At 32.0% G+C, this 66,463-nt stretch overlaps 11 protein-coding genes and 1 pseudogene across 30 annotated transcripts in view; 8 read left to right on the forward strand and 4 right to left on the reverse strand.

Moving 5' to 3' along the window:
- Positions 1-5,484: 5,484 nt before the first annotated feature.
- LOC111289819 (uncharacterized) lies at positions 5,485-6,573 on the forward strand. Its single transcript, XM_022881156.2, has one exon. It carries the CDS (start codon positions 5,749-5,751, stop codon positions 6,382-6,384), a length of 636 nt encoding a protein of 211 aa, XP_022736891.2. The 5' UTR covers positions 5,485-5,748; the 3' UTR covers positions 6,385-6,573.
- A 1,246-nt stretch (positions 6,574-7,819) lies between these two features.
- On the forward strand, positions 7,820-10,358 carry LOC111289826 (11-beta-hydroxysteroid dehydrogenase A-like). The gene is made up of 6 exons (XM_022881170.2): positions 7,820-8,176; positions 8,277-8,469; positions 8,569-8,654; positions 9,294-9,425; positions 9,514-9,642; positions 9,815-10,358. The coding sequence occupies exons 1-6, from the start codon at positions 7,997-7,999 to the stop codon at positions 10,019-10,021; spliced, it is 927 nt and encodes a 308-aa protein (XP_022736905.2). The 5' UTR covers positions 7,820-7,996; the 3' UTR covers positions 10,022-10,358.
- A 443-nt stretch (positions 10,359-10,801) lies between these two features.
- On the forward strand, positions 10,802-12,508 carry LOC111275193 (11-beta-hydroxysteroid dehydrogenase-like 6; annotated as a pseudogene). Its single transcript, XR_016329397.1, has 6 exons — positions 10,802-11,199; positions 11,288-11,481; positions 11,589-11,673; positions 11,803-11,935; positions 12,007-12,160; positions 12,233-12,508. The product of XR_016329397.1 is annotated as an 11-beta-hydroxysteroid dehydrogenase-like 6 (transcript).
- Positions 12,103-17,608, reverse strand: RMI1 (recQ-mediated instability protein (DUF1767)). Its single transcript, XM_022874327.2, has 8 exons — positions 17,042-17,608; positions 16,689-16,859; positions 15,755-15,900; positions 15,145-15,281; positions 14,173-14,516; positions 13,830-13,940; positions 13,468-13,596; positions 12,103-13,244 (listed from the first exon to the last, which is right to left on the reverse strand). The coding sequence occupies exons 1-8, from the start codon at positions 17,531-17,533 to the stop codon at positions 13,074-13,076; spliced, it is 1,701 nt and encodes a 566-aa protein (XP_022730062.2). The 5' UTR covers positions 17,534-17,608; the 3' UTR covers positions 12,103-13,073.
- Positions 17,609-19,915: 2,307 nt separating this feature from the next.
- LOC111289833 (ACT domain-containing protein ACR6-like) lies at positions 19,916-23,186 on the forward strand. The gene is made up of 7 exons (XM_022881181.2): positions 19,916-20,955; positions 21,074-21,119; positions 21,254-21,378; positions 21,449-21,524; positions 21,612-22,211; positions 22,309-22,413; positions 22,495-23,186. The coding sequence occupies exons 1-7, from the start codon at positions 20,912-20,914 to the stop codon at positions 22,834-22,836; spliced, it is 1,338 nt and encodes a 445-aa protein (XP_022736916.2). The 5' UTR covers positions 19,916-20,911; the 3' UTR covers positions 22,837-23,186.
- A 247-nt stretch (positions 23,187-23,433) lies between these two features.
- Positions 23,434-24,223, reverse strand: LOC149514156 (NDR1/HIN1-like protein 13). The gene is made up of 4 exons (XM_089745773.1): positions 23,838-24,223; positions 23,728-23,734; positions 23,582-23,629; positions 23,434-23,490 (listed from the first exon to the last, which is right to left on the reverse strand). The coding sequence occupies exons 1-4, from the start codon at positions 24,221-24,223 to the stop codon at positions 23,434-23,436; spliced, it is 498 nt and encodes a 165-aa protein (XP_089601899.1).
- A 1,405-nt stretch (positions 24,224-25,628) lies between these two features.
- Positions 25,629-27,858, reverse strand: LOC111285091 (large ribosomal subunit protein eL8y-like). Of its 2 annotated transcripts, XM_022874336.2 has the most exons (7): positions 27,777-27,858; positions 27,235-27,282; positions 26,941-27,142; positions 26,483-26,652; positions 26,248-26,376; positions 26,071-26,163; positions 25,629-25,987 (listed from the first exon to the last, which is right to left on the reverse strand). In XM_022874336.2, the coding sequence occupies exons 1-7, from the start codon at positions 27,777-27,779 to the stop codon at positions 25,856-25,858; spliced, it is 777 nt and encodes a 258-aa protein (XP_022730071.1). In that variant the 5' UTR covers positions 27,780-27,858; the 3' UTR covers positions 25,629-25,855. The 2 variants fall into 2 exon arrangements, with proteins under 2 accessions (XP_022730071.1, XP_089602835.1); XM_089746709.1 differs by lacking the exon at positions 27,777-27,858 and having other exon boundaries at positions 27,235-27,288.
- A 1,157-nt stretch (positions 27,859-29,015) lies between these two features.
- LOC111285100 (DEK domain-containing chromatin associated protein) lies at positions 29,016-34,436 on the forward strand. Its single transcript, XM_022874348.2, has 11 exons — positions 29,016-29,564; positions 29,651-29,684; positions 30,567-30,646; positions 30,713-30,772; positions 30,963-31,076; positions 31,163-31,243; positions 31,344-31,415; positions 32,940-33,444; positions 33,637-33,734; positions 33,823-33,853; positions 33,938-34,436. Exons 1-11 carry the CDS (start codon positions 29,151-29,153, stop codon positions 34,105-34,107), a joined length of 1,659 nt encoding a protein of 552 aa, XP_022730083.2. The 5' UTR covers positions 29,016-29,150; the 3' UTR covers positions 34,108-34,436.
- An 814-nt stretch (positions 34,437-35,250) lies between these two features.
- LOC111275201 (uncharacterized) lies at positions 35,251-37,742 on the reverse strand. Of its 2 annotated transcripts, XM_089745846.1 has the most exons (2): positions 36,639-37,742; positions 35,251-35,976 (listed from the first exon to the last, which is right to left on the reverse strand). In XM_089745846.1, the coding sequence occupies exons 1-2, from the start codon at positions 37,178-37,180 to the stop codon at positions 35,967-35,969; spliced, it is 552 nt and encodes a 183-aa protein (XP_089601972.1). In that variant the 5' UTR covers positions 37,181-37,742; the 3' UTR covers positions 35,251-35,966. The 2 variants fall into 2 exon arrangements, with proteins under 2 accessions (XP_089601972.1, XP_022716120.2); XM_022860385.2 differs by lacking the exon at positions 35,251-35,976 and having other exon boundaries at positions 36,509-37,742.
- Positions 37,743-50,304: 12,562 nt separating this feature from the next.
- Positions 50,305-61,048, forward strand: LOC111285110 (protein MICRORCHIDIA 7-like). Of its 15 annotated transcripts, none has more exons than XM_089746712.1 (21): positions 50,305-51,095; positions 51,650-51,724; positions 51,851-51,885; positions 51,971-52,046; positions 52,464-52,556; positions 52,653-52,737; positions 53,760-53,835; positions 55,415-55,543; positions 55,912-56,010; positions 56,115-56,216; positions 56,934-57,095; positions 57,198-57,293; positions 57,834-57,885; positions 57,959-58,070; positions 58,201-58,274; positions 58,344-58,720; positions 59,288-59,382; positions 59,465-59,552; positions 59,812-59,934; positions 60,148-60,270; positions 60,543-61,048. In XM_089746712.1, the coding sequence occupies exons 1-20, from the start codon at positions 50,639-50,641 to the stop codon at positions 60,235-60,237; spliced, it is 2,496 nt and encodes an 831-aa protein (XP_089602838.1). In that variant the 5' UTR covers positions 50,305-50,638; the 3' UTR covers positions 60,238-60,270; positions 60,543-61,048. The 15 variants fall into 15 exon arrangements, 6 of the variants coding, with proteins under 6 accessions (XP_089602838.1, XP_022730104.2, XP_089602839.1 ...); XR_016329398.1 differs by having other exon boundaries at positions 50,332-51,095; positions 57,198-57,344; positions 60,107-60,270; XR_002689679.2 differs by having other exon boundaries at positions 50,332-51,095; positions 60,107-60,270.
- Positions 61,049-62,912: 1,864 nt separating this feature from the next.
- On the forward strand, positions 62,913-64,926 carry LOC111289841 (protein TAPETUM DETERMINANT 1-like). 2 transcript variants are annotated; one of them, XM_022881191.2, is made up of 3 exons: positions 62,913-63,179; positions 63,434-63,538; positions 64,089-64,926. In XM_022881191.2, the coding sequence occupies exons 1-3, from the start codon at positions 63,101-63,103 to the stop codon at positions 64,430-64,432; spliced, it is 528 nt and encodes a 175-aa protein (XP_022736926.1). In that variant the 5' UTR covers positions 62,913-63,100; the 3' UTR covers positions 64,433-64,926. The 2 variants fall into 2 exon arrangements, with proteins under 2 accessions (XP_022736926.1, XP_089602843.1); XM_089746717.1 differs by having other exon boundaries at positions 62,959-63,179; positions 64,095-64,565.
- Positions 64,927-66,275: 1,349 nt separating this feature from the next.
- LOC111285138 (glutamate-1-semialdehyde 2,1-aminomutase 2, chloroplastic-like) overlaps positions 66,276-66,463 on the forward strand; it is a 2,459-nt gene continuing 2,271 nt past the window's right edge. Inside the window, exon 1 of one of the 2 annotated variants that reach the window (XM_022874420.2) lies at positions 66,276-66,463. This exon is cut by the window's right edge and continues 125 nt beyond it. In XM_022874420.2, coding sequence (XP_022730155.2) covers positions 66,400-66,463 — 64 coding nt within the window. In that variant the 5' untranslated portion in view covers positions 66,276-66,399. The other variant, XM_022874409.2, reaches the window with a different exon arrangement.

The following is a 66,463-nucleotide window of genomic DNA, read 5'->3' on the forward strand; positions in this document are numbered from 1 at the left end:
TATTCAAATCTTATTTTAATATTCATTTATATTAGCTTAAATTTGTTTATATTCATTTAAGATTTACTTATTTAAATTTATTTAATTATGATTTATTTATTATTCATAAATATATTTATTTATATATATTCATAAATATATTTACTTAATATCTATGAATAAATTTATTTAACTTAACTAAATTAAATATGAACCGAAAATGAATCGAATATAAATATTTTATTATTTAAATAAACTAAACTTAAATAAATTAAATAATTTTTTTATCAAATATAAATTAAGTTTAAATGTTTTAAAAATAAATAAATAAATTATATATATACATTGGATGATTCATATTCGTTTACGACTCTATGCGACAGGAACTAAGATGTGAAGTTGTGGCCATCACGTAGTGACACTAATTGGTTCCTTATCTTGTCTACGCAGCCATCACGGAGCCAGTCTACGACTCCATATTATTTCCTAATTATTATAACATAATATGTATATATATATATATCAAGGGGAGTAAAGCAACATGGATTGCTGATGACTAAGAAGATAAGATCGTCCTGTTTGAATTCAAATTGGCAATGACTTTATGCTTCATTCTTTCAAATTATTATTAGGATATACTTTAAAAATTAATATTATAAATAATAAAATATATAATACAAATTTTTATAAGAAAATGTGAAGTTGTGTATATACATTATATTATATATATATATATATATAGCAGAAAAGCTGAACTTGTTCATGGAATCATGGCAGTAAAGCAAGATGGATTGCTGATGATTGAGAAGATGAGACCTTTCTGTTTGAATTCAAATTGCATAATGGGTAATGACTTTATGCTCATTCTTTCATATTATTATTAGGATACACTTTAAAAATTAATAAATTCATATAACAAATAATAAAATATATGATAAAAAATTTTTTTTTTTGCAAGAGGTAATTTAAGAAAAAAAAAAAAGAGATATAGATGTTGAAATTTGAATATTAAATTTATTAAATATTATTTTTATGAATGATTATATAAAATAAATTAATTGAGTTAAATTTTAAATTCATATTTGATAATACTTTTTTTTTTGTGAAGTTGAAAGTTTTAAACAATTTGATGATGGTCAAATAATTTGATTGTTTTCTTTGGCAAATGTGTAAAATTGAATACATATAATTGGGTTTTATTATCGTAGAATTAGAGAGAGAGAGAGAGAGAGAGAGAATGTTTTAAAAAAATTATATGATTTGTTGTTTTATGCGAAATGGCAAGTTTGAATTTTACATGAAACAAAAAGGTAAAAGATAAGAAAGAAGATAAAAAAAAACAACGATGGGTAGAAAGTGAAGAGTTAATAATATATGTTAAAATAATTTAATAATATTAAAATTAATTTTAAAATTAAAAATCTCAAATTCAAACCTTATTTATAGTTCAAAATAACAAAAAAAATTTATAACAATAACAATAAATTAAATAATTTATGTATATATAATGACAGTTGAATTATAAACTCAGCAATTTAATTTTTAATTTCTATGCAATATAATTTTTATTATTATTATTTTTTATATTAAAAAATTTATAATAAATAAATTATTCAATCTTCAAGTAAAAGTAAAATATACCATACACGATAATTTAAGATAAATAATTACAAATCGTATATTCAAAATGATCTTAATAAACGATCATCGATAAAATTCAATTTTAACATTTTTTTATTAAAAAAGATGAATTTTAAATAATTAAACCAATCTTGATCATTATAATTTTTGTTCACTTTAATGTAGTAGTTGAAAAGTTAACATCACACATATATTTTTGTCTTAGCCTTCTCTTTGGTGAAATGAGTTGGGTTTCCTTCTGTTTTTGTTTTTAAACTGAAATTGGAAAAGCATTGGATTGATGAGGTGATTCAAATTGAAAACCTAGTATGTTTCTTAACTTCATTTGTCTTCTAGCCTGCTATAAATGCCCTCCACGATGTGGGATCTATGGGACAAGTGTCATACACAAGAAGTCGAGAATGAGAGGTGAAACTATTTCTTAAGTAGGTGGGGTTTGGTAATTTAGACTAGTAATTCTCAATCATTTAGGGTCACATGTCTTCTCAAAGTATGATTGATTGAAGATTTAATTATTGGATTATAATCTTACTGTTGTTGTTTCACCATTGGTTTCTTTGTTCTGAGCTTTCGATACTTCCATTGTTCACAAATTGACGTGACATTCTGTGGTAAAAAATCCTCTTGATTTTCTTTTTTATGGGTTAAGCGGTAAAAAATTCTTAAACTTCATCTAGATCAAAGATTTGTAGTGTTTTTTTTTTTAACCACAATGATGATCTTAACGGTAAAAGTGAAAAAAAAAATCGCTTGAAATTATAGCTTTTAGTTAGATTTGGATTGATTTTTTTAAATTTGATTCAAAATAAATTTAAAAATTAAATGTATATATTAAATTTAAATTAAAAAATAAAAAACTGAAAAATATCAAATCTAATTAAAAAATATATTTTTATTAATTTTTATGTAATTGTTAAATTTTTATATCAAAATCTATCTAAATATATTAAAATTTTATATTAAGATAATATAAAAAATTAAAATTTAAAAATAAATATATAAATCAAATCAAATCATATAAAATAATTATTTAAATTCAAATCAAATTTTAAAAATTTATATTATTATATATTATCTAAAAAATTAAATTAAATTCAATTCAATTTAACTCTTATCACCTCGAATACATTAGTTTGATAGTTGGAGTTAGAGTTGTCCTATGTCTTCAGGCCCATATTTTATGCATATTGGACAAATGAATCTCATGATGAAATGGCCTAACTCTACCTAAAGATAAAAAAATGGTGTAGACAAGTTTGGGTCCGGGATTTTGGTCCATATCCAATCCTGGCCTAATGGGCCTGTGTTTTCTGGTATATGCTAAATTTTATCCAAGATGTTTGTTTCTATTTATTAAATATTGCAGTTTTATTGTAATTATTCAACAAAATTTTAGTGCAAATGAGAGATTCAAGGCTCCATTTTGAGAGTTAATCATATCTATGTCCACCCCCTAATCCTCTTGACATGGATACTTATATCCAATCTAATTTTAATAGATAATCAATTTGAATTTCAAAATTTTCTTTTAAAATCGTCATCTTTAAAGATTGAATTGATGATAATAAATAATAATCCAAAATTGATTTTAATCATATATGCAAATATTCTTTGGTTGGATGAATTTCCTAATGAGTTCATCATCTTCAATTCATAATTTGAGCTACTTATAGTTGTTAGATTATTGTGATTTTCCCTTTTGTTTTCAGTTAAAAGTAAAAATGTCTTGCATCAGAACAAGTTTTCTAAATCTGGTTAAAACAAGAACTTCGAGAACTAGCTTGCAGCCAGAGAGAATCAACATAAACAAATGAACAGGAAAGCTGGCCTTAATTAAGTTGCACTTATAAATATGCTATGCCCTGTCAGAAGATTAAGTTGAAGATCTGCATATGATAAGGCATTTTACCGAAACCCACGTGTGCTAAAAGGCGCACCACTGCTGCTTTCATATGCCAAAAACGTGAGCTAGGTTGGCATCTCCAGCTTTTAAATCAACAACAATGGCTTTCAGCCTGTGAATTCCCCCATTTCCATCATATAGAAGAACCTTTAGTCTATCTCTTTAATTTATAAATGCTTGTACTTTAATTGTACGTACATACTCGTACACACATACATTCTTGCAACTCTAGCATACATGCACCTATCCATTTCCTTGAAAAGAAGTGTTTTAATATCTTCAAAAGCCAAGACTCGAGCCGGTTGGTTCCTATATAAATCCTTCAATATTCAACAGATCTGAAATTCAAAAAATGCCGGTTGATTCATATATAAAGCACTCCTAAACTTTCAGAAAAATTAATGTATAGGTGGTCTTTGTTTAATTTTAAATGCTAGCCAGACTTTGTCAGTAGTTCCTTTTACCTCATTACCATGAAGATTCATTTATTCCCCACGCTACTAGAAATCTTGGTTTGCTTTATTATTGTATTATATTTTATTAAACATAAAAGCCTCTTTCATACTTCAATGCACCTCGTTCCAACCTGTTTATAAAGAATTAAGAGAAATCTCTATTGAACAATGAGTCATGTGTCCCAGCCATATTGAAGCAAAAGAAATTGTGGTGCCAAGGAAACCATGTAGATCATGAGTTCATTATAGATAAATCCCATACTTGTTTCTAACCAAAATTATGACTTGATCTCATATGCAAGAAATTGAATATCATCCACTCATGGGATTCTTTATCTTTCTCTTTGTAGCCCTGTACTTACCAGATTTGAGATATCTGAATCCTTCACCAGAAGGAAACAGAAATCTTTTTGTTGGTGTCGAGTTCTAACCTCAAAGGCAAAGTCCTGAAATCACATGAGAGAGAGGGAGCGATTAAAGATAAAGGTAGAGAGTGTTCTCTGTTTGTATTCCTACTTAAATCAAATATTGATATAAAACAAGTCGGAAGGAGAGAAAAAGTAAGAATGTAAGAGTCGAATGGAATGAAGGATAGTACCCCTAACACTTTTCTTTAACAAAAGCATATAATATATATGCCAATCTTTTCAGTCTTATGACTAACAATGGCATCTTTGACAAATGGTCTTGAAAGCTGAAGAAGAATTGCTCGAATTTTTGAGCAGGCCAACATCAATAATGCTTGGTTAGCCTGTTAAAATTGACCCTGAAGTTAACTGATCCCCTACATAAATCTAGCAAGCCTTGCCACTTTGTCCGGCATATTTCCTGGTGAATTCATCATCTTCAGCTCCTGTTTTGACCAGAAGTATAACGTTTCTCAAAGTTTAAAGAATCAATTAAAGTGGCATTGAAAAGAAAATGTGGAAATCAGCAATAAATAGTAATCTGAGACTTGTTATCAGCAAATTAAGCTCCAGTATTTCACTGTGAGGCGTTCGTTATCTCATTTTTCAGATTCAGCTAATCCAGAATAGCAGAGCAAGAATTCAGTCATCCTATGTCAGATTTGCAAGCCATTTCTCTTCTTTTATTGAATACCCAAGCATGTCTCTGCCCTTTGTCTTTTATCATGCATTCATGCCCCCATTTCCCATGTCCTACACTAGCTTCCTTTTACAGTTCTAGTGGACAACGTGTCTTCTACTAACAGAATCATGGCAGGAAAAGCTAAAGATCTTAACAAAACCCCACTTTCCTTCTAGTCCGCCTGCCAGAAAAAGAAAAAAAAGCATTAATGTTTAAATATGAAATAAGAAACTATGGCAAATGTGCCTTTTAATCGTATGCTGGAGAGTGATGCATGGTAAAATAATTTAAGTGAATGGCAGGTGAAACTTGGTAGATTCAAAATCATCAATTGGTAGGGGAAAAGTGGAGCTACCCTAGCAAATAAAGTAGCCAATAAACCTTCACATCCCCATGGCTTTTCAAAAAGTAATCTTCCCATAACAAAAAAAGAAAAAGAAAGCAACATGTGGAGGAAAAAACTTTCCGAAATTTACCTCCTTTTCCCCAACAATATAAACCAGTGAGTGTAATGCTTTAGGGTCAGTCAGATGGAAATAAACCACATCACATGTTCTTTTCAATTTCCTCTGAACTCTTTCCCAATTTCTCCTGGTTAAGTCTCTAACCAGATGATGGAGTGAGCTCTTTTATAGAAATACTACCCTCAACTCCCATTAACCCCTCTTGTACAAATAGAAAATGGATCCTATCGTGATGCAAAAGTTTCAAGCCATCAAGAAAGTCAAGAAGTCTAAGAAGCAGCAGCTTCTGGACAAATTTTTTCTCTATACATTCATAGCATTTACTTGTAGCATGTTCTGTTCCAGCCCTTTTTGGCTTCCCTACTTGTTTTCCTCAATGAAGGGTTTTCTCTTCATCTCTCTCCCAAAAATGGGTTCTATCTCACACTGCCCCAAACTGTTGTTCCTTGTAGGCAACCTAATTATTGCTGTTCTCATTGGAGAATCCAAGTATTTTGCTTCAGGCCCTTCTCTTTCCGGGGATGCATACTATGATGAGTTCGTTGATCGAAGTAAATGCCCTCGAAATTCTTCTACCCTGGAAGTGAAAAAAGAGAAGAAAATGAAACCTTGCCTGGTATCAGTAACAGGAAGACTAGTTGAGGAAACTAGACAAGTAACGAAGCAAAAAAATGATTCAGTGGGAGAACATGAGCTTATTTTGCCTACTAAGGAATTGAAGAAAAGGGCTGATGATTTCATTGCAAGGGTCAACAGGCAAAGGAGGATCGAAGCTGAATTACTTCTTGAAGGCAATTATGCAAATAATTATATGGGGTTACAGGCCAAGGTCTCCACGCCAGGAAGGACATAGCAAGAAGATCTTGAACCTCTCTGAAGCAAAGACAGATTAAAATTAGCAATCCAAACCTGGTCCTGTTAAATCGATCACTGTAGTTGAATGTTTGAAAACTTTATCCATGTATGCCAGATTTACATTTTAGATTGAGATGATCAATAAACTTATCCCGAAAAGGATAAACCATTTTTAGTGGTTGGTTGATCAGTTTCTTGCAATATTATATATCACAGATCTTTCAGATTTTGAATTCTGAATAATTTTATTTGGGTCTTGCAATTAGGATCAGTTGATAAGATTGAATAACAAGAATGTATCCTAATATATCGTGTGGGAAATCACAACCAAAACCCAGATAGAGTCCATTTTCTGGCAAACTTGAACAGTCCCCATGGTAGCTAAATGTTGTATTCCAACATCTTCAAAATTAAGACAAGGCTTTATTCCAAGTCCTCTCAATATGAAATGTCTCGATTATACATCGATAATGTTAATAAAGAGTGAGATTTATTAGGATAAAAATACTTAAAATTTTTATTATAATTGTTGAGTTCATGGACTTACCAAAGTAATTAGGTAGCCACCAAGAGAAGAGAAAAGCCAGCCTTTGCATTAGGTTAGGCTGCTCTCGCCATTACTTTAGGTTGCGGCAGTCACCACAGAAGCTAACGGCGCCAGCTCCCACTTGCATGGCGGTCCATGCCTAAACCACTAAGTCAATTAAATATCTAATTATCTAAAGGTAGAGTAAAAAAAGATAAGTAGGGTGCTCGTTCCATTTGTTCGATTAATTTTGAATCGAATTATATTATTTTATTTTTGTTAATTAAATTAAATTATTTAATTTTTAAAATTAAATGATCAAAATTAATTTGATCAGTTTAGTTATTTTCTTGGTTAATTAAATAATAGAATATATTAAATTATATTATATTTTAAATTCTTAATTTTTTATACTTAAAATAAATTAAATAAAATCATTTAATAAAAATATTCAAATATCAAAATATTATACTAAAAACTTTAATAACTTGAAATAAAATAAGTAATTTTATATATTTTTAGTTTTATATATAAGTTTTATTATATTTAGGTTAAAATTTCGATTGATTTGATTTTCAATTAAATTAATTGAAAATAAAAATTTTTTTAAAATTATTTTTAATAATCAATCGAAATTAATTTAATAACCATTTGATTAATCGAATTAAATCAATTTAATCGATTAATTCGATTAAAACTAAATTTTCAACACTCCTAAATGTAAGTCACTCAATCTCTCACATTATAACAAGAGGTGTTGAATTCCACAAAAATCATGAATTCCGCATTGATGCTAACAAAAATCAACTGTACGTAAAATTCGAACCTCAAAACAAATAAATTAACGTATCAAGCAAACTTTTGTTAATCACTTCATTTATTTCACAAATATTAATAACATCTACAGGCGGCGGCAGTCCCTATTAGAAAGGCTGGATCGGTTGGCAATTAATTAGTTGTTCTAATTCTAACCTCCGCCCTCACTAAACAATCCATATATTATGTATTCTTCCGTTTTCATTTGGGCACAGATCGAGGAGATAACTTGTGTTTCTCTACTGTTCTTGAACTGGTCGTCAACGCTATGGAAATCAACAAATTGTTGAACATTGTCTTTCCCCCTCTAATAGTAATTGCCCTCGTTTTCATCTTTCCACCTTTTCTTGTTTTCAGGCTTCTTTGTTCCATTCAAAGGTTTGTGTTCAAAGAAAACGTGGCTGGTAAAGTGGTACTCATCACAGGAGCATCTTCAGGCATTGGTCAGGTTTCGTATCCTGAAGGCTACCAGCTTCTCCACTCGATTTCATGGATTAACGTATGTCTATGGAGTTGCATGTTATTATCTTGTTTCACGATTTTTGCAGCATCTTGCTTATGAGTATGCTAAAAGGGGAGCTCGTTTAGCCCTCGTAGCCAGAAGAACAGATCATCTTCAAAAAGTAGCTGATGAAGCTCGACAGTTAGGGTCTCCTGGTGTAATTGTGATCACTGCAGATGTATCCAAGATTGAGGATTGTAAGCGATTTGTTGACAAGACAGTGAACCACTTCGGGCAGTGTAAGCCGCATCTCTCTTTAGTTCTATGCTCATATGGGTGTTTTTTATGGATATTAGACCTGACTTTATTAACTGATTTGTTCTATATATATCCCACAGTGGACCATCTGGTGAACAATGCTGGGGTTGCTCATGGGCAACAGTTTAAAGAAATGAGCAATATAGCTGATTTTGTCCCTGTCATGGTATCCCCGTATGATTTGCTTATATTTCTTTCTATGTTTTAAACGTAGACATCATTTTAGCTTTGAATCCTTTAATCACATATATTTGTGCCGAGTTTCAAGCTATGGGTAAAACTCTAAAGTCACGAGTGAAAGAAAAAGAAAGGTAAGGAGTATTCTCTACGTTGTGCTCCGATACTCAAAAGTCGGCTATCGGAGGTTAGAAGGAGAATAAAATAAAGAAAGTAAAAGAAAGCAAGATGATTAAATAATAGCTAGATGATCTAGGTGAGAAGTCTGTAAGGTAAATTGGTGACGTAACCGAGTTGATGTAACACTGAAAATAATAAGCTAACCTATTAGGTCAAATTGATTCAAAAGTAAAAGATATCTCTAGCTGTTTATTGACAATAACCATTTTACTTTTTGGGCCCAAAAATACCCCTAACAACATCAATATATTAAATGAATAAAATCCATCAATATGATGAGACTCGAGCCATTTTTAGATTATCCACTGTGTTTTCACCTAGCTAATTGTTTAAATGATCATTATGATTAATGTCAACTGGCAAATTTAATACATCCCCAGCTGGCCACAATGGACCAGTTTGAATGTAGGCCAACATCATTCCAGTTAAAATTTTGTTTCTTTTGCAGGACATAAATTTCTGGGGTTCAGTGTATGGTACTCATTTTGCAGTTCCACACCTAAGAAAAAGCAGAGGGAAGATTGTTGTGATGTCTTCAGCTGCTGGATGGCTCTACCCACCAAAAGCTACCGTCTACAGCGTAAAGAAATTCCTTCTGTACATGTTGAATCTGGTTCCCATTTCTTATTAGCTAACTGATCACTTCTTAAAAATTGCAATGGCTTCAGGCAAGCAAGGCAGCTCAAATAGGTTTATATGAGTCATTGAGAGTTGAATTGGGTCCAGAAATTGGAATAACCATTGTTACTCCTGGGTATGTTGACTCAGAAATGACCCAAGGCGTTCATTCAGCAAGGGTAAGGCCTGAAGGAAGTAATTTGAGAATCTGATACATATGATTAACCTCCTATACTCCCATATACAATTACATACGTATATTTTATGATTTGTCAGTTATGTTAAAGTGTGTAAATGATCCAATGCTGAGCTAGCATCTTTCTCATTCCTTTGAATTTGATTGCATATCAGGCTAAACTCCAGTTCCTGAAAAATGAGCCGACGGATGTCTGTGCCAAGGCAATTGTTGAAAGCACTTGCCGTGGAGATATGTACCTGACAGAGCCATTCTGGGTGAGGCCATTGTTTCTGCTAAAGGTACTTTATCCTGAGCTGTGGGACTGGACTTTCTACTGGCTCATCGTCCATGGACGAACGACTTTGGATAAAAAATTATAGCCTGAGTAGCCTAAATTGGGAAGAAAAACCCTGTTTCAGCTGTCTGCCTTCGGATAAAAGAGTCGGTCCTCTACCAAACAGGCTCTTAGGAATCATGCAGGTGGAGCTTTTCCTCCAGATAGATAAGGGATTACTTTTGTTGTAGTGTAAAACCAGCAATTAGTTTGGTTTATCAGTTTAGTATCTGTATTCAATAAACAAATTATCTCGGGCTTTATGGAAACTAATGCATATATACATGCAAGGCTTTGGGTTACATGTAGCTACCTATATTACAGGAATCCAGGGGAATAAGAAGAGTTGAAACTTTCTTTTTCGGGAAAGATAACTGGGTTTTTTTTTTTCCCAAAAAAAACCTCTTTATTTTTGAGCCTCTTTGTAGAAAATAAGATGGTGGATTGACGGCCTACCTACACTCCTTTCATTCTAAAGGATTAAAGTTTAACTGTTAGGAATATGCTCAATTCCTTTCAAAAGTTGAGTTCTAAAGCAAATTGAGTGAACGAGCAATAAATTTACATGTGGGCTGATCAAGGTCGACTTATGTTTGGATCAGATGGCATGAGATTTTTATTAGCGCTCAAAGATTGTGGGTTTGAACGAGTTCATGTTCCTAATGTTCTCTTCAAATAAATATAAAAGGTAGGAGGATTAGATGTAAATTAAATTAAAAAGAAAAAAAGAAAAAGAAAGATATGCCTTGAAAACATGGTATAAAGGAAGCAGATATCAGTTGGAATTATATAACAATCCTTTCAGTTCAATCTCACTAAAGCCGGGGGCAGAATAAATAAAAGAGACACTATCCGACAGAGAAGAGCTCTTGGCCAACAAGAAAACACGAAACAAATACGTGTTGAATTCCCCACATGCAACACTGTCACGTTGCAAACAGCCAGAGCCTTCAAAGCGATGAAAATTTATAGTTCCACCCTCTTTGATCACAAGCTCTAGTGTCTATGTTTAATACCTTCTCAATAATATTCCATAGAAGCTATGGATTTGATCGATAAGTTGATGAATGTTATCATTGCTACTATATCCATTAGTGCATTCTTCTTCTTCCTTCATCATTATCGTTTTGTCAAGTCCCTCATCTCCACAGCAAGAAACGTGTTCATGGAAAATGTCGCAGGAAAAGTGATACTCATCACTGGAGCATCCTCCGGCATTGGCGAGGTTTGGTTTGAACCAACCCTTGCTATATGACTTCTCTATAACGTACTACAACTTCTTTTTTAATGTTTCTGATTTTGTGGTTTTGATACATCTCGCATACGAGTATGCTAGGAGAGGAGCTCGTTTGGCCCTTTTTGTCACGAGAGAACGGCGTCTAGAAGCAGTAGCTGCCATTTGTGAGATCATTGGCTCCCCTGAAGCTGTTTACATCCTTGCAGATGTGTCCAAGATTGAAGACTGTAAGCGGTTTGTTGATGCCACTGTAAACCACTTCGGTCATTGTAAGCACAGAACAAGAAGATTTTGACTTTTTTTGTCCTTTTTCCAGGGAATAATCTTTGAAAATAGTGATTTTTAATCATCCTGGGGTCATTTTTCATGCTACCAGTGGATCATTTGGTCACTAATGCTGGGGTTGCTGCGGTTTGCTTGTTTGAAGATTATGATGATATCACTAAAGCTTCACCAGCTATGGTAATCAAGCATAACATTCTTTTACCGGGATTGGCCTGAAATTCTCTCCCTTTCAGATGAATTAACACCTCAATGAGTACAATTCAATGAATCCTGGGTTCACGAATTTCCTTGCTGCAATTTTCATGGGACATAAACTTCTGGGGTTCGGTATACAGCACCTATTTTGCACAGCAACACCTGAAGAAGAGAAAAGGGAAGATTATAGTAATAGCATCATGCGCCGGATGGTTATTTGCACCAAGAATGAGCTTCTATAATGTAAGAAATCTCATCGGAATCTTATTTACATATTAAATTTTGAGCTATTCTAATTCACAATTGGCCTAAAGGCAAGCAAAGCAGCACTCGTTAGCTTTTATGAGAGAATGAGGATTGAATTTAGGATTCAAATCGGAATTACAATTGTGACTCCGAGTTTGATCGAGACACAGAAAATTCCTATCCAAGGAAGGCAAATTGGAAGTAGATCGAGAAATGAGAGACGTAAGCATTCTCTTAAATGCGACAATCCAGGTTTTCCTGAATCCTGATCACTTGCTAAGTAATTGCTTCCAGGTTCAAGTCAGTGTGATGCCATTAGAGTCGGTAGAAAAGTGTGCCAAGGCAATAGTTGACAGCGCCAGCCGTGGGGAGAAATACTAGACGGTGCCATCTTGGGCCAAGGCGACTATCCTCTGGGAGGTGTTTTGCCCTGAGATAATAGATTGGTGGAACCGCTTACCGTTAACGTCCAGACCTGGATCTTCCCACGCGACTGCACTTAGCAAGAAGATATCCGATTTGGCAAGAGTGAAGAAGTTTTTTTCTCTGGATGGGAGCCTGGTGTCCTAAGCCTTGGAAATACATGGGTTGCAGCAGAAAGTAATGAAGTTAGATGCTTATAAAACAGGGCAAAGCTTAGACTCCAGAGTGGAAATTCCTTTGTATGTTTGGAAACATGTATTTACATTTATAGGAGTACAATGGGGTTTTATTAAAAATCTAACAAATTAATGAAGTTAATTGTAATCATTAAAGTTGTTTTCGTAAGTTCTGCTAGACAATTTATACATTTCAACTCCAAATCCCTCTTTTCCAATTCAATTTTAAAATGCAACCTTGATATCTTCGATGCTCTGTCTCTTCATTGGTCTTCTAACACTTTGCAATCCGGATTTTCTCACCAGTTTCTTAGCAAAATCTCTCCTTCAGTCCTTCGGTTTTGGAAAGAATTCAAAGAAAATCCTGGAAGCACCATGAATGCTTGATTTCCAGATTGGACTGTAATGTGTAAGCAAAGTAATCATGATCTGCAATTGGGATCATGCAATCCAATTTGAAAACCACAGGGCATGTAGCAAATTTTTCTAACACGGGTTCCAACATCTAGCAGACATGGTCCTAATATGCAAGCCAATCAAGGGGATATGTCTATGGGATCCAATGGCAGGTACTCTGGAGTTTGAGAAGAAGCAGAAGGCTTCAATCTTCTAAGAAGCAACCGTGCATCAGATGCAGGGCAGCCCTGAGTCATCTCCACGGCAATTGGAAGAGAAGATGTTTTGTTAAACTCTACAAGCACCATTCCCTGCACAAGACATTTGTGCACATCATGAAGTACCCAACAAATAAACCCACCATAAAGTTACTAATACTTCTCAACGTTTAAGACCATTTCAGCATTTACAGGGAGTCATGCCTCCTAACAATGACTACATCTTGACATCTATTTTTTTTTTTTTTTGGGTCAATTCATGAAAGATGAGAGTAAACTCATAGTTGATTAGTAGTTGGAGTTTGACCTGTTTTACCTCAAAATGTGCTAAAAATGACTGGAACTGTCTCATAGTCTCCTTCATACCACTAACTATTTGTTTGTCTGAAGAAGAAAGAGCAGCAGTCACCTCTTGCGGTGAATGACCTATTCCTTTTTGCACAACCTGGAATTCAGAAATACTAACAGATTAAGTTATCAAATTCAAAGCTCCTACAAGCTCATAGGGGTTGTTGGTAAAAGGCCATAAACCCTAAGAGTGAATGATTTTAAAAAAAGAAAAAAAAAGAGAAAAAAAATTAAGGACTAATGCAAATTAGCAAGCCATTGGGCCCCCGGAGAATGTATCTCCAACTTGCTTTGCAAAACCCATCTTGCGAAGCTTTAGCATGAATTTACATTGTGATCAATGAGGATCTCAGAAATGAGGCTGCCATCATCAACATAACACTGTAGCTCATAAGTTGTCCTTTGCTTATACTGGAATCCCTTTACACCAGTCAAGAAGCACTGCAAAAAAATTTTGATAAAATTAAGATATATATAAGATAACACAGAAAAATACTTCAAAAAATATTAGATAGTAGGAATTGTTATCTCTTGTTAACTCAGTGTTGGTGAAACCGACCAAACATTATGATGGAAGGCATTCTCAGCTAATCCTGTCTTATCCATTTTAGAAAAGCTAAAAAGTTAGTCACCAAAGATTAAAACAATATAAGAAAGAGAGAACTATGGATACCTTAATTTTTCCCTGTACATATGTAGCTTTATCTTTAATAGCAACCCACTTGGCTGACAAACTAGCTAAGTAGGTAAAGGGGACTTCTCGGTGTCCGGACAGTATAAGAGGATGTTCAACAGCATCAACCATATGGATTTGCTCAACATCTGGGGCACTATTGGAGTTTGAGTTTGACACAGAATTTTCCCTGCTAATGGGAACACTATCAATATGCATCCTCTCAACATCCAAAGCAACATCGGATGATGAATCAGGCATGGGATTCACCCCACCCATATGAACAGTAGGATCCTCTAGAGTTCTTTGAGTAGTAACAGTGCTAGATGAAACCAAAGTAGCACCTACAGTGCATGAATATAGGAAAAAGAAGTGTCATATGATCAATCTAATATGCTCTCAAATTCGCTAACTAATCTTTATACAAATTCAAATGCTATCAAGATTTGGTTATACTAATTCATCAAGATTCGGTTATACTAATTCATTAAGTGTAGCATATAATTTTAGACAAATGATGCAACAATATAGGCAAAAAGATTAAGGTCCATCAACTAAAAGTAGTTAGGACAAATACAAGCAGAAGAATTCTCTCATTTTATGAACAATGAATGTCAATATCAAGTTCTTAAACTCAAGTGAACCACTAAAGGATGGTCTTCAGAGTTCATATATTTAACCTGCCTGCCATTGTCAAAGAAATGGCAGAAAGAAAGAAGTGTGGAGGAAATTAAGAGGGAAAGATTCTCTTTTATCCCACTAATTTCCACCTCATTTTCTGTTCTAGAGGACTTCCCAAGATTACTATGCTTAAAAGAGGTATTAATCACTATTTCCCTTCAAAACTACAGTTATAACAAACATATACAGAAGCCATTTTTATTCTATTAGTATATTTATTTGTATTATTTTCTCTTTGGAAAGTCAAACTCCTTGCAATTGATTTAAAAAACAAACAAATAACTAATCAACCTCTTTCATCTGCCTGAAAGGGAGCTGCATTTTGTGATGTCAAACTGTTAGTGGGCTCAACAGCATTAACACCGTTCCGTGGCCATGCAGCAAGAGTTGCTCTACTTGCTAAAGGAGGAACCACTCCCGTCTTTGTTCTGCATAAGATGGATAGAAAAGGTGATTCATAACAATTAAAGATTAACGATTCAAATAACTTCTTGGGGATCATAAACTGATTGATAAGCAGTAAGACCATTTCCAAGTTTCAAAAGAGTTTCAGAGCAATTACACTCCGGTTTCATTCAATTTGTTTATCCATGCAAACATTGTGAAATAATGCAAGCATCACCAATAGTATGGTCAGTAATTATCTTCCCAGCATTTATCCATTTTAGGAAGTTGCAACTAAGGCATTCTGAATTAGAGAGTCAAAGCTCCTAATTGTAAACCCTTTAAGGGCAATGTCTTTTTGATTTTGGCTGTTACAACATGACAAACTAAAGCAAAACTACAATAATGGAGTAAAGTATGTGGCAATTTGCAGGGCAGGGGGGGGGGGGAGGGAGGATAACATTTGGTACTGCATGTGAAAAGCAATGATAGATACATTCTTGAAATTCAATGATACCTTTTACCCCTAGGTGGCTTGTTTACTTCATTAACAAGACGCTGTCGTGCTGCTTCTAAGTCCTCAACCACTCCCCCTAGAACTTCTAAACCTTCAGGGACCAGCATAAGAAGCCCACGTCGTATGTGTATATTACAGATGGCAACCTACAGAATGAGAGATAGCCTTTCAACATCAAAGCTTTAGAGACTAATAGGTTTATAGGTTTTTTTTTTTTTTTTGGTTGACATGAATAAACTTTCAAGTGGTAAACCTAGCAAAAATATGGGCTAATATAGGTGTTTTACCAAAACCAAAAGGATAAAGTGACCTTGCCCAACAAAATCAGCAATTCTGACAGCAACTCATTGCTAGAAATGGTAATGAATCATTTGACTGGTCAACTAATTGAAAGGGAAAAAAATAATAGACCACAACAAACATATCAAGATAATATATTGGCAAACAGTGTAAAAGAAACTCTTTCTCAGGAATAGAGATTCTGATGAACCATTTGCATTTTATGAAGTACAGGTATTCCTTTCTTGACATGAATTGATGAGACAGCATAGCTTGTCTTCAAGTAGTCATACAAACAACTTAAAGCCCACTTCACATATCATCACCCTGTGTATAGATATGAAGAGATATTAAAAAGATCCAAACATGACCACAAAAATCATCTTATTGTTCTGTCATAAATACAGATACCAAAAGGCCAAAGCCATCAAGAATCAAGATGCCATTGAGTTCAATTTCAGGCGTTGGATTTCAAGGAAGAACATGCTACTATTGGTGACCCTTATCAAATGCACTCTCTATAAAAATGGTATAAACAGGAACTATACAGCCCGTAGATTTATCTCAAACATAGTAAAATCATCAATAATAAAACTAGCATTCCCTATTAGTAATACCATTACAAAAAAAGACACTGATAGCACTAGAGAAGAACCTTTAGTCCAGCAGGAGCCAAAACTTGGAGATCTTTAATAGGCCTGTATTCCATTCCAAATACGCGTTGAACACCATCTGTCATGGATAATTTAAGGCACCTCTTGATCCCAGAAGGCGCATCCTGATACCTTCCCTTTAGTGGACAACTGATATTTACTATCTCATCAACCTAGAAACACAATAATTCAACATGAGCAAACATTTGCAACATCAAAACACCCATTTCTCAAATAATAAATTAGAGCTCTATAACGGTATAACCACCAATATTCATATCCAAAATTGAGACAAAGAAAAAAATTAGTCAAAATAAACAGAAAATGGATAAATAAATAAATAAAAGGAGCAAACCTGCAAGACGAAGGGTCCTTTGAGATCAACAAGATGCATGGAATCGACATTCTCGGGAAGAACACCGCCGCCAGAATAATTCATATCAGAAATCAAGAACTGTTGAAAGCAAAGCTTCGCTTTTTCAGAAACATCGAGAGTCGAAAACCTAGGGACCGAGCTCTCCAGCCCTTGAACGCAAGAATCCAGCCACTCTCTCCTCAATTTGAGACCTATTCTTAAAAGAAAGTCTCCAATCGGAGAGCCAGAGCTCTCCACTGATGTAACCGGAACCGCTGTTTCCTCCGCCATAGGAGGAGAGGGAGGAGTGAAGCTTTCAGAGACATCGACGAAATCGTCGTCGGAGATTAGGAGTGGTTCGGCGGGGCTAAGGTTAGGAGGAGATAGAGTTACGGGTTGGTGAGTGACAGCTGAGTTTTCCTGTCTAGGTTCGTTTTCGAGTTCTTCTTCTTCATCGGAGGAACAGGTTAGTCTTAGGCATCCTCTTGCCATTGATGTTTAGGGTTCTAGGGTTTTTGGATTTTCCCTCCACCCAAAAAACAGTGCTTTTTGAAAGGTTTTTTTTTTCTTTTTTGGGGGAGTGGCGGGAAAATGGCTTCAATGGGGACCCACCGAACTTTTCTGCCCTTGTTAGAATGGGCCTGCCCAATTTATTTGTTTAGGCCCATATAGAAGTGGTTGAATGGAATCCAATTAATTGTATTTGGGCCTATTAAAAAGCTTAAAATTTTTTAATTTAAATTTTATTTTTTAAATTTTTATATAATTTTTTATTATTCTAAAATTATCAAATCTAGTTGAGTTCAAGGTTTTTCAAGTATATTTTTCAAATGGAGTTTGATTTTTTTTTCTTTTAGGCCAAGCAAACCAAGTTTGATGACTTTAATTAGAGATAACAAATCAAATCACAAATTTTATTCATATCAAAATCCATATCATTTTTTATTTTGTATTTAGGTGATTCAAATTTGAAATTAAAATAGCTAATAATCTAATACTAATTAAATGTGTTACTTAAACACATTACGTACATATTTCTTTTTAAAAATGGTTGAATCTTGAATTTTGAATTTAATTTAATTTAATTAATTTATATAATATATTTAAAATATGATATTTAATAAATTTAGAATTCAAATCAAATGTATCCAATATTGAAGTCCTTGTCTCCAAGCCTTTAGCTTAGGGGCTAAAGATATTAGAGGGGACATTAAAAGTCTGATTTCAAGTTAGTTCTCCCTCATTTTTTTTACTTGTACTAAGGTTTTGTCCTCATAATGTAACCAAAAAAATATATTGAAGTCTTCGTAATATAAATGCAACTTAGAAGTGGGGTATTGGTGGGTTAGACTAAATGAAATACCATGAGGACAAATTTTACATGAAATTTTTTTGGTAAAAATTATAAAATTTTTAAAAATAATTTAATAAAAACTTTAATAAAAAATTCAGATTGATAGATTGATAGAATTTAATGTAAAAATCAATAATATGTAAAAAATCATTAAAAATATTATTTATAATTGAAATTTGATCGATATTTATTCAATGATAAAAATTTTATCAATATTTTTACTAAAAATATCTATCTAAAAACTATATCAAAATTTATTTAAATTTTTAAAATTTTGTACACTTGATTTATGTAACAAAACTTTTTAATCTATTATTTTTTATTTTTTATTTTAAATTTTATTTTATTATTTCTGATAAAAAATTTTAAGAACTTTACTTAAAAAGACTTTATCTAAGTTTTAAGCATAATTGCAAAAAGTGGCAGGCGGCCTGGCCTTTGTGCTCGTTCCAGATTGGCAGATGGATCTGAAAATCGAACACCTACACATGGAGATAACAATAACATTGCACCTGGTTCAAACCAAGTCTTGAGCTTTGATTGGTTGAGCCTTCACTAATCCTGGAGAAAAGTGGCCGATACCCCATTTTTGGTGGATTATTCAGAAGTAATCACAGAATACTATAATAGTTTTCATCTCCACTCTTGTTGTCTCCCTGTAATTTTATAGGTTTATAATGTGACCCCCTCTGGAACTGTATTCTGCCTTTAAATATGTAAGATATGCTGTTTCTGTTGCAAGCAGCCAAAATTTAGTAGCTTCAAGAAATAGAAAAGAGAGAGAAAAATTTTTGTGGGGGGAGCAAAGGCTTTAAGTTTCCAATGGAGGCTAAAGGAGTAAAATTCGGGCTAATGTTGGTGGTAGCAACGATGCTGGTGTTCTTGGTTTTGGGTCGAAATCTTGTGGAAGCTGCATTTGGGATCTATGCACACTCCCTCAGTGCATTGCTGAATGCAAAAAAGCACTGCAGGAGAAATTCCTCGGTCGTGAAACCGGTGCTTCAGGGTCTCAAGGGAAATTCTGCATCGGCTTAGGCTGGTTGACAATTTAATGTTAGACGGGAAATATTAATTCCCTCTGTGTTTGCTTAATGGTTCAAGCATAAGAAAGAAAAATTATATGCAGTAAATAAGGAGAGAACCCGAGATTTAGTCCGCTGGTTAATGTAGTCGTCTTTTAAGAGCTAGCATGAAGCAAGTTTGAAATTTAAATTTCATCACTTATGATCTCTTCCTTTATTACCAAGTTACTATCTCTCTTGTAAAAAAAATATACAATAAAGGAGAGAAATTTGAAATGTGAAGTTCATGCACCTGCACTTCTTTGTGCATACCGATTATTTACAAATAGTTAAATTTTAAAAATGGAAATGACTTTATAAGATATGTGGATTGAGTGCATGGATACATTCAACTTTTTTCCTGCTTGCCACTACATGCATGATACACACAAAATACATCCAATCTTTGGAGAATTGTGCCAGAGGCAAGCCACCTTTTCTCGTTCCATTTTTGCTTGCAAAAAAGAAACACCAATGTACGCTTAAAAACCCCATTCCTCTCAACGTTGTCTTGGAAAAATATGACAATGGGATAATAATCAACGCAACAGATTTCAATTTAAAGCAGCCTGTCACGATGCACATTAATGCTGCAGCCAAAAACCAAGCAAACACCAAGAGGGCCATGTTTCAACGCAACAAATAATAATGGTGTCCAGATTTTCAGCACTCAAGTCAGCGACTCAGCGGTGCAGCATTAAGATTAGCCACAAAGGGTCCTCCTTTATTCTCAAGGGCGATCAAGTACATCTACTGGGTGCCGTCCAAAATGGCCATTCTGAAGTCTTGTATGAGTTGAATCTGTTATTGTCTTCTCCTACAGGGTCCAGACCAGTCTAGCTAGCGACTCTTTTGTCTTCGATGAGCAATTTTGTACGGTTCCCATCACTGATAGACAACGGGGACGATGGATTCATGATTCTGGATCAGCTGTGATGATTTACTGTCGGAAAGATGCTTGGTATATATGTTTAGCTTGTAGTTATGGTGTGAATCAACAAAGAGAAAAAGCAGAACTCGCTATCCAATACTAAGCTCCAACTATGTACAAGTTTATATATTCATACTCTCCGTTAAGTAGTTGCTGCCGTGAATAATGTCCAGCGACGACAGCACATGACACTGTGACATTTCGATGAATGACACAATCCACACAATGTCATGTGGGCTGATCCTTCCCTTGCACTGTACGGACTCTAATTCGAAGGGCAACTTTTCTATTTTCCCAAGTAACGTCTTTAACTGTTACCTTAACCAATCACGAGCTGACACGCTGACACACCATGCCCTTTGTATGTCAGCTTCTTGGCAAATTACCGCCTCCCTTGTTTCGGTTTATAGACTCCTGGAAAGTGGAAACTTCACTCTGTTTGTTCTCACACACTCTCTCTTTCTTCACTTTTTACTCTTCGTTTTGGAGTTGTTGGAGACTTTGAGAACACAAAGAGAAAATGGATGATCAATTTTGCAAAGTTTATTAGAAGAATCAACCCTCCAAGGTATTTTTTGAGATGTGGTGTTTCATAGGAAAGGCTTTTGTTCCATACCTGTGTCAGTTTTTATCCTCTTTTTTTTTTTCACCTGTCATCAGCTAATTGCCAAGTTTCATTTTTGCAGAGTTGTTGTTGACAATGATGCCTATGAGCATGCTACCTTCATACAGGTATCACCTTTTGTCATTTTCCAGTTACCATATGCAGTTTCTAAGAAACTAGGCCTGAAAACAGATTTAGTTCTGCATGGAACCCTATAGTACCTGAAAATTTTCCATAACTGGGTGTTTGGTGCTATTTTTAGGTTGATAGTGTCAATGGGCATGGGCATGGTATTCTCCTTGAAGTTGTCCGGGTTCTTTCAGACCTGAACCTCGTTGTAACCAAAGGATATATCTCATTTGATGCAGGATGGTTTACGGATGCTATGTTTTAAAAAATTTTATCAAAATTTTTTTTGGGGGGGTTCTATTGAATGTGCTAATTATATCAAACTTAGTTTTTTCAGTGTTCTATTGACAAATAATCAAGGCAACAAAATTATAGATGAACAGACCCTCAGTTATATACAGGAGGTATGGGATTACAGAAGTTATGATCCTGCTTATAGTTTTCTGACAAGTTATGGTCATTTCATAACTTTTGTTTGTTAAATTCTGCAGACTCTTGAAAATAAAGTATACTTGTTAAATTCAAGGAGGAGTTCTGTTAGTGTAAGTCCTTCTAAAGAGCATACCTCAATAGAACTAACTGGCAATGACAGGTCAGGGCTTCTGTCGGAGGTATCTGCAGTCCTAGCGGACCTAGGGTGCAATGTGATGAATGCTGAGATTTGGACACATAATGCCATAGCTGCAGCCGTTATCCAGGTGACAGACCAGTCAACAGGACATGCAATTGAAGAACCGAAAAGACTTTCAATGATCAAGGAACTACTACTCTTCAATGTCATGAAAGGCAACAGTGATTTTAGGATACCTAGAATGTCTATTTCCTCTTCTGGTGTAACACATAGAGGGAGAAGATTGCACCAGATGCTTTTTGCTGATAGGGATTTTGAGAGGCCTAAGAATGTGGAATTAATTAAAAGTGCAAAACCCCATGTAACTGTTCTCGATTGCAGTGACAAAGATTATACAGTTGTGACTATAAGGTCTCTGGATCAACCAAAGCTATTGTTCGACACTATTTGCAGTCTAACAGACATGGAATATGTGGTTTTTCATGGAATAGTCATCACAGGGAGAATGGAAGCTTATCAGGTTTGAAAGCACAATAAACAACTCAAAAGTTATCATGAAAATCTGAAGTGGGTTTATATGATCTCAAAAAACTGATAGAGCAAAACACATTTTGCAGGAACACTACATCAGGCATGTTGACGGAGTCCCTATAAGCTCAGAAGCTGAGCAACAACGAGTTGCAGTGTGTCTTGAAGCAGCCATTGAGAGGCGAGCCTCAGAGGTTTTCTTTTTTTCCCCTTTAAACTACCATTTTTGTTTCCTTTTTCCCCTCCACTTTCATTGAACAAATGCTTTATTACAGGGCCTGGAATTGGCACTTCGCACAGATGATCGGTTCGGACTCCTGTCAGATATTACAAGGATATTTCGTGAAAACGGTTTGTGCATCAGAAGGGCTGAAATATCCACCAAGGGTGGGAAAGCGAGAGACACATTCTTTGTCACGGATGTCTCAGGTAAGCCAGTTGATCCCAAAACTGTGGATTTGATCCAGCATCAGATAGGACAAGCCAATCTTCATGTAAAATGGAATTCCTTCGTATCTCCGAAACTTCCCAAGATGACAACAAGAAGTTTCCTTTTTGGGAACTTCTTTAGAGGACGAAGTTTCCTAAACTTCAAACTCAACAAATCTTGCTCATAATCTCTGTTCCCTATTAGTTTTTGGAAGGGAGCAGCGGAGTGTTTCCTTGAGAAAATACACCGAAGAAGGCACCTCAGAACAGTTAAAAAGAAGGAAAAAGGCAGCTGGCTACTATCCTATTTTGGTATGTAAATTGTACATAATTAATATGATAGAATACTTTGCTTGTAAGGCTTAGATTCGGTTCCTACTACCAACGATCCTCTCGATGAACGATCTGTAAATCTAATGTAAATCTTCATTAAGAGTGATGAAATGAGATAATCATCCCTCACCTAAACTGTTATTGATCAAACTAAAGTTACAAACTTTCCAATTAACAATAATTAAGGGAAGAAAAGTAAATTGCATTGATATCAAAAGCAGGTTTTAAAAACAATAATCATAAACATCTATTGGAAACCCTAAAATTTGATATTAATGGCTTCTGTTCTGCTTCTTTACATTAATCTAAAACTCAAACTTACGTTGCGAGTTTGTGATTGTGCAGAACTATGCTCTCGCAATTTAGACATACCAGCATTAAATGTCCTTTGTAAGATATAAATCCGCTCTACTAGGATGCACTTTGAGTTCCTCAATTCCAGCATATTCCTTCTACATTAGGAGCTCATCATCTTCACAATGCTTGATTTTAGAATGCAATTTCTTTAACTGTATTCAAGAAAAGTTCAAACACTTCTTAAGAATGGTTGAATGAACTAAATTAAGTTCCAGATTCAATTAAATAATAATTCTAATTAACCACTAAAATACCAAATAAACCAATATAGTAATTAACTTCCAACACTACCTACAGCAGTTTTGTATCAAAAAATTTTCCAACATTGCTTATTGCCCCCTCTCCACAAAACTGATCAGCAACTCAACTAGTTTCTAATAGTAGCAAACCAGAATCCTGCAGTAGAATCACAGCAGCTGAAAATTAGTTTGGGAGTACAAGTCATCAAGTTATCCAAGATTATCTCGCAAGAGACCTTTAGCAAAGCTCTTGGCCTGACAGAACCCATCTTAAACGTGACCATGCCATCATATTCAAAGTCAGTGACACCCTTTTATTTCTAGAATCATTTTTCAGTTTCTGGTTTACATCATCTGGTAAAATCACCCCAAGACCAGTCAAGGGAGACTGTACCAGCATCTTGTCCTTGGGTGGTTGAAAGAAAGGTGGAATCCCATCACTGCACAAGCGAATGCCAGAATAACAAGCGACAATGGAGTTATCATATTGATAGAAGACACCAATATGCCTGGAGGGATTGTTCACCTTCAAAGTGATATTAAATAAGGATGAGAACCTTGTAAGGGAATTGTAAAAGATAGCGTAGTGAAAAGTAACTTGCTCAACAGAGAAGGTAGGAGAACGTGGTCCAAAAACATAGAACATAATGATAGGGATACCAACAATGGTGAGAATGAAGAAAACAACAATGGCAACAATCAAACAAGTTTGGGTTTTGTCATGGGAAGAAGTGGTGCTGATGGTATTGGTTGTAGTGTTATTAGTATTTGGAAATGTCGACTTCTCCGCTCTCGCAGCAGTGAATTTCGAAACATGGGTGGAGGAGTAAGTGGCCGGTCCTGGTAGTGGAAGCTTGGAGAACAGGGAGGCACATTGAAAGCAAACCTCAGGGTTCTGTCATGTCGAAGAAGTCGACCAGGGCCTGCTAGGTTCTTGTCAGGAGAAGGGTAGCCACGGTTTGTGTTCTCATTTGGAGATGCCATGGCCATGCCTAATGGAAGTGAAAACAAAAGATTGATTGAAGAAATTTAGTGGAGGGTTGCTGTTTACATAGAGCAATCGGTGTCTTTTTGGCATGATTTGGGAGACTATTCAATATGACATTTGATGCTTGAAGATTTCAGTGACCATGGTTGACGGAAGTAAATGAGAAGACAGAGAAAAATCAGAAACAGCCTCGTGGAAAAAAGATTAAATGTAAGTTCTTTCCATTATTTCTTCCTTGTCACCATTTAATTGGAGATTATTTCATCCAAAAAAAAAAACAATACGTGAAAAATTACGGACCCAAAACTGAAGATCTAAAAAGGAATAACATCGGTGAATCCCTACGATTTGCCTGGTATTATTCAGTGAGAACAATTGTCAATCAAAATGACATTCAATCTGCCTGTTTATTTTGTTGTACATATAGACAAAATGTGATGGAAGCAAAAGATTTTTCGTTATTGGACAAAAATTATAGACCGAAAAGATGTATGAAGCTTTAAATTGTTTGGAAAAACTGGTTTTCTTAGTTAAGGATGGAAAAGTTAGATTCGGTATATATCAAATATAAAATATATTTTTATTTATCAAATTCACATATATATATTTATCAAATTCATATACCATATTATTTTGATTGTCTACATCATATTTGAAATTATCTTACGTAAGAGGCATGCCCCATGAGCCACATCCAACTTTTTTGGGTGCTCATGCTTGCAAACGAGAAAGTTCAATATAAAATCTTTTATCGTAGTCTTACTCCACAAATAAGAGAGGTGAGCAGCATATATGAACAAACGATGCATTGACTACCCAGGGAAGAACAACTCAATCTGAATCTCACAGCTTATTTGGTGTTTACAGGCCTTAGACAGCAAAAATATAGATTATTAATACCAAACAAGAAAATATTTTGCTAAGAGTCCAATAAGGAGCTAGAGGATTCAGTCATAAAACACATCTTCCAATGATAGGCGCACATAAAACAAAATTAATGTCCATAAGAGAATAATAACTAAAATGAACAAATTATTATCCAGGCAATCACACGACGTATGTAATGTAAATGATAATAAAATAAACCTCATAATTGATAATCCATTAGAGACACAAAACTTCACCACAAGCAGCAGCTACTAGGTATTTTCAAAGTTCAACTATAAAAGAAAAGAGTAACACGAGTTGAAAGTTGACTGCAGCTGATTTCACAGGAACACTTAATCAAACAAGAAAATAAAACAAAAAACCCACAACTATAGGTGCCTCTGGGAGGAAACAATGGTATTCCTAAGTCATCCTCTGTGCAGCTTCCTTTGCAAGAAGCTTCTCCTTTGCCTTGGTTCTGGCCTGTGACTTGGAGCCCATGATACCACCTCCCCACTTCTTCCTGTACTCATCATACTTGTCATTGAAGTTCGCCTGTGACATAAGTTAAAAGTTAATCATATGATATTCAACTTGAACAGAAATTAATTAGAAAATATTGCAGGGTGTAATCTTACCTTGATGGCCTCGAGGATTTTGCTGAACTCCAACTTATCCTCGTTCTTAACTGTGGTCAAGCACAAGACAGCAGCAGTTTTCTTGTGGACGATCTGCAGTGGTATAAACACAAATAAGTAACCTACTTGCTTAACTGTATAATTGCAGAAAAGCAGACAAATCCAAGAGACAACTACCGATCCCAAACGTGATTTCCCCTTGACAATGCAGTAAGGCACCTCCATCTTTCTGCATAAAGCAGGAAGCCACACTACCAACTCTATGGGATCCACATCATGAGCGATAACAACCAATTGTGCCTTGTTCTGCCAAACATAGTAAAAAAAATTATTATTTTTTAAGCACTTTGCAATAAACAGAATGCATACCACACCAGCTAAACAGCTGAATATGAAGAAACTAGAAGGCAACCTGCTCAATAAGGTAGGTAACATGGTTAAGACCATATTTCACAACAATTGGTTTCTTTGACTCAGTAGCTTTTCCTTCAGCCTCGGCCTGCGCCTTTTTCAGGAGACGTTCCTTCTTAGCTGCCCTGTCCTCTGGCCTGTACTTGAGAAGTAACTTGAAGAGACTTGTTGCTACAATAGGACATTAAATAACCATGTTGTAATCATACTTCATTTAAAAAAAATTCAATTCCCAAGTCGTACTACAAACACCTATGACAAGTCAATGATTAACAAGAACAAATGGAAAAAGGGAGCTCCGATAGAATCATTCTCTCTCCCAAAAAAATGTTTAACCTAAAAAAACTAAAACTAATCAAAGGATAGAGAAAATAACTATGGAGAAATCCATAATTCACTCAAACTAAAATTTGTGAATGTAATATACAAAAAGAAACAAGTGAAGATTTTATAGCATACCAAGATTCTTATCAAGAGTCTTGGTAAATTGGTTCAATGCTGGTGGGACCTTCAACCTCTGCTTAAGGATTCTCTTTTTCCTTTGAATGCGAACAACCTTAGGCCACTTCACAAAACGATGCAGATCCTTCTTTGGAGGTAGAGCCCCTCCAATACCAAACTGTCTTGGACGCTTCTCAAACAATGGATTAACAACCTTCTCCTAATACCCAAAATGAAAAGATTGAACAAATAGTGAGACCAAAATAAAGTTATTTGAGGGGTTCATGTGATTGAGAAAGTAATGAAAATTACTTGTTTCTTCTTGGCTGGCACAGCTACCTTTCCACCTCTCTTTGGGGCCTGCATTTAACAACAAATTAAATAAAAACACATTGATGAACCCGTTTAAACAAGTACATCAATTCATAACTACGTTCAAACCATTAAACTTATATCACCAGAGCCACTCACAAATCCTTTTGTCACTTTTCAATAATTCATATGAACCAGGACAATTTCCTCCAAAGGTCCTATAGTCCCAAAGCTTCTTCAATATTATTGACCAAGACAAACCATAGTTCCTTTAGCTAAACTTAGACTTATGTTAATCTTCCAACATAATCACTGTTCACTACATTATAACAATAGTTGCCATAGAGTTCATGTCTGATAAATGATCATCTTTCCTAGAAATTAACAAATATCAACCAAACCAAGCATTCCAAATTCCATACAGTATTTAATCTAAACGTTCGGTGAACTGAATCTAAAGCAAAAACAAAAAGAAAATGAAAGAGCTAACGCTATACACCAAAAGAGAAGAAGAATAACTGAAATGGGATTCTGGGATTTACCATTTTTTGCACCCTCGTAAAGCTTTTCCCAAGCTTTTTGTGGTTAAATGAAAACGGCTGGGGAAAACCCTACAAAGAAAACGAAGAAGCAGAATCGATACAATTAGAGTTTATAAAGAACAAGACCCAGGATTGGGCCAGTGGTCAAAGGTTATGGGTTTGTCGGACCTTTCGACATGTCGCAAATATAAATGGGTTCTGAGACATGAAAGCCGGTGGGCCCGACCCAATAGTTTCTCAATGCATTAGTGATTTGCCCTCTTATAATTTGGTGGGTCAAACTCAATGTGAATTGGAAAGGGTTGGACTAGAAAAAAAAATTATTTATTCATTCAAGTCATTTCCGGAATTTGCAGTCCATTCCCAACCAAGCTTCAGAAACCTGACCCAACTTGCAGTCAAATTTAAAGCTTTTCCTTTTACCCGCTGTAAAAACTGTTTTTACCGCTATACAAATATCTTTAAGGGAATAATTGTAGAGGGGAGAAAAAAATTTTCAAAAAGTCATTCGAAATTGTAGTATTGATTTGATTTAAATTTAATTTAATTATTTAATTTGAATCAAATTTATTAAATCTATATATATATTAAGTTTTGGTGAATTTTATATTGAAATATGAAAAATAAAAAAAATTAAATTAAATTATATATTTTTATTAATTTTTTTAATATATTTTAATTTTTTTATAAAATAAAAATAATTATTTTATAAATAAATATATTTACATATTTTAAAATTTTTATTAAAATAATATATAAAAATAAAAAAAAATTTTAATTTAAAAATTAATGAATCGAATTAAATTGAGCAAATTTGATTTTACTCAAATAAATTTTAAAAAAATCAATTGAGATTCAAATAAAATTTTAAAAATTTATAATATTATAAATTATTTAAAAAAATCAAATTAATTCAATCTGATTTAAATAATTATCACTCATAAATAATCAAAATGATTGGAATGAATTTTGTTATATTTTTTTCTTATGTTTGTTAAATTAAAATTTATTAAATATTATTTATAATTATTTAATAAATAAATAAATATGTTATTTGTTTAAAAATATTTATTAAATATCAACGAATTTTATTAGATATATTATAATTTATTCATTTAATTATTAAATTGGTTGCCCGCTCGTTCCTACTTTCTTCACATCTCCCTCGCGCCCGATCGAAAATTTTTATCTCAAATTTGCCCCTTCCCTAATTTCCCCGAATCCAAACCAAAAAAAGTCGAAACACTGAAGACTTGTTTTTCATTTCACTGGACCAGTGACCAGAGCAGAGCAACTTTCACTCTTGATCTTTATTAGGGTTTCTTTCAATTTTAGGGGATAAACAAGATTTTTGCTGTTTGATTGGTGTTTTTCATGGCGGCGGAAACCCTAGACGAGAAAAAGCCGGACGAGGAGGAGGACGCTGCTCCTGTTAACGCTAAAGAGGAGGAAAATAAGGAGGTTTCCGAGAAAGAAGTTGCTCGAGAAAGTGAGGAAAAGAAGGAAGTTGAAGAGAAAGAGCAAGAGGAAGGAGAGAAAGCTGAGGAGACTAAGGAGGAGGAAGAGAACGAAGAGGAAGGGGCCGAAAAGGCCAAAGGTATTAGTCGAAAGCGAAGCTCCAGGAAAGGGCCAACTGAGTCCAAGACACCGAGTCGAGATTCGGCTGAGAAGAAGGAGCCTGTGACGCCGAGTAGTGACAGGCCTACAAGGGAAAGGAGAGTCGTCGAAAGGTACTCGATTACTTCCGTTGTCAGGTCTTCCTCTGCCAAACCTTTATCAATTGAAAAGGTACTGTTTTGATTCAGAATTTGATTACTGTTTTCTCCATTCTTCTTTCTTTTCTTGTGAATTTTTTGGGTTTGCCTTTCTTTAAGGGTCGCGGCACACAGCTTAAAGATATTCCAAATGGTATGTGCATTTTCTCTTTCTTTAATGTTTTTATTAAGGTACTACTATATGTTTCTTTGAATTTCATGGGATTTGATGGTGCTTCTATTCTTTAATTCTGGGTAACTGTAATGTGATATAGTCAAGCTGATGAATTTTGGTGCAACTTGGGACTGTTAAATTTAGTACTTCTTAACACTATCTGGGGCGCGTACGTATTGTTGAATGCAATAAACTATCTGAGACTCTGTTATTAGTTATACATTGGATTCACATTTGAGCAAGCTCAAAAATCATTCTCTATAAAGCCTGTCGATGAAGATGTGAGTAATAGCATTCAAACCAGTATTAAAACTGAGGTTACACTGTTTCTATGTGCACTTTGGCCATTTTTTTCCTCCTTAAGCATGAATAAGTATTATAAAAAGTGGTTGAAATGAAGGGCTCCTTAGGTTAAACTATAAGAAGTTTGAAATTTTGTAAAATAGGCCTGGATGTGAAACCTTTTGAACCGCTATGATAGCTTATTCAATACTTGCTGATAATATTTGCTATTATTTTCTCCTCTTGCTTTCTATGTTCTTGTTTTCTGGGTATCAGGAGTTCGTGCCAATAGTTTCATTATGGATTGCTTTGCTTAGTAGGAGCTTTTTGTGCTTGAATTGCTTGTGAAGTTACTAGATGTTATGGTAGTATTTGACCACTATCAATATTTAGTCCTTACCGCTTTGCCTCTTGCAGTTTTCATCTAATATTTGACTCTCAAGATTGTCTTGAATGACAGAAAGATTCTAATCCTGTTGTTGTGATGACATTTTTGAAATAACCTTGTTTTTGTTTATTCAGCTTTATTGTTCCACAGAGTCTAGCCTATTTTTTCTCTGATATTGCAAACTGTTTCAGTGGCTTTCAAGTTGTCTAAGAGAAAACCTGATGACAACCTGCTGATGCTTCATATGATACTCTTTGGAAAGAAGGCAAAGGTAATCAAGTTGTCTTTTTGTTCCATGATGGTTTTTTTGTACTAATTGTATTTTTTACTTTTACAGCCTCACAGTTTGAAGAGAAACATCGGCCGATTTTCAGGCTATGTTTGGGTTGAGAATGAGGTATTTACCCTGACCTTATGAATGTTGGTTTTATTCATTTTTTTTTCCTGTTGTCTACCTGCATGGTTCGTGTTTTGCATGTAGTAACATTAGGTTTAATCTGAGGGTACATTGCATATGCTTGACTTTGTGTATAAGCTGTTATTCATTAAGTGAAACCTTCTTAATGCCCTTTTTTTAATCTTTTCAGCTGGAAAGACAAAAGGCAAAAGTAAAGGAAAAAATTGACAAATGTGTTAAAGAGAAATTGGTTGACTTCTGTGATTTGCTGAATATTCCAATAACAAGGGCCACTGTTAGAAAGGTCAGTAAGAAATATATAAAGTGTACCATTGTTTATGTTGTAATTTTTCTTGCTTATTTGGGAATAACTCTTTTCTCTTTTTTCAGGAGGAAGTCTCTGCCAAATTGTTGGAATTTCTGGAATCCCCCCATGCTACAACTGATATTCTACTTGCTGACAAGGAACAGGTGCAATGTTATTTCATAGTCTTTTGCATGTTGTGGAGTATTTGGCATGATTAACTGTCAGTTTGTAACTGAATGAGATTATTTATTCATCTTGTTTCAGAAGGGTAAAAAGCGTAAAGCTACACCAAGCAAAAACATTGGCTCTGGGGAAGCATCAGATACATCAGCCAAGGTTTGTATTGTTTGGTCGTGTTCCATTTTGATCTCTTTTTGTTGTAACTTTATACATCTATGATCGTGGACTAGTGCTTGTCTCTGCATGTATTGATGTTTTGTATTTTTAAATTTATTGATCCCATCATATCTTTGTTTAAATGTTTCTTTCATTGTGCATCAGTTTTACCCCCTCTTCGGTGCCGAGTTTAAATTCTTATGATAAGTGTGATGTGGTTAATTTTTGGTGTTCGTTAACCGTGAGAACAAATTATTTATGCTTGGGTGCTAAAGTTCTGTTCTTATTTATAAGGTTCTTTATAGAATATGCTGGTCTAATGTGATATCATCAAACTGATCATTTGTTAATGCTATCATTAAAGTTAATAAGGTTCTTTAGAATTGTCAATTTGTCAATATTTTGTGAGGGTCATTAATTAATTTTGGCTGATCAAAGTTGGCGCTCTGAAGACTTGAACTTGCATCCCTATTTAATCTAGTTTACCATTTCCCTACTTAGTGGCTGCTATGCATGTATTGTTTCTATTTTTTAAAATTTCGTCGTTTTGTATTGTTAATACAGTAGTGAATCTAGTGATGCTTGTTGCATATACATGTACACTTATTGTTTTTTGTCCAGTCATGGAGAATTTTTTTTTTCTGTAATTTGTTCATGAAGTTTGTCAACTTGTTTGTGAGGTTCTGTGCCCATTCCATATTGGTCCTTCCAAACTCCTTTTTATTCAGTTTAGAAATATTTTTGGTGGTTTATTTGCAAGTTTAAGTATTTTTTCCCTTGAATATTTGTTGATTCAGTATAAAGTATGTTTCACTGGGTGATTCATGAATTATCTTAAATGGATTGTAGTTCCTATTTGTTTATTGGGGTAACCTGCAAGCATTAACTGCGGTTTTTAATTGTTAGTTTCCCTGCATCTTTTTTGTTTCCTGAATTAGCATTATTCTGTGTTCATTATCGTCTTTCCCATGGTTCATTGTGAGAATTTCACTTTGATATGAATTAGAGTCATTTTGCACTTGAGAATGAGTGTTGGCGCTTGTAAGTGTCATACACAAGCTTGCTCAGTTTTTTCTTTTGTTTGGAGGGTGAAGACATCATACCTATGTGGTTATGTCCATAGATGTTGAAAATGTGTCTAACATGGGTACTTTAGGAAAACTGATCATCACAGAAATTTTTTTCCAGTATCCAAAGTTCCCAACCATTATTTTTATTTTAGGTAGTTTTAATAAATTCTTAATTTGGTAGATTTTGACCTCCTTTGTTTCTTTTTTGGAGAAACCAAAATTTATACATGTTTTTTATTGAGTGTAGCTTGGATTGCAGTTTCACATATTTTCTGTCTAAAATCTCAAATAAGGATGTGCTAAGAAATCTAGTTGGCAATTGCTGCTTGAGAATGATAACTTTTCTGTCATGTGTATCTGTTTGCTTGTCTCTGTCCTATTTTTAACCTTTACAGTATTTTTGGTGGCTGAGAGTGCTTGATGCTTGTTATTTTCTTTCCAATTTGCTATAAAGAAGCGACAAAGAACACCCCAAGGTGGGGAAAAGCATAAGCATTCATCCAAAGCTGCGGAAGAAGGTGAAGATGATGATAAAGTTGAATCCCCTGTTACAAAAGATGATTCTCATGAAGATGATGCTGACACTTCACCAAAAAAGGAGAGTGATGATGAAGAGACTAAATCAGAGGAAGAAGATGAACCCAAGCAGTCAAGCAAAAGAAGTACTCCAAAAAAGATTACAACAGAGAGTCTGGAGTCAAAAAGCAAGGATAAGTCTACGTCTGGGAAGAAGCTTACCCCTGCAAAATCTAGCAGAAAATCTTCAGGATCAACTTCAAAACAAGATGCTAGTGATATTGATGGGATTTCTGTCTCTAAATCGAAGGGTTCTGCATCAAAAAAGCGGAAGACTGGAAAGGAAAGCTCAAAGGATGGCAGTTTTTCTGCCAAAGATAAGGTTGCAGGCAAGAAGCAACAAACAAACAAGTCGCCAGCAAAGGTTTCTGCCAAAACTCAAGGTAGATTTCTCTAGCTATACCATTGAAATGTTGTGCATGTTTACTCTAGCTTGTGTTCACAAGGTTTTACTAAATTTGGATGTGTTTATGTGTGATATTATAAAAATGGAAACTTCTGGGCTAGGGGTATTTAAGTGGTGTTGTATTTATTGATTTTTTTATTCTAATCCCTTTGAGTTTATGCCGTGACAGGTAAAGGCAAAAGTGGCAAGAAGCCTAAAGGAGAGCCTAGCAGGGAAGAGATTCATGATGTAGTGGTAGATATTCTAAAAGAAGTGGACTTCAACACCGTAAGTAGTATCTTTATCTGTGTTTTGGTGATGGAAGTGATTAAAATCAAGATTGTTGTGCTATAATTTTCTTCTGTTTGTGATGCAGGCTACATTATCTGATATTCTTCGGCAACTGGGTATGTTTACCTTGAGCCTTAAAGTATTTAAGTTACAATGTTGATGTTGAGACTTGACTAATTGTAAGATTTGGATCATCTCAGGCACGCACTTTGATCTGGATTTGATGCACAGAAAAGCTGAGGTGAAGGATATTATTACAGATGTGATAAACAACATGTCTGACGAGGATGAGGAAGGAGAGGAAAGTCAGGAGAATACTGATACAGGCGGTGGTGCTGATAAAGATGGGGATGAGGATGATGATGCTTAGTTCACTTGAGAAATTATGACCATATAAAACATGTGAGACATGTGCAGTCATCGGTAATTTATCTCCCTCCTAGGATTCCATTTTCAATTATCGTACAATTATAAATTAGAGTAGTCATTTTAGATGTTCAATAGCTGGGATTGTACCATATGAGTAGTATCTTATTATTGGTCTGGCCTCAATCTACATTCTTTTAGGTTTTTTTTTTTTTTTTTACTGGGTTTCTCTCCCATTTTAGTAATGTCCTTTTGTCTTTTTCATTGAAATTGTTCAACTTGTATTTAACATTTTAGTTATACTTGACCAGTGAATGCTTTTCTTGTAGTAAATGTGGTGAACGAGTCAAATTTGTTTTAATCAAAGTACCAACCCGGTGGTAGCATAAGCAATTCCAAGAACATCTAAGCGTTGATGCTTCATTTTTGAGGCTTTATGTCAGCAGTATTAAATTCAAGAACAAAAATAACCCCCGATCTGCTAGTTTCCGAGTTCTGAGTCATATAATTTGTTTATGTGTTTGTGGCATAATTGTTAGTCAAATGGGCGTCTATATTGCTTGTATCAGCCATGTACTCCTTATAAAAAGTAAGCGAATAAGAAAGCTATTCATTAAAAACGAAATTATGGCCGTTTCCAAACATCCAACTGTTTGAACAATTCTTCAACCCTTCCCTCTCGTCAGTCCATTACTTTTGAAAGAAGAAAAAAGAAACCCCAAAAAGTTGTCGCTCTCTCCTCTCTTGTTTCACATTATGGACGCTTGTTATAAGATTGCTGAAACTTGTTTAAATGGGGTTTTCAACTAATCAAGAAATAGCTTAATTTTTACACATTGGTATAAATAAAATTATATTTTACGGAATGAAAAACACAATTGGAGGTTGAAAGTTAACGTAATTATCACTCACAAGTGATAGATCTATATATTAAGCATTACATTATAGATTTTAAAATTTAAATATCATATTAATATTTGATTATAATTTATGAGTTATTCATAATATTAATCCAAATTTGATTAATTTAATGAAAAATAAAGGCTCAAGAACCATCACACTCACATGGCGATAGTAATCAGTTTTTTTTTTTTTTATTTCATCAAATTTAATGAAAAATAAAAGATCAAGAACTTAATTGATGCTAATAAAAGAGTAGGGCAAGATGGCATATTTTACATAATTCGAAGATTAATTTTATCATTATGCCATATATCAAAAGCTGAATCCCTGTGTGTAATTCATGCCAAAGTATTTTGAAATAGGTGAAGCGTACATATCTATATTAAGTACTTGGAAATATGCTGAATTCATGAATAATTATCCTGTTCGTGGAGTAAATTTTTTCTTGATCACGCTCTGGTCGTGAGCTAAAATCCTGAAGGGTTTTCAGGTTTCCATTACTCAATTTGAGAAAATTTCACGAAGAACTTCTCTAATGCAAAATTTAATGAGATTAAAAACCACTTAATAATGAATACTTCCAAGCTCTAACCCCAGCAGATATTGAAGTGGAAATTACAAGCGACAAGGACAAAAGTTCTGATTTCTGAAGCAATCTAATTAAGCTGGTGGATAATGGGCTCACCCGTAGACAGCTGACCACACAGACAGAATTGCGCCATCTTCTCCTTAAATGGTTGAAACCGGGGTGGATTTCTCTCATGTCAGAATGACAAGAGGTGTTATCTAGAAGCGTAAAGCCCAAGCTCTGCCTTTGGCAAGGTACGTCAAAGAGACAACCATGAAAAATTAAAAACAAAGGATCTCTCCCAACTTTCCAGTCCTTTCTGTTTTGCCCATTAATTCTTTGTATTCACAACGTAATTTATATATTCCTCCCAAAGTTCTAAAAATCTGTCTCTAATGACATCTGCACAAAAACAAATCCTAGTAAGGAATGCTTATCATGCCATGCATGGAACCTAATCAGCTAAGGTTCCTTCCGTTTGATTTTATTTTCTTTTATTTTCCTTGTTCTTGCATTGATATTTTTTCGAACAGGAAATTGCTTTGATTTTCTTTTAAAACCACAATAACATCTGTCAAATGTTACTTGTTTTCTACTACTTGATTTATCTTATTTCCCCCTTGATATTTTACTATCCTTTGCCTATAATGCAATCAGGAATTAAAACATATTAAAGCTATATAAACAATCTAAACTTAACTCAGTTAATTCATGTAATTAATTTTTTTATATAAAAAACATATTTAAAATTTAAATATCAGCAAGTGAAATGCATTTTGCTATTTCTAGATCAAACAAAACAAATTACTATATATAAATAAAGCTTCTAAAAAGGAAAGCTTCTAAATAAATTATTATATTTATGTTCATCTTCATCTTCCCACGCAAACTTTATGTAGGTTTGAAGTATAAGCCGTTTACTATATGCATTAAATTATGAAAACAATACATAACTTGCAATTACATTGATGTATGAACATGATCTTCTCAAATTCAATCCTACTTTTTGAACAAAAAAATTGAGAAATTTTGTAAAAAAGAAAAAAAAAGGTTAAACTTAATACCTATTCAATTTAAACATTCGCGATGGAGTGAGGAGTTTATAGGATCCATAGCCCTTATTGATACTAGAACTGATCTGGCGATGAGAAGGGCTGCAAAGGATTAATGGACTGTAGGCAAAGCTGCAAACAGGAGTGCTTATCTCTTCACCACTGTCCATCTCTGCCAAAACTTTGTAGAACAAATCAACATCGCAAGGAAGTAGAAGGGGACCTTCACTGCTGTACCCATATTCGAGTTCAGCATCTTCTAGCAGCATCTTAAACAATGGATGGTTGGCGAACTTGGTCTTGATCACGAATCTTTGTCTTTGGGGTCCAACATAGACAGAAAAGCATCCTTGTGGAGCAACCTGATCACACTTCTTTTTCCCTTTATCTTCTTCCAGGGAAGATGATTTTGGTGAGCAGTGCCATGACTTGCTCTTTTTCAATGCTTCACAAGAAGTTCCTGATGGTTTCTTGCCCCAAGGTCGAAGCGACCACCATCTTTCCCAGGCCCTGACAAGCCCGTTTTTCTTCCTTTTCAACTCTACAACATCCATTTACAATAGGAACGTACCTGTATTGATCACCGATTGAACCTGAAACAAATTAAGTCTTGATTCTCCCTAGATAAAACCTTCCAGCTGCTAGCAGCTCAAGAATCAAAATAAAGCAAAGAAAAAGAGAAGAAGGAAAGAGCATAGAAGAAGACAGCACGAGATATGCTTCAAGGAAGGAGTTTTATTTAGTGGATAATCATCACAAAGTTATAGCCTTGGAGAGCCAGTTCTGTTATATAGCCCCAAACCCCATATACAGACTACTCCTGCAAATAATATTTGCACTTGTCAACGCACAAACGCTGCTAGATTTTTGGAATATCATTTGTTTAAAACAAGGTGAATATGAATGACAAGAGAGGCCACTTTTATATATCTTCAACGCCCCTACCTCATACTGGACAAACAAGACAACAAAAACAAATTAATTCAAGCGTTAACTGAAACATATGATAAACAAATAATCAAACAACTAATGAAATTTTTAAAAAAATAAGGAAAGGTTTGTGTTGGGAACTTTGTCTAGGGAAAGACAAAACTGAAACCTGTTGAGAGATTGGCCCTTTTGTTGGTATTAGGGATATATTGTGTTGTCATTAAGCACACGGAGAGAGGACATTGGAGGTAGGTTATCATTTTACCTTTTCCAATTTTTTTCCCTCCTTTTTCCTCCGTTGACTGTTCGGAAAGAGACTGAAAGAATGTAATAAGTATGTAACAGTAAAATTAGATCAGACAAATTTAAACACGATACGATAAAAAAAATTCAAAAGCAATACAATTTAAATTTTTAATAAAAATTATATTTAATTTGAAAAAAAATAAAAAATGCATGTTTTTCATATCTGGCTTGTCTATACAAATTTAATAAAATAATTTTTATATTATATATATCTTTAATACGTTTTATCAGGCTTATCTAATAATGCAGGGCAAAGGTTAATTGTTAGGATAATGACATCTTAGGCTTGTAAAGACTAATTCTACATCATCTTAAACCAGGTACCAATTGATATGTACTGTTGTACATTTGAGACCAAAAGGCAAAGACAAAAAAAATATTGGATACATATGATTTTTCACCCAATTATGATGTTGTCCTTCAGATGTGGATTGTTGTGATCTAACTTTCTGGTTTCATGCATGGGGCTTTTAATCAGATTCTTTCTGTTAAATCTTTTTGACAAAGTCTGGTTAACATTATTATTTACTACTGGCCTCCTCCGGATAGCTCTTTGAAAATGGTGTCATTGTCATCTGAATTAAAAGTAAAATTTGCATCAACGATTTGACTGAAACTTATCCGTATTTCAATTTCTTGGAACCAGCTCTTCAAATATATCCAAAAACCATGGATGCGAAACTCAATTTACCCCACAAATTTAACTTGGGGGGTTTTTTACTTGATGGTTTAACTAGTTTTACCATTTCATTTCTCATTCCAATCCAATTACAGATTATACCTTCACCCTGTAGTAATTTCCAAGTATATATGTTGACAGAAGGGAGGAAAAATCAAAGAATTTGAAGGTGGTAGCCATAGGAAAAGCATTGGTTTTGGCTGCACAAAGATTTACATGAATGAGTTTGCAACTTGACTTGTTGCACTAGCCATGGTCTAGTTTTCCTTATAAGGCAAGAACATTGGAGGAAAAGATTAAGTGAAATTCGTGAAATTTTTTTATTAAAAATTAAAATTAATAAAATGAAAATTTTTATCACATAGATTAATAATGTAAAATTTAAAAAAATTTTCATAAATTTTTATATATTTATGAAATAAATATTTTTAATAAAAATATTGATAAAATTTTTATCATTAAATAAATATCGATTAAATTTTAATTATAAACAACATTTTGAATAATTTTTTTTTACATATTATTAATTTTCACATTAAATATTAACAATCTATCAATTTAAATTTTTTTTAAAATTTTGATTTACTCATTTTTTATAATAACACACACGAATATAATACAAAAATATAATATAAAAATGATAGTTTAAAATTTTAATAAAATATATTTAAATTTTTATATTGATATAAATTATAATACATAATTTTTATATAAAATATAATATAAATTTTGATATTTTATATAATATATAAATCGTCGGCTCCACCTCAAATCACCTTTTCTTTTCTTGATCTTAGTCTTTTCGTGGGCAAACAAGGGGGCTCCACCACCATATCCATTGTTAAATTTCTTCTAGGGCTTTAAATATGAGCAGGTACCATGTCACCTCAAGGCAATAACAGCACCACCAAGTTCCTAATCATTATCCCTGCAAGTTTAAGCCTTGCTAACAAAAAATATTTTTTTTCAACTTTACACACAAATTGGTGTTTTTTATAAAGAGTAAAAAAAAAAATACAAATATTAAAATTTAAATAATAAATTTATTCATATTATATGAATTAATAAAGATTTTAAATTTGAATATCGATTTTGACATATAATTTTTTTTCATAAAATGAATAAGCGAACTTTACATTTATGTCTATAGTTATGTCTTGATGTTTGAATTGGAATAATTTATCTGCTTTGAATTTTTGTAACAAAAAAAATGAAAATAATATCTTAAATGTCATATGACAAAGAAGGCCAATGGTAATTAACAATGACAATATAATAGAAATCATTATTTCTTTATAAATTAAATAAGATATAAAATTGAACTTGAAATTTAATTCAAATTTTAATATTTATAATTTGTTTTTCTATTCTTAAATTATGGTTCATTTATATATTAAAAAATCAAATTATTGGGCAAGATTAATGTATAATCCACTGGTTTTTTTTAAGTAAATTCTAATTAAATACAATTTCAATATTTTAATTTCACTTGGAATAATGAAGCCAAAGAAATAGCTTTAGCCATCCAACAACCATGCAACTTGAAAGCTATTGTTTGCTGGCTGAGGCATGAAGGTGATTGTTGAAGACTTGCCTTAATTTCCTCAAGTTTGACCTAACATGCCAACCTCCATCCTTCAAAATATGAGATTAAAGTGAAATTTGTCACAATATTATTGAATTTTATTATTTTATTCAAATTTATTGAAATTTGTTATTGTATTTTAATTTTTGTTGATTTTTAGAAAAAAAAATACTAGAGTTGAAATGTTTTATAAAATATTATGTTAATGCAAAAGAAAATTTTTGTCATTTTTTTTTCAAATTCATTGATTTTTTTGAATAAAAAGTAATTAAATTGAAATATTTCATTAAATATTTTATTAATGTAAATGACAATTTTTCATTAATTCTGTTATTTAAGTCCAAAAATCAACAAAATTTAAAAATATATAATAAAATTCAACGAATTTGAAATATAAGGTAAAATTTAATATTGATCCATAATACGCTGATAAATTTGACTTTAATGCCTCGAAAAATTTAAAAAAAATGACAAATGTCTATTGGATGCAGTAATTACGATTAAATGCTTAATTTAAAGCTAATTTTCATTCGGAAAAGTCTCGTATTGAGTACCAAGCTTAATTGAATATTGCTCTAAAGTAGAAGAGTTGTTGATAATATATTTAAATACAATTAATATTAAGATTTAATTTTTGAAATCTTAGCTAAAAAAAATAAAATTAATGAAAATAAATAAATAAATTATGTAATAGTCCAAACAAACGTGAGAGCTCACATCACTGTATTGTATTATTGTTGATGTAATACAGGAATAATGGGAAATATATAAATTAATACAATTCAATAATATCAAGAAAGTATGCCAAAAATATTCAAACTTTTTAAAAAATAATAAAGTTAATTTAAAAATATAATCTATCAATGAAACCTCCAACTAATTCTAAAATACAAGTAAACAAAATAACAGTAAAATATTTTTTATTCTTTTATAAATGTTGGAACGTTGCATTAATATATATGATCTAAAATAAGATATATCCATGTTGATTATCTGTTGGTGCGGAGCTGCTCTTTAGGAGTAAAACTTTGAAAAAAAAAAAAAAAGTAAATAAGCAAAAGTGAAGTTGTGAAATAGTATTTAAATAGTATTATTTATACATGTAAAATGAGAGATTTTTGATAATTTAAATTGTCCGATATTAACTTTAAAATTAAAAATGATTTGATGAATCGAGTTAAGTTATACGTTAATCATTTATTTTAAAAATTATAAGTTAACATATAAGAGAGTTTAGTGAGTAAGTTGATGAGATAATTGACCTAATGTGATCCCGTAAATTTAGATTGATTTGATACTTCAATTTAATTTAAAAATTAAAAATATTTTTACTTGCCTGCTAATTATTTTCAATAAAAAAAATCATTTTACCTTTTAAATCTAAAGCTACCCCTCGTATTATCCAAAGTAGTGTTATAAGTTTTGTCCGATTTAGAAGGAAAAGTTTTTTTTTACTCCAATATTAAATTTTGAAAAAATTATTATTTTTATGTTTTCTTTTTTGAATAAAAATGTAAATTATTTGAATATGACTTATAATAAATGAATCTTGAATTTTTATTTGTGATTATTGATAAATATATATATAATATGAGACCTCCAGCAACTGCTATATTATTGATTTGATCCCAGCTGCCATCAGTATTTTTATTTTTTTTGGCCAATCAGCTGCCATAGTTTCGTTCAATTCAACGAAAGGCTTATCCCAGCAAAAGAGAATCTCAGTCTTCCCTTGTTTTGGTTCATTTGCTCCTTGGCCAAATTCCCGCTCCTTTTCATCCATTTGTACGTCAAGCCAGGCCGTTTCTCCATTTCCAAAGTTGTCACACGTAGAGGCGTTTCAGGATAAGTCGAAATTAAACTCATATTTAATATTAATAATTTATATATTTATTTAAATTCAGTTTAATTTGATATTTCAGATCTTAAAATAATTTTAAATTTAATTCAAATAAAAAAAAAACTTTTGGGCAATCCCCCTAGATTGTGCATGCTGGTTTCAAGGGGATGTCCACAAGCTAAGCAACTCGTACCATTTTTTTAGTTATGAGATTATAATAATATTATTATATCTCTCTCTATTTATTATATTAATTTTTTAATTTTTTAAAATGTATTTTAATAAAGTATATAATAGGATATCAAATTATTGGTGTATATATATATATTTTAAATAGATTTTAATTTTATTTATAAAATTAAAAAATTTTACAGTCAATATATTTAATAATTTCTCTAAATATATAATCTATCAATGAAACTGTAAATTGGTTCTGATACAATTATATAAGAAAAATTATTGAATTCATTAATAGTGAAATTAATATGATGACATATTTTTTAATATATATTTAAATATTTTATAAACTAATTTAAAAAAAGGGTATATTTCCTAGCCAATATGTAAAGTTAAAAATTTCCATTGAATAATGTATCAAATAATTTCTCATAAAATAATAATAAATATAATTTTTATTTTTTATAAATGTTGGCACATTCTATTGATCTAAAGGGAGCTTAAACTGTGCCAAACCAAGCCCAGATATACAATGAGAATCGAAACTACCAAGCCCAAGCCCAGAAGTTCAAAGAGGGTCTAAATTTTGCTTACCCAAGCCCATAAGTCCAGAGAGAGTCCTCCCATCGAATTTGTTTTCCTGAAAAATTAACCAAACGCCTTAGATGTAAAATTAAAAATTTAGTTTTCCATTGTCCAAAACACCTATTGCCGTCGTCCAAACAATCTCATGAGCACCAAAAACTTTCATTCACCTTCTTAGTTTAAAAACAAAAAAAAAAAAAGCACAAAGCTGCCATTAATTTTTTTTTTTTTTTTGCAATATAGCTGCTAATAAAATTTTGTTTTTGATTTTTTGTTTGTTTGTGTTTGTCTTCCTTTTATATTAAGGTGGAATGTTTTTTGGATATGATTCTTGGTTTCCTTTGTGATTGTTTGATTGAGTTCTTGGATTTTGTTGAGTTGAATCTGAGTTCTTGTTACTGATGTAATTGCTACTATGATTGTTGGTTTCTTTTGTGATTGCTTTATTAGGTTCTTTTAGGTTGAATGTAAGTTTTTGCTACCAATGTAATTACTGCTATAATTGTTGGTTTCTACTTGATTTGGTTTGGGTTGAATCTATTTTTTTTATTGTAATTGCTACTTTTTTTTTAATTATTATAATAATCATGCTAATTTAAAAGGTAATATAATAATTTTCAATATTACACGATCCAATCCCTTATTAAATTCCCAAATTAACTCTGGAATCATTTTTAATGATAATGCTAAGTTGGCTTAAAATTGATAGCAGGGGATAACTTTAATTATAAGTATAGATTATGATATGCATACTTTTAGGTGGCGTTTGATTTGAATGAATCTACAAATTTTCTTTTAGAATTTTGATAGTGAGTATCTAATTCTCACATTTGATTCAGAATAATTTAATTATAAAAAAAAGTAACAGAATCTTAATAGTACCAAAAATCTCATAATCAAAAATTCACTTTTTCCTATGATGTTTTAAGATTCTGAAAAAAAAAAAAAAAGTTATCTTATTTTCAGATTTAATTTAAATAAAAAATTATAAAATGGTCGTTATCCTTTTAAAAAGTATATCTAAAAGTGATTAGAACGTTTGACATAAAAAAATACCTTAAATAATTATTTTTTTATTTTTATAAATGGATTATTTATGACGTTTTGTACAAAAAATATCTTAAATAATTTTTTTATATTTTAGGTTTTAGGGTTATTATTTTTTAAAAAATATTATTTAAGGTGTTTTGTATAAAAAATAACTTAAATAATCTTTTTATATTTTAAGATCTATAATTAATATTTTTATAAAATGATTATTTAAGGCGTTTCTGTACACAGAATAGCTTAAATAATCTTTTTATATTTTTACAAATAGATTATTTAATAGAAACGTCTTAAATAATTTATTTATTTTTTAAATGGGACTATGTAAGGCATTTCTAAATTAAAAAACCTCTTAAATAATTTTCTCTATTTTTTTAAAGTGAGTTATTTAAGAACTTTTTGGTCTAAAAACACTTTAAATAATGCCATATAACAAATACATCAATATCATTTAAGGTTTTTTTGGACAAAAATACTTTAAATAATACCACCAAATTTTTTAAAATGCATTATTTAAAGTGTTTTTGTCCATAAATGCTTTAAATAATCTCTAATTTTTTTTTTGTTGATGATATTTTATAAATAAAATAGCAATCACAAAAAATTTTTTTTTTTTTGCTGTTAAAGGCATTATTTGTCATTTAGATATTTATTATTAATAAAAGCTTATGAAAAGTTGTCATCATATATATTAAGAAAATTATAGTAATTATTTAAGAATTAATATACATAGATTCCTCACAACCAAATAAGTAAATTTGAATATGAGATGCCTTGAAAATAAAAGAAAATCCTAGGTATCATACTTTTTTAGGGATCACACTTTTCCCTATAATCTATAATTCCACAAACCAACTGCTCCTTTAAGATTATTATAATCATATGTTATGCTATGTTAGGGTTGAGAACAAAAATTATAAAAGTATTCAATTTAAAATTATAGTATTTAATTCAATTCAAATTGATTTTTTTATTTGTTTTAGATTAAATTTGAATATTAAATATATATTAGGTTTAGATTGAATTTTGGATTGGAAAGTGAAAAACAAAAAGAAAATGAATCGAATTGAATTGTATATTTTTGTTAGTTTATATATATTTTAAATTTTATAAAATAAAAATAATTATTTTATACCTAAATCTATTTAAATATATTAAAATAATATCAATTTAAAAAAAATAATTTGTAAAATCCAATGAGCCAAATCGAACCAATAAAATTTAGTTTGGAATGGATTGGTTTTAAAAGAAGTTTGATTCGAGTTCAAATTCGATTAATTTTTTAAATTTCATAATACTATATATTGTTCAAAAAAATTGAATCGAATTGTTATCACTTTTATGTCATATAGATAAAATATGATAATATTAGGATTGTCATAATACCAAAGTATCAGATATAGATCTAAGGGTGTTTTTGTGATTTTATATCTCATGTAAAATGTAAGAGAGGTTCTAAACACACTTCAATTTTTTCTCTCTAAACTTTTTTTTCTTTTCAAAATTTTTTTTAAATAAAATTATTTAATTATCTTTCTCATTTTAATTTTAAAGCTTTTGGATATGTATTTCTAATAAGTTATATAACTTACCAGAATTTCATATCTGATAAATTAAAAAATGTTATATTTAAGTTTGAGAAAAAAATAAGTTGAGAAAAAATATCCTACAAAAAATTTCAAGCTTTTGGATATATAAATACAAACACTTTTAAAAGTTTTCGAAAATGCAAATATAAAATTTTTTACGAGCTTTCAGATTTACAAATCTTAAAGTTTAAAAGTGAAAGGGGTGTGAAGTGAAATAAAAAAGGATAATTAAATAATTTTATTTAAAAATAATTTTGAAAAAAAAAAAGGTGTGAAGAGTAACAAATAGGATGTGAATAAAATCTCCCAAAATATAATAGAATTCTTAAACATCATATAATCATATGTCATATGGCTGCATATGCATTTCTATCATTTTCACTGGTTATGTAGAGTTTCTTTCTTCTTTTTTTTATAAATTACAATTACAATCAAGTATTGCATTCATATAATTAATTAAATAATCAACTATTACATAAATTTATATAATTAACTAAATAATCAACTATTACATCCTAATCAAATTGCAATCACTGAATAATTAATAACAAATTAGATAATAACTAAACAATCAAATCCACACACATTGGGACTTAAACCTAAGATTTTAGGATCCTAAAACCTCTTCCTTGCCATACAACTTTTGCATTCATCTAAAACTCTTGACATACAAATTTTGCATTCATCTATAACTCTTGACAAATGAAGTTTTGGTTCAACTTGAACCTTGATATATAATATTTTTATGCATATAAAACTGTATCATATAGAGTTTCAATTCAAATATGACTCTAGACTTATAAAACTTGTATGCAATTAGAACTTTAAACATATAGAGTTTTTATGCAATTATGACTTTTACCATGCATCGTATATAAATGTTATGATGTCTAAATCAAAGGTATGTTATTATGTATTTCATATAGTTAGTACTTTATTGTTAGTAGGATTTTATCATGAAAGAATTTTATTTTAACTCAAATTCTTCATATTTGAATACTTATATATATTACTATGTTTTAGTATACCATTTCAATTATGACATTTAAAATTATGCATTTTTTTATCATAAATATGTCATAAGGGCCTTTTCATAATTAGCATGACATATAGATTATGGCATTTTGGTCATTTTTTACATTATTCAATCATGCTTTATTTATTTATTTATTAAGTTCTTATAGGCTATGTGAATGTTTTAATTCATGCAATTTGTATGCTTAAATTTTTTATTGTATCATATTAATAGTCGATAAATCACACAAAATTATTAGCCTACATACATATCTTTAAATGCATGAGTAATAGCATAATATATATAAATTGTACATAAATAGTATTTTTGGTATATAAGATTACAATATGATAAGATAAGATAATATTATAAATAATATTAAATTAAATAATATCATCATATTTTGTATTTGATATATGTAAAAATTAGGATAGGATAATTTTATTTATTGATCAAAATTACCTTTCTTCAAAGTTTATAAATTTAAATTTATTGATAATTTTTAAGGATATATAAGATATGTAAGTTTAATTCTATAGATTAAAAATGATTCTCTTCATTTTGAAATGATTGAATCATTTTATGTTAAGAGGATGATTAATTATACTTAGAATCTAATCCCTCCCATTAAAAGCAAACCAAATATGGAATAAGATAATTATAATTATATCTTATCTATCATCTTATGCATTAAATATTATCAAAATCTATTGTAGATATCTCATTTTGTTCAAAAAATTTTTCGGTATCAAAATGGGCCTTTGATTATAAATTAGGTCTCAATTGAAAAATTTTAGGAAAAAAAAAACTAAAAGACCTAATTATATATGAGTTTTTTTAATTTAGTTTAGTTTAATTTTTATTTTTGTTTTTTATTCTTTTTGTCAAAAGTTAATGGATCAAAGTCAAAAAATCAAATCAAAGTAAAAAAAAAAAAGAACAAAAAAGTGTAATTTTGTAAAACACGAAAATTTTGGATTCGATTTTGGGTCTCAGATTCAATTTCATATTTTGAATTTATTGATTAATAATATATGGAAAACTTGACCATAATTCATTAAAAAAAATCATAAGAAAGAGAATTTTAATAAATTTTTCCTAGATTCAGTATGACTTAGATTTTTCTCAAATTCAAAGAAGATGAATTCTTATATAAAGATCTTTAATCTGTAAAAACAAGGGAATAAGCATTAAGCATACACAGAAAGCAAAAAGCAATAAGCAAATTCTAGCAATTAGAGCATTTAAAACTTTTTAAGTTTTGATATTAGTTATAGAATTTTGGTTTTTTTTTTAATAGTTTTGGTTCTAAAAGTTTGATTATGGGTTTTTTTTTGTAATTGTGGAAATTTATGGGGAGTTGGTTTTGATTCTGGGATTGTTTCGATATTTTGGGTTTTTTTTTTTTTTTTTTAATTTTAGGTTTAAGTTTATGGAGTTTGGTTTAAATTTTTGGGTTTAAGTTTGAATTTTGAAATTTTTTTTGATTTTGTTCAAAATTTTTGGTAAGATTTTAGTTTTTTGGTAAGGTATATAGCAGCTAAAGGGAATTCACGTGGCTAGTTTCTCAGGTTTTGAGATTATTTGAATTTTTGACCAGGCTTGTGTTTTTTGGTAGCTGAAATCTAAATTTTTAGTTGAAATCCAAAAAAGCTAGAAAGAAATAAGAGAGAATTTGAAGCTAGAGAGAGAAAAAAATTAAAAATCTAAAAGAAAAAAACTAACTTTTTGGCTTTTATAAGAGCATCAAAATGAAGCCTTTTTAATAAGGGTAAATTCATTTTTTAACCCACCAACCTTCGTTCCGACTTGCATGATAACTCAATCTCAATGTTTCTTCCTTTCTTTTTCCTTTTATTTTAGATTTAGATTTTTATTTCATTTTCTAGTTTTTTTTTTTGCTTTTATTTTTTTGTTGTTTTCTATTTTATTATCTTTTATTATGTTCTTATTTTTAATTATGTGATTGAATTAAAATGATGAAGAAAAAGAAATTTGATAAGATTTTATAATTTATTTGCATGATGAATTTAGTTTTTTGCATGGTATTTATGTTTACATAAATTCGATTTAATTGTATTTTTTGCACGAATAATATATATTTTTGTATGAGTTTGATTATTTGTGTGATTACTTAATATTTTATTTGTGTGATTTATTAATTGCATGATTTATTATTTGTATAATATTAATTGCATGATTATTAATATATTTGCATTATTTATTAATTACATGATTATTTATTATTTGTATGATTATTAATATATTTGATTTATTATTTATTTGCATGATATTTTTGCATATTTATTTTTTGATTTATTATGATATTTTGGTATGATTGCTGCATGATTTGATATTTATTGTATAATATCCTGGTATGATATGATTTTTATATATTTGCATGCTATTGGTATAATTTTGCATGATTTGCATAATATAAAATTATTTGAATTAAGACTTAAGTAAGATAATATATGATTAATCTGGTATTAATGGGCTATTAGTACTTTCGTTGCATATAACTAACTTCCAAATTTAATTATGTTGATATAGATCAGAATCTATTGTGTTAGAAACCTTTAGTTAAACTTACGATAGTTTAAAAAAAAATAAATTCATACAGATGATCAATCACACTTAAATATAAAAAAAATTTGGTGACAACTTCATATTTTTTGTGTCTAATGAATATATTTTCAAATTTAAACATTATAACATTTATGATTCTTAGTAAATGGTTAGATATATTCTTTAATTTAGAAGTTGATTCGATGAAAAATATTATAAAAATGATATTAAAAGCTTTGATTCTTTTTATATTCTGTACCAAAATCTCCAAATCAAATTCTTTGATAAAAGATGATACTTATGGCCTTCAATCCTATAATAATAATAATAACATTATTATTATTATTATTATTATTATGTTGTTGTTGTTGTTGTTGTTATTGTTGTTACTGTTATTTTTATTGTTTGAAAGTATAAAATGAATCAAAATTTTAAAACACACATCTTTTTATTTTGTCTCTAACATAAAAAAATTGTACTTATAGTTATTCATCATTTTCTCTCTTCTACATTTTGACAATTATAATATTTTTTATTTTATTCTTTAAATATTTAGTTTAATAATAAAAATTTATAATTTATTTAACTCAAATAATAATAGGTATGTGTGAATTTCAAATTTTAATTCAAATGGTTAATATAATTAATTAAAATATTAAATTATTTTTAGGTTAAGAGTTCAAGTTGCTTCATTTTTTATCCCAATATAGAAAAATAGTGGGTATGCATATGACTAGTTTAAAAAAAATAAAAGATCAAATTTCTTTTATTTTTTAAAACTTTCTGATAACATGTTTTATATAAAAATTCATTTAAAAAAATGATATTACTATAAATTAGTTCTTACCACACCCACTATCTGGGTGAAATAATAAATAATTTTACCATTGAAACAAATATTAGAAGGAAAAAATAATATATATCTAAAATATAAAAGAGAAAAAAATAAAAGTAACATTAAAATTTAAAATATACAAATAGGCAAAATTATCAATTTTTAAAAAAAGTTTAAGAAGTGATTTCAAATTATATTTTCAAGAAAAATAAAAGATTAATTTATCTTTATTAGTTTATTTTTTGTTACATAAAAATATTTTTTAATTAAATTTATTGGACCTATTTAATGGTCTTTAATTAATTACCGTAGCATGGTAAAAAAGTGAATCGAGTGGCTTTGGCTTCGGCTCCACTGCAATAAAAACCAATTCATAAGATAATAAAAGCTCATTCGTGTGGCTTAGGCTTCGGCTCCACTCCGATAAAAACCAGTTCAAAAGATAATACTAAAATTTAATCGCGTGGCTTTGGCCTCGGCTCCCCTCCAATAAAAACCAATTCAAAAGATAATACTAAAATTTATACGCGTCGCTTCGACTTCGGCTCTACTCAAAATCCAATAAAACCCGGGTCAAAAGAAAAAGCTTCCATCACCATCACCATCACCATCACCGACTTTGAGAACTGAAATTTCCCCTTCGGCTGTTTCGATTCGTTCAATCCCAAGGGCCAATACCAACTTTCCTTTTCGTATTCTCCATAATATGCTTCTCCTTTTTTTCTTTAACCTTTTCAAATTTCGCATGCAAAAGCGGCTTAGCCAAGAATCTCATAAATTTTATTTTTTTTCCTTTTTATTTGATTATTATATATATTTTTAGAATTTCGGTTGTTTTTGATTTGGCGGCCAATCAATGGACGTTCGCGTGAAGCAGGAGATTATGGAAACGTTAACCGCAGAAGGACGGAAACTAAACGGTGTAGTACCGGAAAAGCCTGGTCCGGTAATCGAGCTCAGCAGCAGTAGCAGCGACTCGGATTCGAGCGATGACTCAGACGATTTGGACGAGAATGATAATGCTAACAGCGCCGTTGAAGGAGGGGAAGGACCTGAAGGTAGGGCTTCGAAGAAGAGGAAGGTGAATGACGTTGGTTTTGTGCTACCGCTGGGGTTTTTGGCTCCTTTACCACCGGATGATCGGGTTCCTCGTCCGTTGGCCTCTAATATGGCGGTTGCGGAGGTTCCTCCGACGATGGGACCGCTGGAACAGGCGGCAAGCAGGAATTTGAGTTCGGGTGTTCTTTGCAAGCAGTTTTGGAAGGCTGGAGATTATGATGGAGCTCCATCAAGTGATTGGGAATTATCTTCAGGTATTATTGTCAATTAATAATATTATATTGTAAGTTAATATATGTTGTGAAACAAAAATTAGACCTGGTAATCTAAAAAAGTGAAACGACACTAGCACAATATGAATTAGCAGAATATGAATTCGATATGAATACGAAAAAAAGACAAGGGACACAGTTTAAAATTTTAACGAGTTATATATGGGTTTAACAAAAAAAAATGTATTTTATATTTTTTTGTAGAGAATTGTGATATGCAATTATCATGTTTTGTTTGAATACACGAATTTCAATATTTTACATGACATTGGAACATGAGAATTTGTGAGTTTTGAGCAAAGTTTTAGTCAGTGAGTTCTCTGCATTTGCAATTTTGCATTGCTTGAGGAAAAATGCTTTACCTATATTCCTGGCACTCTGTTTTTTTTTCCTTGCTTATTTTTTATTATTTATTGGAAATTTAAATTATTAATTTAATCATGTGGATCGTAAACTATTAACTTTTTAAGCTCTGTTTTTTCTTAATTTATTGATGTTGTTCAATGTTGCTGCCCTGTATTTCATTTGACTTGTAGGTGGGATGGATCATGTCAGGGTTCATCCAAAATTTCTACATTCCAATGCAACGAGTCATAAATGGGCTCTTGGAGGTAGAGTTGTCTAACCTATATATGTTTCTTTTCTATGCATTTGAGCTATTATGGCTAGAAGAATAGAGTCTTTTTCTCTTGTTGAAGTTGTTCTTTTGGCTACATTTATTAATTTTACTTCTGCAGCTTTTGCGGAACTTCTGGACAACTCTTTGGACGAGGTACTTGATGCCACTTCCTTTTCAATTGTGTAAGATTTGCTTTTCTATTTCCAATTCTGCAATTTTCTTCATTTTCTGATTTCAGGTCTGTAATGGAGCTACATATGTTAATATAGACATGCTTAAAAGTAAGGACATTAGTAAAATGTTACTAATTGAAGGTATTTCACTATATTTCATATATATATTGTTTGTTATGGTTATTCTTGCTTGTGTCCATTGTTCATTATTCCCCTGTTCTTACTGATGCATATTATTTTGGCTTCATAATCCTCAACTGACCTGCCATCTCTTTCTGCATTTTAATGGGTTCAACCATGAGGTAGAGAGTGAACATTATACCGAGGATGGGCTAGACAAGTGAATATATACATTCTTTGTTTTGAGTTTGCTTATTTCTACATGTGTGAAGCTGCTAGTGAAAATAGTTATTTTTGTATAACTAGTTTCTTCACCCTTTTAATGATGTTTTACTGACAATAATTATTACATTTCTCTATGGGTTTCAATGAACCAAGTTTTTCATTGTTGTGTTGATAACATGACAAATTTTGGATGTTTATGGAATTTCATTGCAGATAATGGTGGGGGGATGGATCCTGATAAAATGCGTCGGTGCATGTCCCTTGGATATTCTGCAAAAAGCAAAGTAGCAAACACCATTGGACAATGTATTTAGTAATTTCTTCTCTTTGGACAAAAGATACTTTATAGCTGCTTAGTTGTCTTCCACATAGCACTTTTATACTCGTATCCATTTTCTACAGATGGCAACGGATTCAAGACTAGTACCATGAGGCTTGGCGCAGATGTTATTGTGTTTTCTCGGTGTTGTGGAAAAGATGGAAAGTGGTTAGTGATTCTTAATTCTTTTTTTGGGCTAGAATAATCTTTATTCAATTGTTTATGATTGAGTGTCCTGCAGTGCCAAGTAAATGTTTATTGTCGTTGGATTGCTTGGTAAAAAAGTTGTTTTTTGCAGTGTTCATGTTGCTTAAGTAAATGTGTATTGTGTTTACTTGAGAATGTTGTATGGTAGATCAAACAAAGTGGTTGGACTTTTGGTTCATCGACATTTCTTAGTCGAAGGTGCTAGTGGTTAATGTTCTGTGGATTAGGTGTGTTTAGTGGGCAAATAGGTATTGCTCTATGGATATTTTGATATTCTAGAAGGAAATACGTAATGGCTAAAGTTGAATACACATTGAAATTGCATTTCATCCTTGTTAATATACACATAGGAGTTAGTTTCAGTTGTTGTAAGATTTTCTATTCATGTTTTCCCAAATATAATATATTTATAATGTTATATATTGAAAGAAGAATGACAAATATATATATATATATATATTTCAGTTTACACCTCCTCCTCAAACACTCCCGAATTCCTGCCCAAAAAAAAAAAGGGTTAGGAAATGGCAATCTGTTGTTTTTTTGTTTATTTACTGTGAATAGAACATCGTCTGCAAACTGGCAAAGTGTCATCTTCTTGGAAAATTGTTATCAAGTTGGTTTCAATTGCTGAACATTTTGCTTGCTGAGACTTGGTTTGGGTAATAGTCTTCATCCCTAACAACTCCCTCTCCCTGTTGTCTGTGATGGTGCATTGTCAAACAAGTCTATTGATCGGGAATAGGTTTCTAAATCTTAGAAAAGCTGATGTTGAGAAAAAATTTTCAAATCTTTGTGTGTGCATGTGTTTGGTCTCCATGTATATTTACTATCTTTACTCTATTTTATGCTTTTGTTTTTGTTTTTTTTTTTTTTTTTTTGACATAGCTAAAGAAGTCTTCTGCATCCTCTTTGAGCTACCTTTTCTTCTTTTTGTTTTTGCTGCTCCAAAAAGTAATAATATTATCTGGTTTTGTTTTTAGCCCCACACAGAGCATTGGATTGCTGTCGTACACGTTTTTGACAAGCACAGGAAAGGAAGACATTGTGGTACCCATGGTAATGTCAACTAGAACTTTGTATTTCTGTGTGATTATACCGGTAGTACCATCATTTTATTTGGAATGGGGCCTGCAAACATGAAACATAATTGCTATATGTATACGTTTCAGGGATGGATCCAGGATTTTTAATCAGTGGGGGCAAATATTTTAACTCAATTTATTAAAATTTTCATTGAAAGACAAATTAATATAAAAAATTCTAAACAAATTAACATGTATAACAATTTTTTTTATAAAATACAATTTTTTATGTCATAGATCTGCATACGTAAAATTAACTACATGGTTATGGACGAATATAGCCTAAACATTATTATACCATAGATAAATCATCTTTTGACACAAGCTCCTGCAGACACAGACTTATATAAATATGTATACATATTTATTTAATAAAATTTTTCCCACCTACATATACAGACACATAAATATGTATATATATTTATTTAAGAAAATTTTACTTATAGAATTCTTAAATATAGATATAAATATGAAATATTTACTTTAATTTCTTATTCATTATAATTTGAAGAATAACAAATGTTTATTTTCTCATATACAATGAAAATAATATATATTATTTTATATACAATGAAAACAAGAGTGAAGACTTACAAATCTATGTTAGTTAAAGATCTTTTTTTATTTTTTATTCTTATTAATTCACACTTTATATGTTATCTACATAAATGGTAAAAATTTTTTATTTGTTTTTCTTCAAAATTAATGTATATATTATAATAAAATTGCTTATCACCCAAAGTATAAATATTCAATTACTAAATAAACAATAAAAAGTTTTCTTTCATGATTCTCAATTTAATGGGGCAACTATGATAAAAAAAAATTTTAATGGGGGCAAAGTTTGAAATTTTTAAACTTTGTGAGATTTTTCCATAATAAATCTAAAGCATTTTAGTATCTCAGTGGGGGCAGCTGCCCCCACAATCTTATATGTAAATCCGTCCCTGATAGGTTTATAGCCAAGTGGATATAGGTTCAATGAAATAAAATTTGGACTTATTTCTTTGATGCATCTTGTGGTTTCATCAACATGCAAGCTTGAGAGTGTTAATATTTGTCTTTGGTCTTCTTTTATTCTATCCTTTGCCCCCTAAGCATTTTATTTTCATAGGTTCTCTCAGTTATAACTTTTTTATTCAATTTGCTTATGTTCTAGACATTATTTCTTTCTTCCCTTTGCCTTAAGTGATAATTACCAATCCATTCTACTCCATACTTTTGGATTAATCTGTGATTTTCTCAATCATCCATTCCTCACTGTGGAGGATGTTAATTTATGGTGTTGATCCTATGAATGGCTTGCATAAAACTAAAAATAAAATAATCTGTGCTTAAGCCAAGAATTTTCTGCTGTTCTTTTGCCTAATTCAGGCTATGATTTGAATCATCATTTACTTCCGGATAAAAAGGGAAAAGGGATAGTTTGAGGGATCAACTTTTTATCATATTTCTGAGTTGCTTAGTTTGTTATGTGCTTATAGTTGGTAAGGTACTACGGAAACTATGCACTGGTTGTGCCCTCTAATCATTATGTGGATTGAAATGAACAGTTAGATTATGAATGGAAACAAAAAGAATGGAGCAAGATGATGCGATCTACTGTCAGTGATTGGGATAGGAATATGGAAATTATGGTACGGTGGTCTCCGTTTTCTAGTGAAGCAGACCTTCTTAATCAGGTAATTCTGGCTCTCCTTTCACAACTTTATTTCCAGTTTTGATCCAAAATGTTGCTTTTCTGAGTTAAAAATTAGTTTTGATGAGCGAAATAAAATGAGCACAATTTGATTTAGTAGAAGGATGAGTGTTGAATGGGTGCTTGGAAATTTGTTGGCTCATATCTGATCAATCTTCTCTTTGGTTTGCACTGTTATCAGTGTTTTCCCCTAGTGTTATCATCTCTTTGTCTATTGTTTATAAGTTACCAATTTGGTACTTGTCTGTTAATCTTAAATCTTCGTTATGCTCTCTGCTATTCTTGTTTTTTTTGGCCAACAGCTATTCTATTGTTTGATTGTGGTAAAAAGTTTCATTTTCCTGCTTGTAGTTCAATTTGATGAAAAATCATGGTACGCGAATTATTATATATAATCTCTGGGAGGATGACCAAGGGCTATTGGAACTTGATTTTCATGCCGATCCACATGTATGTCTCAGATCCTGGATTTTTTTTACTATTAAAAATTTTAAATGTGAACAGAATAGAATGTATTTGTGATGTTAAATTTTGTGGTGAATTATTCTTGGCAGGATATCCAACTCAGAGGTGTTAACCGTGATGAGAAGAATATACAAATGGCCAAAGAGTTTCCAAACTCAAGACACTTTCTGACATATAGACATTCATTGAGGGTGACTAACATCATTTTACTGTTTTTCGTAGCAGAAATTATGATTTTTACCCATTATAATGGCTAGATGTGTTTTATGATGCCTTAGCTGTTGAGTTAGATGTTTATACAGCCATATCCAAATTTAACTTTTAACTGTTATCAATGGAAAGGAAAATGTACATTACTATGTTGAGATATAAAGTGAATGACAGGAGGGAGAAACTGAAGGAAATTAGAATGATGATTAACATAACAACTCAACTTGAACAGAGTAAGGGGTAAATTCCAAAAGGATTATTACTTCATTTGGATCAGAAGTTTAGGGCTTGTTTTGTTGTGGAAAATGTTTTTCATTTCCCATTGTCACTTTTACTCTAAATATGATCTGTCAACAATATAAAAAACTAAATTTGGAAGCCCTTGTTTTCTATCTTTATAGGAAACTTGAACAATTTCAAATATTTGTCTGATATTCTAGAAATTAGAAAACACTGATTTCAAAGTTTAGGTATATATTTAATCATATATAAAGAAAAAAGCAGAGATGGAAAATTGGAAACATTTTTTAAAACTAAACCTGCCGATAGTTGTTTCTTGGTTCAAAAATGTGGAAGATATCTAAAAATTTGGATGCTTTACTTGCTTTGTACTGATGTCATGATTAGCTTGAATTAGCACTTTATTTTTTTGCTTATATTTTTTGAGTTTTAGTTTGTTTTCTGTGTTCATTCTGCAGAGTTATACATCAATACTTTATTTGAGACTTCCTCATAACTTCAGAATCATTTTACGTGGGAAAGATATTGAGCACCACAACATAGTTAATGATATGATGCTCACTGAGATGATAACATATCGACCAAATCCCAGTGCAGAGGGGGCCCCTAAGGATTTGAATGTAATAAATACTAAATAGTATTATTTTAAAGTATTATTTTAATCTTCTATTTACTTCCCTATATGCTTGTCTAATGCTGGTTTCTTGCATTTTTGTCATCAGCTGGCTGCTTTGGTGACCATTGGTTTTGTGAAAGATGCCAAATATCACATTGATGTTCAGGGTTTCAATGTTTATCACAAAAACCGACTCATCAAGGTTTGCTTTATATTTGCTTTGAACACAAAATGTCACAAGGATTGCCATTACGTATTCCTTTTTCTGAAGTTTGCTCATTTCTAATTTGCAGCATGTTTGACTTGATTTCAAGAAAAAAAAACTTACTAATTTTTTCTGGCAGGTTAATTTGTGATGCTTTTATTCCACTCTGCTTATATTGGAATAATTACTTGATAGGATATTGCCTTTTTTTCTTTTGTGAGTTGACTAGTTGTTTATGATACAGCCAGAGGCATATATGTTTTGCTTTCAATGTATTGAAACTTGAAGTTCTTTCTTCATTGGAGATTACATTTCTCTCCTTTGTTGGCTTGTTTTTCTTTGATACAGTTTGAGGTTTGTTAGTTTTGCGTCAAAAACAGTAATTTTTGCCTACTGTTCGTTTCACTTATATTTTAAATAGCACATTTGATGAGAGCATCTTTTGCACTTGATCTAACATAGTAGTCAGATTTACCATCAATATATTTTCTTCATACAATGATCTTGCCTAATGCCTTCTTTAACCCACTTCTCCAGCCTTTTTGGAGGGTTTGGAATGCTGCTGGGAGTGATGGTCGTGGGGTTATAGGTAATTTTTCAGCATTTTAGACTCCTGGTTAGTTTACTGGTTTACGTTCTAATGCACTTCATTCTTGTGACAGGTGTTTTGGAGGCCAATTTTGTTGAGCCAGCTCATGATAAGCAGGGTTTTGAGCGTACAACAGTTCTTGCAAGGCTTGAAGCACGACTAGTTCAAATGCAAAAAGCTTATTGGTTTGTTGTTCTATTCTAGTCAATTCTGTTGACAACAATGTTATTTTTGCTTTTAACTGATGCTTTTAGATCCAAGGAGTTGTTTCCTTTATTAACTCATTTCTAATGTCTTTTCATTGCTTCATTTTAGGTCCACCAATTGTCATAGAATTGGCTATGCTCCACGGCGTAATATGAAAAATATAAATCAGTCTTTAGGCAGAGGTATGCCACTTGATCTCTTATTTCAGTTATTTGCTCTATTAATCTCTCACATACTTTTTGATCCTGCAGATAATTCTCCTGATCATGATCCACAACAATCTACACGGTCGAATAAGAGTAGTTCCAGCAGCAAGAGACTCTCTTCGGACTCAGACAAGTTGTATTCACCCTCAAATTTGAAAAAAAGAGGAAAAGAATGTCAGGAGTTTCCAAAAGCAGTGGATGGTGAAGAAGGGAATGGACATGTGTTTAGCAAGGGTGTTTCTGGGAAAAAGGCACCGATAGACAGCAGAACAAAGTTCACCACAAAATCTGGAAAAAGATCAAGCTTATTTGAACCATCAACTCATTCTGCAGAGGATGTCAGTGATGATTTGTTAGAGGTTTTGCCTGACAGACAAACTAATGGCAGTGGTGCAAAGAGTGTTTCTCGTTCAAAGTCAAAGGTTATTTTTATGCTTTGCTTATCTTTAGTTCGTGTTTTTGTTTTGTATCATTACTTGGTTAAAGAATGTGATGAATCTTATATTTCCCATTTGCATTTTATTTTTCACCTCATTGCATAAGTTACTTTTTCACCACTTTTAACTCCAGCCTTTTGGGGTTGGTTGATGGTGATTTTTCAAATTTCATAAAAAAAATAAAGCTGTATTGGATTCTGCTGCCCTGGAAAATGGCCTTCTTAATTAGTTCAGTGGAGCAAGTAGATGCTTGGGAAATATAATTACTTATGGGTTGTTAAATGGGTGCTTGTTTTGCTGTGCTGTTTTCAAATATTATGGCGTTTAGCCTTTAGCCCTTGGCATTGATAAGTAATTAATTGTAAATCATAGACATAACTCATTTTTGGTTGGAACTCATTAATAAGTTGCCTCTCTCCCGCAACCCTCTTCTTTCATATATACATGCATGCAGGCATGTTGTTTTTGTGTTGTGGTTTCTTATCCACAAAATGATCTTTCTATATCGTTTTGTGTATGTATTTTTAATAATCACTTCTGTTTGACTGGCAGGAGCATCGTCTCAATGATGGTGAGCCTTCCCTTTCAGAGACCAATTTACATATTCTGGAGCAGTTGAAGCTGGAAAATTCTGAATTAAAAGAAAGGTGTTTTTAGAACATATCTATTAGGCTTTATAGGTTTTGCTATGACTCGGCTTTAATCTAAAAGATCCTATTCTTTTTGTAGATTAGAGAAATATGAGGGAGAGCGTCAAAGTAAATTGCTTAATGATTTGCAGCAAGAAAGAAACTGGTGTACATCACTTGAAATTGAGGTATGCTCCCTTTCTCCAACTAGCTTAAGTAAATGTAAGGAATAATAGGAATATAAATGACAATACCATAGTTTGTAATGTACTTGATAGTTTGCTTATATTAATGCTGTGAGGTAGCATGTATACATGCATTAGTAAATTGTGAGAGTTATATCTTGATGTCAATGCCTCTTCAGAATGCTGCTGATAAAACTTATTTTGGCTGATTTGCTGAGATGTTACACTGATTTTTATTTTTTTTTTTGTATCATTTAATTAGCTAACAGCGGCACAGAAAAAAATCGAGCAATTGAACATTGAACAAGAAAGTCTCATTAACATATTCTCCGAAGAGAGGGAAAGGAGAGACAAGGAGGAAGAGAACTTGAGAAAGAAGCTAAAGGTTATATTCTTTCCACCCACTTTCTAATGTTATTGCATTTCTTGCATGTATTTTCTCAGTTTAAGCTTTCTTCCTCTCATCCAATTTTCTTTCTAAAATTTACTCCAGAAATGCATTAATCTTTACATTTTGGATCTGTTTTCTATCTGATTGCGTTTTCGATTTTCCCCAGATGGGGCAACTCATCAATATTGAGAATTGTTGGCATTGTAGGATGCATCTAATACCATCCAAGAATTGCTTGACAAAGTTAAGTTGCTGGAGAAGATGAAACCTGTCAACCTCAAGCATGAACGTCGATAGCGTTCATTTTTGGTAGCGAGGCACTCTCTTTTGGTAATGTTCGGATCAATTCGGATTAACAACATTTCTTTTTATGACTCTGGCTTCGGACAGCTCCATATTCTCACCTCACTGACATGAGTAGAAATGTAGAATCATTGTACATGCTTTAGTTAGTGCTAGTGACTCGTCCTCTTGGTGGATGTGATTAATTCTTCAATTTAATTGGTGTCATTCCACATATCGGCTCAGAATTTTTGGATAGATTGCAAATTTGTTTTTTTTATTTTATTTGTTTAAGTTCTTCATCACTTTCGACCCTGCAGTGTATGAAGGACGCATGGTTAAAGGCGAAGGCCAACAGAGCAGCAGCAGCAGCGACAGGATGTTCGCATCTAGTGGCAGGCTCTCACTTTTTCTCTGTCCACTGGATGTTTCAATCAATGTGTTTTTTTGGTGTCCAAGCAAGCTCCAGGACATCACTCACCTTGACAGCCAAATTTTGTGGACAATTGATAAAGACCCCAAATCATGGAAAAGCATAGGAAGCCCTCTCTTTTTCTAGGGACTGCTACAAAAACTCACTTTCTCCCCGCCTTTTCTTTGTCTCAACTTTCTCTTCACCTGTTCTTTCATTCCTGGTCCCCATAAAATATAATTTTGGAAATCCACTCAAATCGTATGGCCTTTCAATCATCTCTTACCCAATTTGTGTTTTGATCTCTTTCTTTCCTTTCTCGTGTATCATCAAACATCAACCCTTCATCATTGATTTTTGTCAACATGTTTGTGTCTAATTGGACCATCTCCTTACCCTTTTTTGATGATGCCATTTTATTGTCTACAAATTCATAATATTTACACCATTATTAGAAAAAAAATTGTTTATGCCTTTGCATTATAATCTATGAACATGCATATTAAAAAAAAAAATCTTCATAAGAGAATTTAGACTAAACCAAGAAATTAATAAAAACAAAAGCATCTAGATCATTTAATGGGTGAAAATGTGCCAGCATGGGTATAAAATCAACCTTATTGGGAAGTATGGACAAAGAAGTTGACATTTTTGGGGAAACATAACATCCTTTGATTTTTTTATTCCTTTAATTTCCAATTGATTGTTACCTTACCCTCAATGAAAGCCAACCGTAACCAACCAATCAGTCAAAAATGCCAAAAAGGCAAAAATGAATTTTTGTTCTTTGTTTAATTAATATATTTGAAAAAAAGCAAATTCTCTTGCTCTATCTTTATATAGAAATAATTTTTTAATATACTTTTATATGATTATTAGTTTTTTATAAATTTAATAATTTAAAATAATAATGTAATACAAATATAATAAATAAAAATAAAATATAATATGATTTAAAACTTAAATAATAATTATATATAAATTTAATAAAATTAAAAAATATATTTTTTATTTTTTATTAATATAAATTATAAGACATAATTTTTATAAAAAATTTAATATTTTACCTAATATAAATACATAAAACTTCATATTTAATTTCTTCTAAATTGCGCGTGTCATGAATCTCCTAATCCGAATAAAAGATTCTCTTCTCCTTGAAATGTAAAAAATAATAAATTCAGTGTTTGGCCGCACGTGACTTTGTCCACTGACCCCACCCCCCCGCACACAACGCTCTGATCTAATCAAACTTTTCATTATCATTTTGATTTCAACGCGCCACGTGCACTGCTAACCATGGTTAAGCCCAAAAAAAAAAAGAAAAATTTATAAATTATAATCACCCACTGTTCTCATTTTGCCTTTGCCCCCGTTCCTTTCTTCCTTCTTCCCCAGTCTCAGCTCGATTCTCGACGTTTATAGATATCAAAAACCCTAAACGCACGCGTTTCAGAGTTGATTGTACTCTGCTATTGATTCGACTGTATGTCCATGAAGAACCTCTCTTTGTTTCTTCCATTGAAAATGTGAAGAAAAATGGTTTATTGTAGTAAAAAACTGGATTTTGTTTGAAATAAATGCGATCGACTTTCTTGGGATTTTTCTGATTTGTCATTTCTGTGTTTCACTATCTTCTTGTGCGACTTTTGTCTCTTCAAATATGCTTTGTAAAAGAGGAAATAATTCGATTATTATAATGAATTTTGCCTCTCTCTGTCTGCTTCTCCTCTGCGTCGCTGTTGCATTGTTTGTGTACTATGCTCTCTGCTTTGTCGACTGCTCAGCAAATTCGACAACTTTTTTTATTTCATTTTTTTAGCTAATTTTTTTTCACTTGGGACTTTTCTTTTGTTGTTTTGGATTTCTCTTCTCCTTTTGAATGCAAACACTTCTTTTGCTCTTCTCAAGAACTGCTACTTTGATCACCAAAATAACACTTCGTTTCTTGAGAGACAGGAAAACAAGAAGAAACCCAGAAAAGAAAAAGTTGAAATGAATATGGTTTTTTGAAAACTCTTTGTTTAGAGAGGTCTGGTACGAATCGCCGTAGTTTTGGGGTTACTGTTTGGAGCCTAAAGTTTAGCTCGTGAAACCTAGTTGGTGTTTGTAGACTTTCTTTTTGGTTAAAGTCAAATCTGAACCGCCTAATTCTGATCTGACGGTTGTTTATTCATCTTCTTTTTTCGTTTTTCAATTGTTTTTTTTTTTATTTTATTTTGATGGATGGGATGTGATGTTCTTATATAAAGTCTTCCAGGTTTGTTTTTTGATGCAGATTTTCCAGTATCTGAAACACCCAACAAAATACACTCTTCGCTGCTGTGCAGGCTTTTTCCATGGCGTTTTGAGCTTTGCAGCTACTCGTTGATCTTTTGACTCGCTTTTCCGAGAGAGAAAAGCAGAAGAGAATCTGAATAGGGTTTCTCTTTTGTTGTTTTTTTGAGTGTCATTTTGCTTTCACCGATGAATCGACGACTCCTTTTGTTACTATCCTCGTTTTCCTTCGCCGCATTATTCCTCTTCCTTGTCGGGTTTTTCTCAGGTGCGTGATTTACATGCATAGATACTCTTTTTATTTTGCTTTATTAGTTTAATATTTTGTTCCCTTTATGAAAGTGGATGAATACTCTCTTTTACAAACATGGTGGGTTCTCCATGTTTCCTTTTATATTCCTTGTTATCTTCCTCTTTGTCTCTTTCTGTTCATTATTATAGTATATAAAAAAGGGCTTTTTTCAACTAAATTCCTTTCATTTTATAATCATTTTTTATTTGTTCTTGGATTTTTTGTTGCAGGTCAGGGTAAAAACATCAGTGGTTCATTGGGGTTGAAGCTGTTGGCGTTTAGGATCAAGCATTGGAACAACACACTTCCCACTCCACACCGCAAGCTTCTTCGTGGTAAGTGAAAAACTATGGCTGTCGTCTTGCCCTTGACGATACAGTTACTGTTGATAGTATTGGGATCTTAATATCCATCGAAGTTTTTATCAGCCTCTTCGGCCCTCTTTGTTATTGAAAGCCTAATGCTTTTAGCCCACCGTGATCGGTGCTGTACTGTGCCTAGTGGGCAATGTAGCACCTTTTTATGCTGGTCTGTCATTTTAAATATCTTTAATTTGGAGAAAAGTGCTTTTAGAGTTAGATGGAAAGCTTTAAACTTTAAAGCAATTTGCATTGTTTCCCCCCCCTGATACCAATCTTTTATGGGTTAATGTTGTCTGTTTCTATATCCCTACAATTCCTGTGAATCACCCTCTAAAAAGTGTATTTTGTCTGTAGACGTTTAACTTTACGGTTAGGTAGGTGGGTTTTTCACATAACTTTTGTTTTTTTTATTGGGATTGCTATAAAGAATAGTGGACCAGTTTTGATAGGTTAGCCTTTCACTATCTGAATTTTAATATAAAAGCCTGTTTGCTTTTGTCTTTTTTGGTGCTTTTGTACCCAGGAACAGCAATGGAGGAACCCAACCGAAGCTGGGGAGAGAAGTGTACCAAGGCTGATATTGTTATCAACCAGGGACCCACAGCCCCACTCCCAAGTGGCATACCAACCTACACTGTTGAGATCCTGAATGTGTGTGTCACTGGCTGTGACATCTCTGGAATTCACCTAAACTGTGGCTGGTTTAGCTCTGCTCGCCTCATCAACCCCAAAATTTTCAAGCGCCTTCGCTACAATGACTGCCTTGTCAACGACGGCAAGCCCTTAGTCATTGGTGGGACACTCTCATTTCAGTATGCCAATACCTTCCCTTACCCTCTTTCTGTATCCCGTGTGGTCTGTTCTTAGTAAACATCAAATACCTTGCTACAAACATTAAACAGCTAGCAGTGTTGATATAAAGCCACTCAAAGCAAGGACTGGTTACTGGTTAGTTTACAACACTTGATGCCATCATACCTAGATACCCTTGTGATCCTTTTGGTTTTGCAGATTCTGCTTTAGCTTTATATCATTACTGGTTTGAGTGCTTTCGGGAGATTGATATATACTGTAAAGTGTTTGTATTGTGAATTTTGCTTGACGGCATTGCGGAGATAGAGATGAAACTTGAATGATCACTGAGCTGAACCGGTTTTGTCGGATGAAGATCGAGCATGAATTTTGGTTGTGGCTTTTGTAAATAGGAATGTGGTATATGGATTGTAAGCATGAGGAACCACTATATTGAGGCAATATGCGAGAAATGAAACTGTGATTAGAGGATGTTTTGTATCAAAATGTGTGTTGTTCTGATCATGACATTGAAAAGGGAATGAATGAATGAGATGATGCTTCTTATACTGCTTGCTTTGTTAGTTCTTTATTGTTTTTGATATTTGAGAATGGCCATCTTTGCCAACTTTGCTGGTTATGGCGTCAGTTTCTTTGATCCTACTCTCTCTCTCTCTCTCTAACGATTGTTAGGGACACCGAGACGGCAAAAATCGTCTTTAGCCATTCATGCAACTGGTCAATTTTTTTGACGTTGCCTGTGGTTGTCCTTTTATGCGCAAACAAAATAAGGCAAGATTGCTACAGCTGGAATTACTGGTTGATGGTGCGTTTCTCATGCAATGGTTGATATTGTCCATGGTTATTAGGGTAGATAATTGGATTTGATTTGATTTTTTTTATAAAAAATAGAATTATAAATTTTTAAAATTTCATTCCAATCTGAATAGTATTTTCATATAATTTAATCTGAATTGAATTTTATTGTTTGATTTTTTAAATTTAAATTTTTTTTATTTTTTTATACATTATTTTTAATATAATTAAATAAATTTAGGTATAAAATAATTATTTTTATTTAATAAAAATATAAAATACATATAAAAGTTAATAAAAATTATAATTTGTTTTGGTTTTTTTTTTTTTTTTTTTTGTTTTTCAATCTAAAATTTGATTTGAATTTAATATATATATTTGAGATTCTAAATTAATCCAAATTAAATATAAAAAGAATGATTCTAATTAAATTGAGCATTATGATTTTAAATCCATTTTTTGTTTTTTTCCCTCATCCCTGAAAGTCATCATAGGATGGAGCCATTGAACTTATTTACCAACTATTGAAGATTACAATGATCAAAACCCTTCATTTTTTGAGTTTTTTTTTTTTTTTTTTTATATTTTTAGTAGAGTTTTTAGACTGTAAGTAAAACCATAATAATATTATTTATTATTTATTTCATAAGAAAAATCCATTTTTTACTTCAATTTTTTTCTCACTCACTAATTAGTATCACAAATTCTAATATATATAGCATAATATCACTAATGTCTGTTGATCTGAGTGATAAATAATTAGATTTTTTTAAGTAAGATTTTAATTTTGAGTATTGTGAATAAAAAAGATAAGTTTGAGAGAGCTTACCTCCCTTATAAGATTCGACTCAACTTGGTTCTAGATTAATTGAGGATTCGAGTCAAATTGATCCTGGATTAATTAAGGTCAAAGTGGCTATAAGATATCAAGGGATCCCAGACAAAAAAAAAAGGCACACAAGAGAAAGGGCCTAGTGGGCCTCTGAGCCATTGCTGAGCTTGTTGGACAGAAATGCCCATGCTCAAGCCTGATTTCAGACATTAAAATTTGACTATCCGTCTTTGGGCACACCCATCCACACACGCAGCCATATATAAACTCAAAAGTCCAATCTTTCATGCAGCTTTACCATTTCAGCAGCTTCTTGTTCTTCTTGAGACTGACATGAAGATCACAGAGCGATAAAAGAGCAACAGAGAGAGACAAAGCAAGAAAGAGAACAAAGATGGAGGCTTCAATCAGCGGAGTTGGAGTTGGACGTGGGTTAGGCCTACTACCTTGTTCTACTA

The sequence above is a fragment of the Durio zibethinus genome, chromosome 17, assembly GCF_047325235.1.
Source record: "Durio zibethinus cultivar Kanyao isolate XHJ-2024 chromosome 17, ASM4732523v1, whole genome shotgun sequence".
Lineage (NCBI taxonomy): Eukaryota > Viridiplantae > Streptophyta > Magnoliopsida > Malvales > Malvaceae > Durio > Durio zibethinus.

What these genes read in the sequence shown, in the direction of transcription:
- LOC111285091 (XM_089746709.1), bottom strand. Translation starts at nt 27,288, where the DNA reads ATGCAGGCCCCAAAGAGAGGTGGAAAGGTAGCTGTGCCAGCCAAGAAG. An exon ending in TTACCTACCTTATTGAGCAG is followed by an intron (nt 26,377 to 26,482) that starts GTTGCCTTCTAG and finishes TATGTTTGGCAG; the next exon opens with AACAAGGCACAATTGGTTGT. An exon ending in AAATCCTCGAGGCCATCAAG is followed by an intron (nt 25,988 to 26,070) that starts GTAAGATTACAC and finishes CTTATGTCACAG; the next exon opens with GCGAACTTCAATGACAAGTA.
- LOC149514156 (XM_089745773.1), bottom strand. Translation starts at nt 24,223, where the DNA reads ATGTTCTATGTTTTTGGACCACGTTCTCCTACCTTCTCTGTTGAGCAA. An exon ending in GTTTATTTGGTATTTTAGTG is followed by an intron (nt 23,491 to 23,581) that starts GTTAATTAGAAT and finishes TCTTGAATACAG; the next exon opens with TTAAAGAAATTGCATTCTAA.
- LOC111289841 (XM_022881191.2), top strand. Translation starts at nt 63,101, where the DNA reads ATGAATCGACGACTCCTTTTGTTACTATCCTCGTTTTCCTTCGCCGCA. An exon ending in CCTTGTCGGGTTTTTCTCAG is followed by an intron (nt 63,180 to 63,433) that starts GTGCGTGATTTA and finishes TTTTTGTTGCAG; the next exon opens with GTCAGGGTAAAAACATCAGT. An exon ending in ACACCGCAAGCTTCTTCGTG is followed by an intron (nt 63,539 to 64,088) that starts GTAAGTGAAAAA and finishes TTTTGTACCCAG; the next exon opens with GAACAGCAATGGAGGAACCC.
- LOC111275201 (XM_089745846.1), bottom strand. Translation starts at nt 37,180, where the DNA reads ATGGATGTTGTAGAGTTGAAAAGGAAGAAAAACGGGCTTGTCAGGGCC.
- LOC111285110 (XM_089746710.1), top strand. Translation starts at nt 50,639, where the DNA reads ATGGACGTTCGCGTGAAGCAGGAGATTATGGAAACGTTAACCGCAGAA. An exon ending in ATTTTCATGCCGATCCACAT is followed by an intron (nt 56,011 to 56,114) that starts GTATGTCTCAGA and finishes TATTCTTGGCAG; the next exon opens with GATATCCAACTCAGAGGTGT. An exon ending in GGGCCCCTAAGGATTTGAAT is followed by an intron (nt 57,096 to 57,197) that starts GTAATAAATACT and finishes TTTTGTCATCAG; the next exon opens with CTGGCTGCTTTGGTGACCAT.
- LOC111285100 (XM_022874348.2), top strand. Translation starts at nt 29,151, where the DNA reads ATGGCGGCGGAAACCCTAGACGAGAAAAAGCCGGACGAGGAGGAGGAC. An exon ending in CATCAGATACATCAGCCAAG is followed by an intron (nt 31,416 to 32,939) that starts GTTTGTATTGTT and finishes TTTGCTATAAAG; the next exon opens with AAGCGACAAAGAACACCCCA. An exon ending in GGTTTCTGCCAAAACTCAAG is followed by an intron (nt 33,445 to 33,636) that starts GTAGATTTCTCT and finishes ATGCCGTGACAG; the next exon opens with GTAAAGGCAAAAGTGGCAAG.
- LOC111289833 (XM_022881181.2), top strand. Translation starts at nt 20,912, where the DNA reads ATGATCAATTTTGCAAAGTTTATTAGAAGAATCAACCCTCCAAG. An exon ending in AGCATGCTACCTTCATACAG is followed by an intron (nt 21,120 to 21,253) that starts GTATCACCTTTT and finishes TGCTATTTTTAG; the next exon opens with GTTGATAGTGTCAATGGGCA. An exon ending in GGAGAATGGAAGCTTATCAG is followed by an intron (nt 22,212 to 22,308) that starts GTTTGAAAGCAC and finishes CACATTTTGCAG; the next exon opens with GAACACTACATCAGGCATGT.
- LOC111289819 (XM_022881156.2), top strand. Translation starts at nt 5,749, where the DNA reads ATGGATCCTATCGTGATGCAAAAGTTTCAAGCCATCAAGAAAGTCAAG.
- RMI1 (XM_022874327.2), bottom strand. Translation starts at nt 17,533, where the DNA reads ATGGCAAGAGGATGCCTAAGACTAACCTGTTCCTCCGATGAAGAAGAA. An exon ending in AAGGACCCTTCGTCTTGCAG is followed by an intron (nt 16,860 to 17,041) that starts GTTTGCTCCTTT and finishes TTGTGTTTCTAG; the next exon opens with GTTGATGAGATAGTAAATAT. An exon ending in AAGCCACCTAGGGGTAAAAG is followed by an intron (nt 15,282 to 15,754) that starts GTATCATTGAAT and finishes CATCTTATGCAG; the next exon opens with AACAAAGACGGGAGTGGTTC.
- LOC111289826 (XM_022881170.2), top strand. Translation starts at nt 7,997, where the DNA reads ATGGAAATCAACAAATTGTTGAACATTGTCTTTCCCCCTCTAATAGTA. An exon ending in AGTGAACCACTTCGGGCAGT is followed by an intron (nt 8,470 to 8,568) that starts GTAAGCCGCATC and finishes TATATCCCACAG; the next exon opens with TGGACCATCTGGTGAACAAT. An exon ending in CTGATTTTGTCCCTGTCATG is followed by an intron (nt 8,655 to 9,293) that starts GTATCCCCGTAT and finishes TTTCTTTTGCAG; the next exon opens with GACATAAATTTCTGGGGTTC.